Source organism: Dasypus novemcinctus, chromosome 2, assembly GCF_030445035.2.
Source record: "Dasypus novemcinctus isolate mDasNov1 chromosome 2, mDasNov1.1.hap2, whole genome shotgun sequence".
Taxonomy (NCBI): Eukaryota; Metazoa; Chordata; class Mammalia; order Cingulata; family Dasypodidae; genus Dasypus; species Dasypus novemcinctus.
Window position 1 is genome coordinate 193,361,901 of NC_080674.1, and position 56,224 is coordinate 193,418,124.

The 56,224-nt window shown below is 40.4% G+C and overlaps 1 protein-coding gene across 1 annotated transcript; it reads right to left on the minus strand.

Annotated features, from left to right (window-relative positions):
- Positions 1–34,734: 34,734 nt before the first annotated feature.
- LOC131275358 (putative olfactory receptor 2W6) lies at positions 34,735–35,553 on the minus strand. The gene has a single exon (XM_058285411.1). The coding sequence runs from the start codon at positions 35,551–35,553 to the stop codon at positions 34,735–34,737; it is 819 nt and encodes a 272-aa protein (XP_058141394.1).
- Between the last annotated feature and the right edge of the window lie 20,671 nt (positions 35,554–56,224).

Here is a 56,224-nt window from a genome sequence, read left to right on the forward strand (position 1 = left end):
CCCAGAGGGCCATGGGAGGACATACAATGTCTGGTAACTGTCCCTGCAGCACCCAGGAAAACTCCAAGTCTTGAAAATGCCCCCACATCTCATCTTTTCCTCCAACTCCCTACCCCCAGCAGCCACCATGGCCACTTTCTCCACACCAATGCCACATTTTCTTCGATTACTAATCACAATTGTTCATGAATAGAATATCAGCAAGTCCACTCTAATCCATACTCTGTTCATCCATCCTGTGGACCTTGGATGGGTTGGGTCCATTCCACATCTATATCAATCTATATCAAGAGGGGGCTTAGATTCCACATGGATGCTGGATGCAATCCTCCTGCTTTCAGTTGTAGGCACTCTTGGCTCCCTGGTGTGGTGGTTGACCTTTTTCACCTCCATGTTAGCTGAGTGGGGTAAGTCTAATAAACCAGAGTGTAGGAGCTGAAGTCTTTTGAGGCTCAGGGCCTGGCTATCACATGGTCAATCCAGAGATTCAAGTCCCCTGGGTATACATTAAACCCCAGCACCAACTACAGTTCCGGTAAAAGTAACAGGAGAGGCTTGTGAAAAAAGATCACATCTGAGTCCAGCTCCAGCACACAGAAACACAAACTCCAAAGAATGGCCAACTGACATGGTACTGAACTCCATCTGCCATGACCATAGAATCTGTGGGTCTCTGTAGCCCTCATAAGAACCAATACCTGGGGTTGTATCTACTTTATCTGTCTCTGGGACTCTGCTGAGGTGTGCATAAGGACAACGCCTCTGATAACCTCCTGGCTCTTTTTGGAGACTCATAGCCATATAAACTCATTTGTCCTTCCCATTTCCCCCTTTTATTCAGGCCAAAAAGCACTTTTAACTCCTGGTATTATATGTAGATTGAGATATTCTGCTGGTCCGAGATGACCCTTTTATTCAAGGTCATTTTCTAGTTACATCATCAGCTGGTACTTGGTAGTAATCTCTTGGCACCAGGGAGGATTATTCCCGGGAGTCATGTCCCATGCTGGGGGGAAGGCAATGCATTTACATGCTGAGTTTGGCATCGAGACTGGCCACATTTAAGCAACACAGAGGCACTCAGGAGGTAACTCTTAGGCACCCTGCTGCTCGAGGCCTTGTTCTTATTTCAGGTGCACAGGCTCACAAGCATAGTCATTAGTATCAAGGGCTCATTGTTGGACATTCTTTTTTGGTCTTTGCCGTTGCACTTGGGGGATTGTTGCTGTTCCTTTTGGGACTGTGATAGAGCTCCCCTGGCTAGAAACACAGCACTCCCTCAGTTGTTTTTAATTGTATCCACTATGAAAATATCCAAACATTTTTATGTACCCTGGATATATGCCCTGTGGAACTCCCTGTCAAGCATGTATCTCGTTTCAATAACATCCCACACCAGTATTCCTCCCCTGCCATTGTTGACCTTCTCTGTGATCCAAAACTTCTTCAAAAGTGAAGCCCAATATACTGCCAGGTTCCATTAATAGTAAAATGGAATATAGTGATGAGTTTAAAGGTTAGCTATAGAATACATATTAATTTAGAAAAATTAAGGTAAAAATAAATAGGGGTATTAAAAAAATTTAAAATTGCAAAAGCTTTGTTTTTGATGTTTTGCCTTCCATCACTGCAATAAGTGTTGCCCTGTATGCAAATTGGCAAGGCAACTACTTCCATCTTTTCCTCAGTGTCTACGTCCTGTCTTTTCCTTTTCTTTTTTCTAATTTTTAAGCTTACCTTAACAAAAGTTTTAGATCACAGTAATTCATATATACAATATACAGTACTCCCACATATCTAACATAAAACCCTTTTCCCTTCCACAGCAATAATCTTTTTACATATTCATAATATATTTACTGAAACTGATGTACAGATATTGAGACAATAGCTTTCAAACAAGGTAATATTTGTGTTTACATTGTGGTTTATATTTTAAACTATACAATTTTCTAAATTTTTAGTTATCTTATGTTTTACATTATGATTTACATTTTAGCCTATCATCCCCTACATAGTTTTGATGTAATTTAACATGTCTTATATCCATCCTTGCGTACCCTTGTGGAACACTTCTATTGCCCCACAGGTACATTGGTTCCATCTATTCAATACCTCTTTCCCCTTCCCCTTAGGGCCCACAGTGACAGTCAATCTTCATTGCTTGAAGGGCCATGTTCAGACATTCTTGCAACAGTGTTGAGTGCTTGACATGCTCAACTGCCCTAATGCACTGGGAGGCACCATTTCTCTTCAGAGATACAGTTCCCTCTATTTGAGAGCCTCAGTCCTCCCCAGGATATGGGTATACCTTCACTCTCGTTAAATGGGTCTCTATCCAATGATATAACCCACTTTGGCAAAGTGAGCACTCACGTGTTCCCTAGGAGCCTGTCCTGCGTCAGATTATCCCCTTCAAGCATCTTAAACAGATAACCTTCCTTATTGTATTTTTGAAAAAGTTTTCTCAGCACTATACTCTCAACCAAATAGCTGGCAATCTCTTATGTTTGCATGTTGCCCTCCTCTCCCCCCAATTTCTAGGGCAATATTACCCTTCCACCCATCCCCATCCCCCCTCAAGCCCGCAGAGCCCCACCCAAAGGCAACCGTATGCCCCCATTTTATCCCTTCCTTGTAGAAATACTTACCTCGAGCTTATCATATATCTCACCCATGTAGGTGTCAGCTGACATCCTTCCTTTACCCCCCAATTTCCTTTAAGCCTATCATCAAGTCTCTAGCTCTCTGAGGCAGCTTGGTTTACTTATTTCATATCATTGAGGTCATGTAATATTTGTCCTTCAATGCCTGGGTTGCTTCACTCAACATAAGGTTCTCAAGATTCATCCATGTTATCACGTGTATTTGTAGTGTATTTGTTCTTAAAGCTGAGTAGTATTCCATTGTATGTATATACCATATTTTATTTATCCATTCATCTGTTGATGGGCATTTGGGTTGATTCCAACTTTTGGCAGTAGTCAACAATACTGCTATGAACATTGGTGTGCATATATCGGTTTGTGTCCTTGTTTTCATTCTACTGGGTATATGCCCAGCAGTGGAATTGCTGGGTCATATGGCAAATCTATGGCTAGTTTTTTGAGAAACCGCCAAACAGTCCTCCAGATTGACTGGATCCTTCTGCATTCCCACCAGCAGTGGATGAGTGTTCCCATTCCTCCACATGCTCTCCAACATTTGTAGTCTTCTGTATTTTCATAGCTGCCAATCTTATGGGAGTAAGATGGTATCTCATTGTAGTTTTGATTTGCACTTCCCTAGTAGTTAGAGATTTGGAGCATTTTTTCATGTGCTTTTTAGCGATTTGTATTTCTTCTTTGGAGAAGTGTCTGTTTAAATCTTTTTCCCATTTTTTTAAATGGGTTCTTTGTCTTTTTATTTTCAAGATATAGGAGTTTTTTTATATATGCAGGTTATAAGTCTCCTGTCAGATATATGGTTACCAAATACTTTCTCCCATTGTTTAGGCTCTCTTTTCACTTTCTTGACAAACTCCTTTGAGGTGCAAAATACTTTAATTTTGAGGATGTCCCATTTATCTATTTGTTCTTTTGCTGCTCCTGCTTTTGGTGTGATGTTTATGAAGCCGTTTCCTATTACACGGTCTTGAGGATGCTTCCCTACACTGCTTTCCAAAGTCTTTATGGTCTTGGCTCTTATATTTAGGTCTTTGATCCATTTTGAGTTGATCTTTGTATAAGGTGTGAGATGGTAATCCTCTTTCATTCTTTCACATATGGATATACAGTTCTCCTTGCATGATTTGTTGAATAGGCCATTCTTTCCCAGTTGAGAAGGTTTGGTGGCTTTATCAAATACTATTTGACTATATATATGAGGATATATATCAGAACTCCAATTCGGTTCCATTGGTCTGTGTGTCTCTCCTTGTGCCAATACCATGCTGTTTTCACTACTGTAGCTTTGTAGTATTGCGGCGGCTTGCTCGGTCGGTAGAGGTGGGGTCTGGCTGCAGACAAGGGGTCGGTCCAGCTCTGGACGAGGGGTCGGTCCCGCTTGGGACGAGGGGTCGGTCCGGCAGCAGACGAGGGATCGGTCTCACAAGGGGTTGCGCGGTTCGGCTGACGGGGTCGCCCGGCGAAGCCGGCGACGAAGGGGTCGCCCAGAGAAGCCGGCGACGAAGGAGTCGCCCGGAGAAGCAGGCGACGAAGGGGTCGCCTGGAGAAGCAGGCGACGAACCGGGGACAAGGGAGGCCAGGCCCTTGTCGGGGGCTCTCAGGACTGGAGGGCGCACGGCAGAAGAACTACCGCGGAGACAAGGTAAACACGCAAGTCCACTTTATTGAGGGAGAGGCAACAGTTTTATAGGGGCTGGAGAAGGCTGATTGGTCGAAGCCACGCCCTGTTCTGATTGGTTGCTGGCGAAAGGTCAGTGGGCGGTACTGGACAGGGGAGGGGTGGTGGTTAGGGATTGGCTGTCGCTGTTGCTGGGGGAAGGGGCAGGGTTTAGGGATTGGTGGCTGCTGTTGCTGGGGTGGAGGGCAGACTTGAGTTTCCCGCCCACGCCTGGCTGTTGCTGCTGTCGGGGGAAGGGAAAAGGGCGGGCTGGATTTTTCCGCCCACACCTGGCTGTTGCTGCTGTCGGGGGAGGGGAAAAGGGCGGGCTGGATTTTTCCGCCCACACCTGGCTGTTGCTGCTGTCGGGGGAGGGGAAAAGGGCAGACTGGAATTTTCTGCCCTGCGCCTGCGCAGGGAGAAAGAAGGCATCGTGTGGTGCCATCCGGGAGGAGGGGCGGCCGTGGAAGCATGGCTGCCGAGAAGGGGAGACCCAAGGGCACTCTGCGCCCATGCCAAGCTTCCTTCAGGGGTGGTGGTGAGTTCGACCAGCCACCCTATTATGGGGGCAGCGGCTTGGCCTACCGCGGCCGCTCCCCCGCCAGGCCAGCAAACCACGCTTCAGCCCGAGGGGTGACCGCATTTCCCCCTTCTTTTCAAATAAGGACCAGGATGGCAGCAGCAACAAGTAGCTGAGGCCCAAGAGGCAGTAAGCAATGAGGGAAGCGGGGCTGAAGAGGGAGGTGAGTATGACGGGGATACAAATGTACAATTTGGGTGGCAGTATCTTGCCGTTGCAAGCAAGGGTGGCCAATGTCCAATTCTTGTTGATCTCGGTGGCTATAAGGTCCATCTGCTTGTTAAAAGTCCAGGATGACAGCGCGTTACAGGTAGTTGATCTCTTCTTGGCGGCGAAGAGCGGTAGAGGCAGACTGTGTGATGGTCTGGAGGATCGCAGCGGTGAGGACAAGTCGCGTCAGGGCACCAGCGACGTTGGTGGTGGCAGCATCGGGAGTGGTGGAGACGTAGGCGAGGACAATAAGAAGGCCAAAGTCTTCACGGGCGCGAGAGAGGCCGATGTTAAAGGGGCGGGCGACATGGGGCGGCCCAATCTGCAACGCAGTAGGGGTTCAAGCGAAAAAAGGAGGGGGGCGGGGGACGAGAAAGGACGCTTTGGATGGCTGAGAAGAGGAGTGAGGTCGAGACAGGCGGAAGCTCCGCAGAAGTATGGGGAGGCAAGAGCAGAAGCATTATTGGATGCTAGAAAGCAGGCCACGGGCCGGGGAAAGCGGGTTGCGGGCCGTTTAGCAGGGCTGGAGCTGCTTGAGAGCGATGGCAGCATGGGGGGCCGTGGTTACAATCTTCTGGGGTGGTAGCGGCTAGACAGATGGCGGAAAATATTATCAAGAAAGCAAAGGTTATGAGGAAGAAATAGAGTATTAAAGGCTGTGGGGGAAATGAGAAGATCATTTAGAGGATAGGGTTGAGAATGGTATGTTTAAGACAGAAGCTTTGTGGTTTGTAGGAGACTGCTTTATAAACGAAGGAGAATGAGGGCAGTAAATATAGTAACGATAGATAGGAAGATGACAGTGAGGAGGAGTCTTTGTTTAAGGTTCCAATCGTCCGGCGCAACAGTGGCTAGGCCGATAGCGAGGGGTGTTGCTAAATAGACAATGGCTGCAAAGACAAAATCATCTTCTGTTTCCTTAAGAATAACTTTTCTTTAAATACTTAGTAGCATGCAATATTAGAAACCGTTTCCTAAAAGCAAGTTGGCAGGGGAGCTTGGTTGCTGTTAATCTTTCCTGTTATAAAATTACCTTTTATTATTATTATCATCAATTTAGTTTTATATATATATATTTAAGAATGACCTTTTGGAATTAGCCATTTAATACCTTAATGTAAACTATTGACGATAAATTTTATCTTTACAGAACACATTCCCTTACGTAAAGTTATCACAATACCTTTTACACTTGCCGCATGCAAATTAAATTTCAAGAGTTTATGAAAAATTAGCCATCCTACTTTAGGACAAAATACGTCTTTTTGCAAAACTTATTACATTTCCGTTAGCATTTTTACAAACTTTTAACCTTTTTAATATTCATATAAGTTTTACATTCTTTATATTATCCTGTGAAGAAAAATAAGTTATTCATTTTAATCTAGGCAAGAACAACTTTTTATGAAGACGTACAGTTAATTTTGTTAATTAAGACTTACAATTTTTTTTAAAATTGTAGATATCTTATTAACATTTAAACTTATGTATTAATATAATAAACTTAAGTATTAATATAAGCGCTTATTTAATTTTTGGCCATTTGAATAGAGCTCTTTTAAAGATTTCTAGTAATTTATATTTATCATCCGGAGGTATCACAATATACGTTGACATTGAACAAACAGACAGACAAACACAGAACAATTAGAACACATTAACAGAAATATATAATTTATTTACAGTTGACTCATAATTCTTACTTTCTTGGTATAGCTGCTTTTAAATCTTTTTTTATATAGCATATCATAGATTATACCCTTCAAGATTTCTTCTGGACTTCATGTTGCCTGTAATAAGCCAGGAGTGAATCTTTTACCTTCCTGCTCCACAGCAAAAGTGACCCTATCTGTAAGGCGAGTATAGGTGTCCGGGTCCCAAAGCTGACACGTGGTAAGCCACGGATTAAAGGGGAGAAGAAGGTCCCAATATACTTGAAGCTGTTTGAAAGAGATCTTACACCGGTGAGTGTCTAGGAGACCGGCGAGGGCCCGAACTTGTGGGGCTTGCTTAGCAGATAGGATGTTACCCATTGCTAATGGCCTTTTGGAGCCGATAAGAAAAGGGGCCCTTACCTTGAGAGCACGGCGATGGGAGCCGAGGTGTGCGGTGAGACGAGGTGTCGGAGCCGGTGGGGCTCCGACGGTGGTCGCGGGCCAAGAGAAGGCCCTGACAAGGGGAGGGCGGGACGACAAGCAGTGAAGCAAGGCAAAGGGGAGCAAGCGCGGAGGGGAGAAGGCAGAGGTGAAGGCAGGGGTGGAGGTGCTCAGGCATGCGCTCCTGAGAGTTTTATTGGCGCCTCTTAATCATAGCGGGTCGGTATAAGCCCCCGACATGGAAGGAGAAAGCCATCCAGCGATTCTTCCAGACCGCCGTGGATCGTATGAGGTCACCAAGGTTCAGGAGCAGCAATGCAGAGCGAAAAGATAGGGGTGAGAAGAGAGGAGAGCGTAGGGCTATGGTAGGGTTACTTCAGACGTGCAAGCGCGTGCTCCCGAGAAATCCAAGGCTCCTCTTAATCATAGCGGATCGGTATAAGCCCCCAACATGGAAGGAGAAAGCCATCCAGCGATTCTCCCAGACCGCCGTGGATCGTATGAGGTAGCCAAGGCTCAGGTAGCAGCAATGTTGCACGAGAGAAGTCCCAAGGTGAGAAGAGAGGAGGGGGGGGAGCCGCCAGGTTATGGAGTGAGGCTGTGGTGGGGTTGCCTTGCCCCACGTTGGGCGCCAGCTGCGGCGGCTTGCTCGGTCGGTAGAGGTGGGGTCTGGCTGCGGACGAGGGGTCGGTCCAGCTCTGGAGGAGGGGTCGGTCCCGCTTGGGACGAGGGGTCGGTCTGGCAGCAGACGAGGGATCGGTCTCACAAGGGGTTGCGCGGTTCGGCTGACGGGGTCGCCCAGCGAAGCCGGCAACGAAGGGGTCGCCCGGAGAAGCAGGCGACGAAGGGGTCGCCCGGAGAAGCAGGTGATGAAGGGGTCGCCTGGAGAAGCAGGTGACGAACCGGGGACAAGGGAGGCCAGGCCCTTGTCGGGGGCTCTCAGGACTGGAGGGCGCACGGCAGAAGAACTACCGCGGAGACAAGGTAAACACGCAAGTCCACTTTATTGAGGGAGAGGCAACAGTTTTATAGGGGCTGGAGAAGGCTGATTGGTCGAAGCCACGCCCTGTTCTGATTGGTTGCTGGCGAAAGGTCAGTGGGCGGTACTGGACGGGGGAGGGGTGGTGGTTAGGGATTGGCTGTCGCTGTTGCTGGGGGAAGGGGCAGGGTTTAGGGATTGGTGGCTGCTGTTGCTGGGGTGGAGGGCAGACTTGAGTTTCCTGCCCACGCCTGGCTGTTGCTGCTGTCGGGGGAAGGGAAAAGGGCGGGCTGGATTTTTCCGCCCACACCTGGCTGTTGCTGCTGTCGGGGGAGGGGAAAAGGGCGGGCTGGATTTTTCCGCCCACACCTGGCTGTTGCTGCTGTCGGGGGAGGGGAAAAGGGCAGACTGGAATTTTCTGTCCTGCGCCTGCGCAGGGAGAAAGAAGGCATCGTGTGGCGCCATCCGGGAGGAGGGGCGGCCGCAGAAGCATGGCTGCCGAGAAGGGGAGACCCGAGGGCACTCTGCGCCCATGCCGAGCTTCCTTCAGGGGTGGCGGTGAGTTCGACCAGCCACCCTATTATGGGGGCAGCGGCTTGGCCTACCGCGGCCGCTCCCCCGCCAGGCCAGCAAACCACGCTTCAGCCCGAGGGGTGACCGCGTAGTATGTTTTGAAGTCAGGTAGTGTGATTCCTCTCAATTTTGTTTTTCATTTTCAACATGTCTGTGGCTTTTCGGGGCCTCTTTCCTTTCCAAATAAATTTCATGGCTAGTTTTTCTAGTTCCTTAAAGAATGCTGTGTTGATTTTTATTGGGATTGCATTGAATGTATAGATCAGTTTTGGTAGGATAGACATCTTAATAATATTTAGTCTTCCTTTCAATGAACAGGGAATATTCTTCCATTTATTTAGGTCTTCTTTGATTTCCTTGAACAGTGTTGTGTAGTTCTCTGTGTGTAAGTTTTTTACATCTTTAGTTAAATTTATTCCTAGGTATTTGATATTTTTATTGACTATTGTAAATGGTATTTGTTTCTTGATTTCCTCCTGAGCTTGCTTATTCTTGGTGTACAGAAATGCTACTGATTTTTGCTCATTGATCTTATAACCTGCAACTTTACTAAACTTTTTTTATGAGTTCTAGAAGCTTTGTTGTAGACCTCTCAGGGTCTTCTAAGTATAGGATCATATCATCTGCAAACAATGAAATTTTGACTTCTTCCTTTCCAATTTGAACGAATTTTATATCTAGTTCTTGCCTCCGTGCTCAAGCAAGTACTTCTAAGACAATGTTAAATAGAAGAGGTGATAGTGGGCATCCATGTCTTGTTCCTGATCTTAGAGGGAAGGATTTTAGAATTTTCCCATTGTAAACGATGTTGGCTGTGAGTTTTTCATATATACTCTTTATCACGTTCAGAAAATTTCCTTGTATTCCAATGTTTTGCAGTGCTTTTATCAAGAAAGTGTGCTGTATTTTATCAAATGCTTTTTCTGCATCTATAGATACAATCGTGATTTTTTTTCTTCAATCTGTTTGTATGGTGTATTATATTGATTGATTTTCTTATGTTGAACCATCGTTCCATACCCGGATTGAATCCCACTTGGTCATGGTGTATAATTCATTTAATGTGTTGTTGAATATGGTTAGCAGATATTTTGTTGAGGATTTTTGTGTCTAGGTTCATTAGAGAAATTGGTCTATAATTTTCCTTTCTTGTGGTGTCTTTGTTTGGCTTTGGTAGTAGGGTAATTTTGGCATCATAGAATGAGTTCGGTAATGTTCCTTCTGTTGTGATTTTTTGGAAGATTTTCAGCAGGATGGTGTTAGTTCTTTCTGGAATGTTTCGTAGAATTCACCTGTGACGCCATCTGTCCCTGCGCTCTTCTTAGTTGGGAGGTTTTTAATGACTGTTTCTATCTCTTTACTTATGATGGGTTTGTTGAGATCATCAATTTCTTCTTTCATCAATACAGGCTGCTTTTGTTTTTCTAGGAATTTGTCCATTTCCTCTAAATCGTCATTTTTCTTGGAATATAGTTTTTCAAAGTATCCTCTTATGATAGTCTTTATTTCTGTGGGGTCAGTGGTGATATCGCCTTCGTCATTTCTTATTTTTTGTGTTTGCATCTTCTCTCTTTTTTTCTTTGTTAGTCTCATTAAGGGTTTGTCAATTTTGTTGATCTTCTCAAAGAACCAGCTCTTGGTTTTGTTTATCTTTTTAAGTGCTTTCTTATTTTCTATTTCACTTAGTTCTGCTCTTATCTTTGTTATTTCTTTCTTTCTTCTTCCTATGGGGTTACTTTTTTTTTTTTTTACTAATTCCTCCAAATGTGCAGTTCTTCAATTTTGGCTCTTCTTTTTTGGTGTATGAATTTATGGCTATAAATTTCCCTCTCAGTACTGCTTTTGCTGCATTCCATATGTTTTGGTATGTTATCATTTTTATTAGTTTCAAGGTAGTTATTAATTTCTTTTGAGATTTCCTCTTTGACCTACTGTTTTTCTAAGAGTGTGCTGTTTAATTTCCATATCTTGGTGTGAAATCTGGCCCTCTGGCCCTTGCAGATTTCCAGTTTCATTCCACTGTGGTCTGAGATATACTTTTGTATGATTTTGATCTTTCTGAATTCATTGAACCTTTCTTTGTGGCCTAGCATATGGTCTATCTTTGAGAATTATCCATGTACACTTGAGGAAAATGCATATCCTGCTGTATTTGGGTGTAATGATCTGTATATGTCTATTAGATTCAGCTCCTCTAATATACTGTTCAAAGTTTTTGTTTCTATATTGATTCTCTTTTGAGATGTTCTGTCCAAATTTGATAGTAGTGTATTCAAGTCTCCCAGTATAATTGTAGAGGCATCTATTCTTTCATTTAGTTTTTCCAGTGTTTGCCTCATGTATTTGGAGGCACCCTTGTTAGGAGCATAAATATTTATGATTGTTCGTTCTTCTTGAAAGATTATCCCTTTCACTAATATGTAGTACCCTTCTTTGTCTCTCACAATTGTTTCACCTTTAAAGTCTATTTTGTCTGATATTAATATAGCTACTCCTGCCTTTTATTGTTTGCTTGTAAGATTGTTTTCCAGCCATTCACTTTCAGCCTCCATGAATCCCTGGGACTAAGATATGTTTCTTGTAGACAGCATATAGATGGGTCATATTTCCTTATCCAGTCTTCCAGTCTGAATCTTTCGACAGGTGAGTTTAATCCATTGACATTCAGTGTTATTACTTTCAAGGAATTATTGATGTTAGCCATATTTTGTTTGGACTTGTGTTTGTCATATTTTGTTTGTTTTTTCCTTCTCTTTTTGTCTTTTTTGTTGTTCTTACACTCTCCTCCAACTCTGCCTCTCCTGTTTTTTTCTTTCTTCCTGCCAAACTCCCTTTAGTATTTCTTGAAGGGCAGGGTTCTTGTGGGCATACTCTTTTAATTTCTCTGTATCTGTGAATATTTTGAACTCTCCATCATTTTTAATGCTAGTTTAGCTGGGTAGAGTATTCCTGGTTGGAAATTTTTTTTCTTTTATTACCTTGACTATGCCATACCACTGCTTACTTGCCTCCATGGTTTCAGATGAGAAATCAGCACTTAATCTTACGGAGTCTCCCTTGTATGTGATGGGTCTGTTTTCTCTTGCTGCTTTTAGAATTTTCTCTTTGTCTTGAGCATTGGATAATTTGACAAATATATGTCTTGGGGTGGACCTTTTGGGATTTATGGTGTTTGGGATGTGTTGTGCTTCCTGGACATGTACATCCATCTCTCTGAGTAGATTTGGGAAGTTTTCAGCCATTATTTCCTGCAACACTCCTTCTGAACCCTTTCCCTTCTCTTCTCCTTCTGGGATGCCTATAATACTTAAGTTTGTGTGTTTTGCATTGTCATTCAGGTCCCTAAGTCTTAGCTGGACTTTTTCTATCTTTTTATCAATCAATTCTACTATGTTTTTTATTTCAGATGTACTGTCTTCCACGTTGTTAATTCTCTCCTCTCCCTCTTCTATCTGCTGCTATTTGCTGAGAGTGCATTTTTGATTTCTTGAACTGTGGTGTTCATTACCATCATATCTGCTATCTTTTTGCGTATGTCTGCAATTTCCTCTCCAAGTGTTTTCTTCATATTGTTAATCTCTTCCTTTACTTCATTAAGTTGGTCTGTAATATATGTTTTGAGATCTTTAATTACTTGTCCGATGTTCTTCTCCCCTTCCTGGTTTTTAGTTTGTTCATTGTATTTGGCCATGTATTCCTGATTATTGGTTTGGTATGTAGTTTTTTGTTGCTGTCTGGTCCTCATTTTATCTTGACGGGTTTAATCAGTTCCTTAGCTTCTTTGTCTAGTTGGGGATTAATTAGTTGTTGTTCGTGTGTAAGTGTTATATCTTCTCTTTCTCCCTTTGTTCTTCTTACTCTATTTTCTTGTTGCTGGCTAAGTTCACTTTGAGGGAAAATATTAGGGCCAGGGAAAGCAAAATGAGTAAGAAAAGAAAATGTGTAAAGTAGTATTGGTAATAAATGTTAACAGAGTAACAATGTGAGATCTGGTAGAATGGATATTAGACTCATGTAAGTTGTGTAGGGTTATGGCAGTAAGTAGAGTACCTATAATGAGACATTCAACTGAATATGGGGAGGAATATAGTATGAATTAAATGCCAGTGTTTTCATGAGAGAGGGAAAGAGAAAAGAAAGACAATAATATCAAGAGTGGATAAAGGACAGAAAAGAGAACAAAGGTATTAGAAATTAAAAGTCAGACAATTTGGGGGCCAAGGAAAGGGAGGTGGAATGTAAGAGAAACAGTAGATGATGGAGGATAGAAAGATGTGGGGGAAAGGGGATAGTGTAGGTGGCCCAAATCAATTCACACAGAAAAGAGGAAATGGAGGATGAGGAAACACAGCAAGTGTGAAGCGCTCCCTGCAGCACCTGTTATATAAAGAAAGTAAAATAAAATAAGAAGAAACAGAGAGAAAAGAAAAAAAGAGAAGAGAAAAAAGGGGTGGTCAAAGAAAAGGGGGGAAACAAGCAAGAAAAAGAAAAAGAGAAAACCTAAATAAATGAAAAAGGACCTTGGGGAATAAAATGGAAGAAAAGACCAGGAGACAATGCAATATTAGCAACCAAGACAAAAAAACAAAACGAAACACAAATCCCCAGGGCGAGGGTAATCAAGGACCTCAGATGGACCTCAGGGTGCAGTGGATTAAGGGATGGGAAGTCTGTGATATTGCAGACTCAAGGTGTGTGAGTCTCTGGAGCATGGGCCACCAGGGTTTAGGGGACACAGACCTGGGAATCACGCATCCGGTTAACAGGGGGGCCTGGGAGCACTGCAGCACAACACAGCCTTCAGGGATCCCTGCAGCTGGGCACCAGCCCTAGGGGGAGGGTTCCCACCCATACCCTTTCACCTCCATGTCAGAAACTGAAACTTCCACCTCTCACAAGAATCTTTTCTGTCACTGTCTCACCAAATCGACATCCAGACACCTCCTGCCCTGCAAGCCCCCAAAACAGCCCACTCAAGGTTTGTGAGCACCACAGCACAATGATTTCAGGGATCACCATGGATGGGCCACCAGCCCTAGGGGGAGGGGTTCTGCCTACAACTTCTGACCTCTGTGTCAGAAACCGAATGTTCCACCTCTTGCAAGAATCTCTTCTGTCACTGTCTCACCAAATCGACATTCAAGACACTTCCTGCCCTGCAAACCCCCAAAACAGCCCATCCAGGGTTTGGGAACACCCCACACAACAAAGATCCCAGGGATCACCTCAGCCCAGCTGCCAGCCTGAGGGGAGGGGCTCCACCCAGAACCTCTGACCTCTGTGTCAGAAACCCAAAATTCCACCTCTCACAAGAATGTCCTCTGTCACTGTCTCACCAAATTGACTTCCAGACACCTCCCGCCCTGCAAGCCCCTGAAACAGCCAGCTCAGGGCTTGGGAACTCCCCAGCACAGCAAAGCCTTCAGGAATCCCCACTGCTGGGCTGCCAGCCCCAGGGGGAAAGGTCCCACCCACCACCCGGACCTCCGTGAAAGAGACCCAAAATTCTACCTCTTGCAATAATCTCCTCTGTCATTGTCCCACTCAATCAACATCCAGACACCTCCTGCCCTGCAAGCACCCGAAACAGCCCAGTCCAGCAGGACTCCAACCCTACTCAGCCGCTTTGCAGGAGAGATTATGAGGTGCATTCACTCTGACACCATCTTGCCCTGACCATCTGAGTCATAATTTTAAAAAATATAACTAAATGCAGTCAATTCTAAGAAGCATGAATATAGTGAAGGGATTCAAAACTTCAAGGAACATAAGTAAAAAAAACACTGGATATGAACTGTGATCCAGCAAAGATCAGGAAACTCAAGGAAGGGAAAATATTAAACTCTTAAAGGAATGAAGATGAAATTGACTGAGGTACACACAGTAAGGAACATAGAAAAGGGAAATAAGAGAAGTGAGCAAATTGAAACAGAAATAAAGGAAGAGTTGAATTAGAAAAAAAAAAACATTAGCTATGAAAGGAAAGCAGTGAAAGATTGGAGTACTCAAGGAAGAAAATTAAAATAGTGGAATATTTAAACCCTAATAATGAGAATTGTTGAAATTAAAGATTAGTATCTATAGATTTGAAGAACATACTATATCCTCAGAAGACTGATTCAGAGCAATCAGGACTGGTAGTTTTAGTAAATGTCAAATACACAGAAGTTTTAAGCAGCTGGACAAAGGGGTTAAATCTCTTGTAGAGGAAACAAATCATCTGGCTTCAGACACCTAGACCATATACAACATTGGAAAACCCTAAAGCAGAGCCCATATAATCCTCAAAGGGGCTTCACTTGGGGGCATACTGTGAATATTTTGGTGGGGAATCCTGCCTTAATAAAGTGGTTTTTTTTTCCCATGAAAAAGGTACCATGTAAAGAGTACTAGAGTTCTTCTAGTCATCTGGTAGACCCCCCCAAGCAGGGCAAAGTGTCAAAGAGCCTTTCTCTGTCTCTATCTCTGCCAAATGAAGATTTATGGTGGGGATCCAAGCAGGCCCTGGACCAGGCTGGGGGCCTACCTTAACTGTACTGGGAAACAAAATTTGTGGAAGACACTCCAAAATATTGGGTGCCTGATGTATAAGACCAGGACAGAGGTCTGGGTCCAAGGGCAGTACCAATTCTTAAGATAAAAGAGTATGGCACACAAATATCAAACAATAAAGAATGTTGCCCCCATGAGCCCAGCAATGATATGAAAATCCACATCCAAAGATTCAACAGGGTGCATTGAAATGTGCTATGAACCCCCCAAAAAAAGCCATGTAAGGAGGAGGGTGACAGAAATGAATGTAAATGTTGAATGCCTTGAATGTGTTGAAATAACATACAACACTCTTTGGGAGGGGTAAATGTAAAGAAAAAACTCTGTAATATAGTGTAAGTATGATGATTTTCCAATTATTAAGAGTTAGGGTTCTAAAAACATCATTAAAACTGACCAAACAACAGTCATAAATATACTTGAAATACAAAGAGTAAGACTAATAAAATTGACATCATCAAAAGAAATAATTGGTGAATGAACATGAAGTTTCATTAAATCATTTAATCATTTCTGATGATAGGAAATATAGACACTTCCTAGAGAAATAAATTATTTTAAAGTATTTCTTAATATAAAATACAAATCAATATTTAATATTATTAAGTATATGTATTAGACAGCTAAGTACTGGGATATTTATTTCTTCTAGAAGATATATGTACACAACAAAAGAGTTAAGACAGTAGAAAACAAAGTAAAAGCTTTTCTAAAATCTACAAAAACAAAGCATAGCATAAAATAATATAATTAGGACTAAATGTAACTGTCATAATAGTAAATGTTAATGGATTAAACTTCCCCATTAAAATAAAAATCTTTCTGATTGGATCATAAAGTAAGGCATCATGCCTTAATATGATTCAAATAAGGTTTAAAAATTGGAGATGGTCAATAATATGCCAGGGAAACAAAATAAAAAAAGAAATAATGTTCATTATATTAATATAATACAAGATTGAATTCAAACATAAAACCTCTAAGCTAGACAAAGAAATACAATTCATAATACCAGAATATGCTGTAATCTCAATAAAATTCCCACAAGATTTTATTTTGGAGTGGGCTAAAGTTCATTCAAAGTTCAAGTGGGAGCTAATGAAGCACAAAAAATTGAAATCATCTTACAAAAAATAATGGGAAGTTATTACTCCTTCTAGATAGTATAACATACTCTAAAACTCAATAATATAAAGTGTGTTATGGATGCTTTAACAGATTGCTGTATGGAACAGTGAAGAAAGATCATAAATAGACACAAATACATGTGGAAATTTAGTATTTGAAAATAGTACAACATAAATTGGTGAGGAAATGAAAAATACTCAATAGATGTTGAATCACCTGGTTAGCCATTTGGAAAAAAGATATAGGTGGACACATACCTCAATCTTTACACCAGAATAAATTCAAAATGGATTACATATTTAAATGTGAAAAAGAAACTACAATAGAACTAGAAGAAACCATGATAGATTCTTTATTGACTTGCAAGGAAGAAGACTTTTCTAACATTAACACAAAACAAAACAAAAAAATAGTTATTCATAAATGAAATTCAGTATTTCATAAACCTTCAAAACAAAGTAAAAAAAAAACTTGAAAAGGGAGAGATATTTGAAATTCACTGCCAAAGGAACTAAATTTCTAAATATATACAATGCATCTACAAATGAATGGGATAACAAACTAATAGATAGCAAGGGGTTTGAAGAGAGATTTCCCTTAAAAAAGGAAATAAATAATTATGAAATGATAAAAACTCCCAGTCACACTCATAATAAGACAAATGTAAATTTAATCTACTCTTCAGAACATTCTCACTTTCCATTCTGCAAGGATGAATAATTCAAAGAACAAACTTTATTGAAAGCTGTTTGTGATATCTATCAAAATTATGAATGGTAAACCCTGTGAATCAGCTGTTTTACTTCTAAAAATGTAGCCTACATAGACTCTCACAGATGTATGAAATGGTGTGCATAAAAGACTGTTCATTGTAGTATGCTTGTGATTATTTTTTCTACAGAAGAGGGAGGCTTGATTCATGGTCACTTCACTGTAATGTTTAAGAAGTCATTTCCTTTGTCCAGTACAAATGACCTGCTTTAACTTAAGCTTATCTCTCCCAGTAAACAGATGATCAAAAAACCCACAGGTCACATATCCACTTAACAATGACATTTGTATGCTGAGTACAATCAAATCTTTCCTGAACTTTTTTTATTAAGGTGTTTTCCATTGCTTTCCTCATTTTCAGGATATTTCTCTTTCCTCACATCCTTTTTAAATAGAACTGCCCTTCAAATGGACCCAATACTTGAGTTAAAGCATAAAAAAGCAAAAGCACTGAGTATGTTTAAGTTGTAATAATGGTAGCACCTTAGCCCAGCTCTCAAACCAGTCTTAGAAAGAGCTAAAAAGGGGAAACGGACTTTGGCCCAGTGGTTAGGGCGTCCGTCTACCATATGGGAGGTCCGCGGTTCAAACCCCGGGCCTCCTCGACCTGTGTGGAGCTGGCCCATGCGCAGTGCTGATGCGCGCAAGGAGTGCCTTGCCACGCAAGGGTGTCCCCCGCGTGGGGGAGCCCCCACGTGCAAGGAGTGCACCCATGAGGAAAGCCGCCCAGCGTGAAAAAGAAAGAGCAGCCTGCCCAGGAATGGCGCCGCCCACACTTCCCGTGCCGCTGATGACAACAGAAGCGGACAAAGAAACAAAAGCAGACAAAGAAACAAGACGCAACAAATAGACACCAAGAACAGACAACCAGGGGAGGGGGGGAAATTAAATAAATAAATAAATCTTTAAAAAAAAAAAAAAAAAGAGCTAAGAAACACAAAATCCTTCAAACTCTCCTGAAGAGTGTGTGACACGGATTAGGACTCCATGCATGCAAAACCCACTTCTCTCCTTAATTGTTTTCTGTCTCATATTATGGTTAATCATGAGGCATATCTGGACATTGAGATGCATGGATAATGCTTTAGGAGAGAAGTTCAGCCAGCTTCTTGCACATACATAAATAAGGCTGCAATGAGTATGAATGTGGCTAGTGCTGAACACAGGGTCTCTTCCTGCTGCTCAGTCTCCTGGAATCACACTGGATCTCTTAGAGGTTCCCCCTCCCCCAGTGCATGTGCACACACACACATGATATTCCAACCCCCACACATCAGACTCACAAACAGTCACCTCCACCATCATCACCTCCAACATGAGGATAGAAAACTTCTGCTGCTGGTTGTGAGATGAGTGTATCTGACTCTTCCTTTCTTTGGCTAAAAGAACCCACACATACCTAAAATAATCTTCTAAGTAAGCACCCAACCTTTTTCAATTTCTTATAGATATTTATTATAGATTATACCAGGGAAACTAATGACATTTTAAAAATAAAATAATCGATCAATCAAGAAATATTTTAAATCCTATGGTAACAGATTTTTCTACTATTCTCTGTACTTTTACTAAGTTCTTGTTATTTCTTCCCAATCATCTTAGTTTTTCTCTATAGAGCCAATCCTACATAGCCACTTCTTTCTTCTTACACATCTCTCTTTTCAACAGATAAGCCCCAATTTTAGGTCTCACATGTACCATTAGTTTTAGTCAGGTTTAGTTAGTTTTAGACTTAACAGGGTGAAGATAGTGGCAATGGACTTCAAATGGCATTCAACTAGTATCCAAAAGAAAAAGGGAGATGGGTGCTGTGCTGTCAATATATTACTGCCCCTATAGAGAAGACTTCTCTGGTTCCTCTCTTACATGGTGTATCAGTCAGCCAAAGGGGTGCTGATATAAAATACCAGAAATTGGTTGGTTTTTATAAAGGGTATTTATTTGGGGCAGGATCTTACAGATACCAGGCCATAAAGCATAAGTTACTTCCCTCACCAAAGTCTATTTAGAACAAGATGGCTACCAATGTCTGCGAGGGTTCAGGCTTCCTGGGTTCCTACGTTCCTGGGGTTTGCTTTACTCTGGCTTTAAGGTTCCTTTCTTTTCAGGGCTTGCTTCTGCCTTGGCTTAGCATTCATCTCTTCCTGGGCCTGGCTTTTCTTTCCTCTGTGGGCTTACTTCCCAGGGCTCCAGTTAAGGCTTCAGCATCAAATTTCAACATCAGAAACCCTCACATCAAAATCTCCAACTCTGTCCTTTGCCAATGTCTTTTATCTGTGAGTCTCCACCCACCAAGGGGTGGGGACTGGGTGGGGACTACACACCCTAATGATAATCATGCACAGGTACAGATCAGATTACAAACATAATCCAATATTTCCTTTTGGAATTAATCATTTATATCAAACTGCTGCAGATGGGCAACTTAGGGAAACTGGGAATAGCTTTTTGGCTCTCTCAGAACTATAGGGACCCACAGTCTCTGGTGGTCAATTAGCCCTTCCATGGATGAGAAGGTGGGGTAGGACCTGAGGGGTGTGGGCTCCCATGGAGAATGCATCTGCCTTCTACAAGACCTGACATCCAAAAAGCAATCCTTGGGTATGCCCAACTATACCAGAGACCTCTTAAAATTGTTCATGAATGGAATATGCTTGCTTTAATATAGTTTTCTTTTAATTTTTTATTTTTTATTTTTAAAGAAGCTTCAGGTTACATAAATGTTACATAAAAGATATTGATATAGCCTGTGCATTAAAACAAAATTATTTCCAAGAGTACCTAGTCTCCAAGATGGCCAAATAAGTAATATAGGCCCTACAGTCTTTGAATGTTCAGAAGGGATGTGAGACTGAGTGTGTATTCAGGGCTGCCTCCAGACGATGTGGAAGATATGCTAATCCAAACTGGCTTGGATGTGGAGAATATGTAACTCACCGGGAGGAAATAACCTATCTGATACTAAGATCTGAAGAACCTAACCAAAGGTCTGTTTACCATCACTGTTAGTCTTCCTAATCCTATATCCTCTGTATAAAAGGGTCTGGAAAAGGCTGTTCGGGGCTCGGTTTTTATTAGGACAAGAGTCCGCCGAGCCCGGCCGGTCAAAATAAACCAACTTCCTTCTCAGTATTCTCGTGTCCTGGCCTTCGAAACCACGCCTATCTGAATTTCTCCACTACAATATAGGGCAGGACAACCAGCAAGATGGTGGCAGAGTAAGGAGCTCCTAGAGTCAGTTCCTGCTACAGGGCAGTTAGCAAACACCCAGAGCTCTCTGGAGCTAGTTAAAGCACCTGTTTGGGGGCTCTGGGAGACCAGAAGAGCATCCTGCAACATCTTTGAAGGAGTGGAAGGAGGAGACTGCTCATCTGCAGAGAAGACTCATAAGTAAAGTGCTCCACACCGCAGAGGCTGGTGCCCATCCTCCACTGGAGGCACAAGCTGCCTCAGGAGCTGTTCTGTGGCTGTGGCTGGAATAGAAAGCTCCACTTCTCCAAAGCGGGGGAGGAAGATATGGTTGGGTACCAATTTCAGCTATTGATGAGGGAGGAAGATATGGTTGGGTACCAATTTCAGCTATTGATGAGGAAATTCAGTGGGCTACAGTATAATCCTGAGAACAGCTAAAGCTCGAGCCTGTCCAAATCAGAGTTGCCATCTTAACCCACACCTAGCACAAGGGGAAGCAGGACAGACTGATAATCCCAGTGCTGGTGGAGACCAGCTTCTTCCCATCCAGATAATAGTGCAGGTCTAACCTAGGCCCCAGTGCCACCTCCAGCAGGGAGGAAGCTGCAGGGACCTGCACCAGCCTCTCTGGGAAATTACTGGCCAAGCCATGGAGGCTGGTGATTATTCTACTCTGGCGTGATGAGCTGCCCCAGGAGCTGTTCTGTGACAGGAATTGGAAGCTCCATTTCCCAGAAACGAGGGAGGAGGAGACGGTTGGCTGCCAATTTTGGCTACTGATTGGTAGACTTGGTTGACTAAAAGAAAACTCTGGGAACAGGGGAGTGTGAACCAGCCCAGGTCAGAAAGAAGATAGAGCCACCATTTTGATTCTGCCCCCAGCTTGAGGTGAAGCCAGGCTGACTGAAACTCTCAGTGTCAGCAGGAACCAGTTTCTTTCATACAGACCAGGCTGCAACCTGCCTAGCTTCAGCCCCACCTCTGGTGGGGAGGAGGCTGAGGAGCCCTGCACCAGCCTATATAGGTAACTACAGTTAACTTTGGCTGCCATAGACTGAAAATCAGAAGTCTACCAGGGCAACTACAGTCATCCTGGACCTGCACTGCATACATGGCTGCCCATACCTGCAGCTCCATCCCTTCCCCATGAAGGGGAGAAAGGGATGTGAAGCTTCATCAGTCTTTCTGAGCAACTACAGTCTAGGCCTGCACTTGGATTATTCCACACAACTGTGACTCTGTCCCTACCCCTGGCAAAGGAGAAAATTGGAAGAAGCTTCATTGGTCCCTGGTGCAATGAGGGCAGCATGAGCCTCCTAGCATGTAGTTACAGCACCAACTACATGCTTGGCTACTACTGCACAACCAGCAAGGGAGAAACAATAGGAAGCCCTAAACTAAAGAGAAAAATTGCACCCAGAATAAATACTCTAGTAAGCCAGATGTGAAGACATCAACAAAAAATTGCAATCTACACCAAGAAACAGGAAGCTATGGCCCAGTTAAAGGAAAATGATAAGCCTCCAGATGACGTAAAGGAGTTGAAACAAGTAATTATAGATGTTCAAACAAACCTCCTTAATAAATTCAATGAGATGGCTAAAGAGATTAAGGATATTAAGAAGATATTGGATGGACACAAAAAAGAATTTGAAAGCATACATAGGAAAATAGCAGGTCTTATGGGAATGAAAGGTGTAATCAATGAAATTAAAAAACATTGGAATCATATGATAGCAGATTTGAGGAGGCAGAAGAAAGGATTGGTGCGCTTGAAGAAATGGTCTCTGAAAGTGAACATACAAAAGAAAAGATGAAGCAAAGAATGGAAAAAGTTGAATAAGTTCTCAGGGAACTAAATGACAGCAAAAGACATGCAAACATATGTGTCATGGATGTCCCAGAAGGAGAAGAAAAGGGAAAAGGGGCAGAAGGAATATTTAAAGAAATAATGGTAGAAAATTTCCCAACCCTATTGAAGGACATAGATATCCATGTCCAAGAAACACAACATACTTCCAAAAAAAATCCAAATAGACCAATTCCAAGACACATACTCATCAGAATGTCAAAGGCCAAAGACAAAGATAGAATTCTGAGAACAGCAAGAGAAAAGCAATGCATAACATATAAGGGATACCCAATAAGATTAAGTGCTGATTTCTCACTAGAAACCATGGAGGCAAGAAGTCTGAAATATTTAAGATATGGCAAGAGGAAAACTTCCAGCCAAGAATCTTATATCCAGCAAGACTGTCTTTTAAAAATGAGGGAAAAATTAGAATATTCACAGATAAACAGAAACTGAGAGAATTTCAAGCAAGGGACCAGAATTTCAGGAAATACTAAAGGGTGTCCTAGAGCCTGAAAAGAAAAGACAGGAGAGAGAGGCCTGGAAGAGGGTCTAGAAATGAAGATTATATCAATAAAGGTAACTAAAAGTGTCAAAAGAGTGGTAAAAATAAAATATGACATAAAACTCAAATAGTCAGGGAAAAACTTAACCAATGATACAAAGCACTTGTATTCAGAAAACTGCAACTCAGTGTTAAAACAAATCAAAAAAGCCCTAAATAACTAGAAGAACATTCCATGCTCATGGATTGGAAGAGTAAATATCATTAAGATGTCAATTCTACTTAAATTGATATACAGATTTAATGCAATCCCAATAAAAATAACACCATCATTAAAGAAAAAATTGAAAACATGATCATTAAATTTATTTGGAAGGATAAGGAGTCCTGAATAGCCAGAAACATCATAAAAAAGAAAAGTGAACCCCTATCTCCAGACTTTAAATCATCATACTTACCTGTAGTGGTAAAAACAACATGGTACTGGCCTAAAGACAGACACAGTAGACCAATGGAACCAAATTTATGGTTCAGAAGCAGACCCTCACAAAATCTGTCAAGTGATTTTTGACTAACCTGTTAAACTCACACAGCTAAGGCAGAACAATCCATTCAACAAATGGTGCTGAAGAAATGGGGCATCCATAGCTGAAAGAAGAAAGAGGACCCCTATCTCACACCTTTTCCAAAAATTAAATCAAAATGGATCAAAAAGCTAAAAATAAAAGCACAAACCATAAAACTTTTAGAACAAATTACTAGAAAATATCTTCAAGACCTGGTGGTAGGTGGTGGATTCTTAAAGGAGATAAGAGAAGGATTGAGTGGGCTACTGATGTTTAATGTATGTAGAAGTTTTAATTAGCTTTACTGTAAAATTGTGGAAATGTATAGAGTGGATGGTAACACACAGTGAGAAACAGCTAGTTTATAAATGGGGATGTGACTGAAAATGATAGTCTAGTTATGTAAATGCCAGTTGACAGAATGCTTGAGAATAATCTAGGAACTGGATAGCACAGTGAACCAAGAGGTGAGTGAGAATTGTTATTGATGGTATGGAAGCAAGAGTGTCCTTTATTAGCTAGAACAAATGTATATCACTACTGCAGGGTGATGGGAATGTGATGAAGCTTGGGAAAAATACAGCTGGAGTGACCTATGGACTGTGGTTAGTAGTAATAATATAATATTCTTGCATCTATGCAAAAGGTGTACTGTGTTGATACTGAGACTGTATGGAAAATGTGAGCCAAATGTACACTATGGACTTGGTAACAAGCAGATGATATTATTTTATCTGTAGCAAATGACACACCACATCGTGGTGTGTTGATGGAGGGTTGTTGTTTGGGAATTCTGCACATGTGCATGATTGTTTTATAAGTTTACAACTTCTGTCATAAAAATTATATTTAAAAAATAATAATAGGGTGGGTTGGGGAAAAAATGCACCAGATGTAAGATAAGGACTATGGTTAGTAATAAGATTTTGACAGTGTTCTTTCATAGTTTGTAATAAATGTTTCATGACAGTGGAGTGTTGATATATGGGACACCTGTATGATGTTACGCATGTTTGCTTTGTAAGTTCACAACTTTTACTATACACTTAATTGTTTCTGTATGTTCATATATAAATGATACAAAGATAATAACAATCGGATAGGTTAGGGGAAAACTACTTTGTTTAGTAGTAATATTTTGACAATGCTCTTTAATCATTAGTTTAAAAAGTTTAAAAACAATGCAAGTTATTGGTGGTAGGGTGAGATATATATGTTTGTTTGATGTTACATATGATTGGTTTGTAAGTTCACAACTATTATACTTATTGTTTATGTATGTATGAGTAATATATTTCAATAAATTTTTAAAAATTTGGTGAAAAATTATATAGGGCATTCCCACATGCCACATCTCCTCCCCTTCTACACTTTGCGACATTAACAATATCTTTCATTAGTGTGGTACATTTGTTATAATTGATGAACACATATTGAAACATTGCTGCTAACCATGGACTATAGTTTACATTCCAGCTTATCTCTGTTCTGCAATTTTTGTAAGTTATGACAAAATATATAATGGCCTGTATCCATCATTGCATCATCATGTAGGGTAATTCCAATGTCCTGAAATTTCCCTCATATTGTACCTATTCTTCCCTTTCCTTCCCCTCAGTACCTCTGGTGGTCACTGCCTATATATCAAAGGTGAAAGTTCTATACTTGTTAAATATATGTTCCAGAGACTTAAATCTTTGTTCTCTTCATGTGCCATTTGAACCCTGAGTCTCAGCAGAGTTGCAACACCTACTCTTCAGTTTATTGGCTGTACCCAGGACAATTAACAAGGAAATGATGATGGACAATGCCCATTCCAAGGAACAGAGATCATCTTCATCTGCAAGCAAGAGAGTTCCATCCATCTGCCCTATGAGATCTAAACCCCTTCTCAATTAGAAACAGAGTGGGCATTACCATCCCCAAATGCCCAAGACTGCGGAATGAGCAATGGACTTAATTATTATTCTATTATAGAATTATTATTCTAATATATTCTATTATTGATAAAGGCAGTGGCTTTAATATAATTGAGTGGCTATTTTCTCTGTGTGGTAAATGAAATAACACATTATCCAAATAATAAATTCTATTTCAGATAATCCTGTCTTCTCCATTAGGTTAATTCACATGCTTGAATTGCTTAGACCTTGATTCTCATACTAGGATACAAGAATTTTCATATGCTTAACATTCAAAATAAAAACAACTTCTCCAAGAGTATTATATTACTTTGTTGTGCCTTGAGCTATGAATAGAAAAGTATGGATTCTTGGGCAGTGGCTAGTTAGGAAGGCTTTAGATGTTGGCAGGTCAGATTCAAATCCTGGCCCTCCACTTAATGTCTGGGTAACCTGAGTTAAGTTAATTAATCTAATTATCTAACCTGCAATTTCTTTATTTTTAACGATTTATTTATTTATTTCCCCTGACCCCCAGTTGTCTGTTCTCTGTGTCTATTTGCTGCGTCTTCTTATTTGTCCACTTCTGTTGTCAGTGGCATGGGAATCTGTGTCTCTCTCTTATTGTTGCGTCATCTTGTTGTGTCAGCTCTCCGTGTGTACGGCACCATTCTTGGCTGCACTTTCTTTTGCACTGGGCAGCTCTCCTTATGGGACGCACTCCTTGCGCATGGGGCTCCCCTATGCGGAGGACACCCCTGCGTGGCACAGCACTCCTTGTGCACATTAGCACTGCGCATGGGCCAGCTCCCCATGAGTCAAGGAGGTCTGGGGTTTGAACTGTGGACCTCCCATGTGGTAGACGGATACCCTAACCACTGGGCCAAGTCCACTTCCCTAACCTGCATTTTCTTGATCAATAAAAATAAGGTGTGGGTTTGGGAATAATACTTTCTTGTTGAAAGAATTGTGACAGTGTAGTACATTGTATATCATGGTTCTTGATATAGATAGTTAAAGTTCAGTAAATGGCATCTATTGTTACAAGAAACATTAACTTTGAATGCAGAAAAATTATTACCTAAGATCAAAAAAATATGTTAGTATCTCCACATACTCTAGAATCCTGGCCAAGACTGACCAAAGTAAAATTGTGAAGTCTGTTAAGCTCACTTTTCATTCCCTCTCCAATTACCATTCTCTCTAAACTCTTTCTGTATTAAAAATTGACTCTCCAAAAAATGTTTTTAACAATTTTATTTCTGAGAGTCCCCCAGAGGAGATATTCATAGCTCTGGGAATAAAAGGGCCACTACAAGCAGGAAAAGAGGGCTTGAAAATCAAGAAATTATATCCATGCAAAGTATTTTCAAGGACACATATACCATCATATCAGTGGACATCAGGTCTGCAAATCAGATGTATGTTCCCAGTTGGAGTAAGGAGTGGAACTGTGGAGATAAGGAATTGGATTTTTCCAAAACCAGAATTCAGGCAGGGAAAGTGGTCTTAAAAAACAAGAAATGGTGTCCATGCAACACATCTTCAGGAAGGACACATTTGCCATCATGTTATTGAAGCAGACATCTGCTATTCAAAAGAATCATGTTATGTATAGTGAAATCCCAGAAGATTTTACTCACAGAGTGACTGAACATGTATTAACTCAAAAAGGAAAGAATCTATTTAAAAAATAGATTCCAATCTTCAGCATTCTTTTTTGGAAAAGCCATCAGTGACCAGTTATCTTTTAATCAACCAAAGCAAATGTACAATAGAAGTAAATTGTATGAATGTCATCTGATTAGTAAATAGTTTATTCAAAGCTCTGGTCTTACACATTAAAATGAACTCACATAGGAGAGTAACCTTATGAATGTCATCTATCTGGGAAAGCCTTCACTCCATGTTCTGTCATGAGACAACATGAGAAAACTCACACTGAAGAGAAACCCTATGAGTGCCATATATATGAAAGACTTCAGTCATCTTCTGACCTTAGATTATATGAAAGAACTAATACTATAAATGTTTCAAACATGAAAGCTATTTCAGCCATTGAGTTAACCTTTAGACATACTAGGGAACTCACACACTGAAGATACATTGAAACAAATCTGGTAGAGCCTTTAGTAATCCTGACTATTCATCAATTAAGCCAATTCATATTGGGGAGAATAGATATAAATGTCACCTATGTAGCCTTAAGTAGATGGTGTGATGATATTGAAAGTGGGTGTTTCTTTACAGTTACCACAGTGGTTCCAGCTGCAACATTATCCGATATCCAGAGTATGTGTCTATGATGGTTTTTGCCTATGACAAAACTCATCTCCTTTGAGTTTTGCAGTGTTTCTTCTATGAACCAAGCTATACCATCAGTAGAAATGACTTTTGTCATCCATTGTATTGATTTCTCTGCAGAGGCCTGGGATGTTTGCCAGTTAGGCATTTGTGTCTAAGAGACACATGAAGATTTCCATGCCCCTTTCCTCATCCACCCTAATGGAGACATAGGATTCTGATCCCTGGTAGGGACCCAGCGTCCTTGGCTCCATCTCTAGGTGTTCTGTTTAAAGGAATTAGAGTGCAGGTGATGGGGAGCATCCTTCCTGTCTGACTCATGCTCACAATCAGAATTGTCTTCCTCAGCATCCTGGTCCATGCACAAGGAAGCCATAGGAACCCATGTGTTCTTTTTTCCTGGGCTGCACCTGGGATTTGTTGGGTAGCTCTGCAGAATTGTAAACTCTTGGAGGTCTGTGAGCTCTCTTCGTCCTGCTCTTTTTTTTTTTAAAGAACTATTTATTTAATTCTTCTCCCTACCACCATTGTCTGCTCTCTGTGTCCATTTGCCATGTGTGTCTGCTTGTCTTCTCATTAGATAGCTCCACAAACCGATCCTGCGACCTTCTGGAGTGTGAGAGAGGTGATCGTTCTCTTGTGCCACCTCAGTTCCCTTATCTCCTGTGTCTCTTATTATCGCTCTTCTGTGTCTCTTTTTGTTGGATCATCTTCTGCACCAGCTCACCACACGGGCCAGCTTGCCTTCTCCAGGAATTCCTGGGCATCAAACCCTGGACCTCCTATAAGGTAGACAGGAGCCCAGTTGCGTGAGCAACATCTGCTTCCCCCTCCTACTCTCTTAAGGTTTATAACAGAGCTTTAATTACTTACAGTGACCACCTTCTGTCCCATAACATTGGTAGTTTTTCTACAGGGATCCCATCTATTTCTCCTTTGTCTGTCCCCTGCTTTCATAACCAAAAACACATTTCCCTGTGGGTTGGGCCTGCCCCTTCCTTTGTCCTTCCTTGATAGTTCTTTGGTCCCCTTTATGCCCTTCTGGCATGGCTTCCCATTGTGGGGCTTCTACCCATCTGGGTCACCTCAGTGAAAATGCCTGATGCTGTGCTGCTGATTCTGCCCCAAAGCGGTATACTATGGTGGATCTTATCTACCACTTCATCTACCACTGTTCCCAGAGACAAAAGGAAGGATACAGGGGTCTTTTCCTGGGCATGTCCTCTCATATGAAATGTCCTTTCATAATACATAATTGTTATTTTAAGTGTTACTAATTTTTCATAATGGTCAGAGTATGCAGGGAATGGAGAGTTGATTGAACAGTTGTTTCTTCAGGGTGTCCCTGTACCCCACCTCCATGAATGAACAGCCTCTGTTGCAATGCTCCATTCTTCCACAACCTCTGCTGAAATGCTAAAGGAAGAGGAGATGAACCCTTCCCCATCAGTGGATCCTAGAATGTCTGCTAATTAGTCAGTTTGAACACTTTGCTGTTCAGTAACCCATATTTCGCAGAGATGATTCAAATCATGATGATGGCAGCAACAATACTAAGGTGATTTCTACTCCCCACATGGAAGACCACAGTCAGAGAGCTCCACAATAAATGGGAAGAAACCCATTGTTAAGTTCATAGTGATAGACCCTGAGAGTGTGTTTGTTTCATGGCTAGTCCATGAGTAACCGCTTTTAAAGTTACTTTGAGATGCTATATGACAACATTGAGAAACTATTTTCCTTTAAAACTTCCCAATGTTTCTATTAATTTGGGCAACAGAAAACACTGAAATTCTATAGCAGAGTTTGTCTTAATGTTGGAACTCTCATATGAGTTGGTAGTGTGTGCATTAGGACAATTTCCCTGCAAATGTTTTTGCAGTTTATACAAAAGATAAACAATCATGTCCTGTGATACCTTGGTCATTTTCAAAAGGAATTCCTTCATGTGGTCTCCAAATACATGGACATGAATTTCAAAGCAGTACTATTTACAATACCTAAAACTTAAAATAGTCACATATGCCCAACTGTATAATGGATAAATAGTAGATAAATAAATATCCAGCAAAGTGAATGTATGATCTACAAATGCATAAATAGCTGAGATGCAATGCACAGACATCATGTAAAACAAAAATAGTAAGACAAAAAATACATATAGTTTGCAAATTCATTATTTACTTATCATGAATGTGTGCTGATATGGGTTGTAGCAAGAGTTACTTTTGAGGTTATAAAGTCTGAATGTTATCACAGGATGGCTTAGAAAGTTCTGATAATGTATGTTTCCCTAATCAGGGTGCTAGCTGCAATGATTTCAAGAACTTGTTTATTTTGCATATTTCAATAAAACTCTTTGAAAAGGGGAATATAAAAAAGGACCATTGGCAGGGTGTGGTAGTTAGCATTGGATTTAGGGTTGCAGAAACATGAACCAGTCATCGTTACGTATTTTCCATTTGATAAATTATCTAAAACCTCTGTTTCATCATAATAAATAGGAAATATAACATTAATAACTATCTCACAATGCTGTTGTAAAGATTAATGACAATGGGTACAAAAATGATTTAAAAAGCATTAAAGTATCAATTATATTGTTATTGGGATAAAATATGACTAAATCGAACTGAAACTTATTGAGACTATAAAAGGTTTTAGCAAGGTTTCTTGCACTTTAACATGAAACCACCATTTAAGTACATGGAAGAAAAGACAGGTGGACTTTGAAGTATCCATTTTCTTTGTATTTTAACCTAAAGCCCCCTGAACTTTCCACCCTCTCTACCATGGAAATCTCTTGTCATCATCTTTGCCATTCCCTTTTCTTCTTACCTGTCTTCTATATCCCTTTCGTCTCATTAATTTTATGTTCATTTCTTCTCTATTCTCTTCAATCTTACATGGAAAATATCTTGTCTGTGACACCAATAAGAATTACTCTTGGTTCAGCTGATGAGATTTTGATGCCAGCCTTTGCTCAGTTCTGCCTTTTTTCTTCCAGTAGGTAAATGGCATGCCCAATATTTTGCATGTTTCATGAAGTACCTCTGTTCATGATCTCTTTATTTTCTTCAAGTGTCATATTAGGGTCATAACTGTAAGAGACATTAGAAATGGGCCCTGAAATGTGAGGGGACATGGCCAAGGCCTTAATCTTCTGTCTTGGGTTCAGTGGCATTTAAATGGCACTGCATTGGAAATAGTTGACTTTTGAAAAAGGTATCATTCCAAATTAGGTCTTTTCACTCTCAGACTACCTAGAACCCAACCACCTCTTCATATATAGCCATGACATACTCTCCTTGCACTCACAACTCATTTCTTTGAAAAGTTGTCACACAAATAAATATGGATTCCCTGCTGCAAAATAATTATAGACACAGAACTAGGAAGAGTCCCCAGAGTTCCCAACTTTCAACTTCTAGCCAAGGAAGGTGCTAAAACCCTGAGGTCTACTGAGGGCTATTTCCTACAGACCAACTGACTTTCAAGGAACAGGATGAATGCTGCAATCTGAGAGCTATTACAGTCAGTTCTATAGGTCCATCAAAGACTGACTCCAAGATTCTGCCTTTCCTAGAACCTTTCTCAGAGCCCCCTTCCTTGGGGGATATATCAGAGGATTGAGCCTGGGGGTAATTATAGTATAAAAAGTGCAGTGAACTTTCCTCCACTCAGAACTGTGTATTGGTTTGAGGTATGTGGAGATGGCTGAATCATAAAAAAAGGAAACTCCCAGAAAGTGGGATCCAATAGAATATATGACGTTGGGATTCATATGACAATATGAGATGAACTTTGAGGGTATTTTGTTGACTGAAATAAGCCAGACAGATAAGGACAAATATTGTATGGTCTCATTAATATGAACCAAATATGATGAACAAACTCATGGAATTAAACTCTAGAATATAGATTACTAGGAGATAATCTGTGGGTTGAGAAAGGGGTCCCTATGCTTCGTGTATGTAGAATATTTTGTAAGGTAGATGTAAAAAATGGGTCAATTGATGGTAACAGATTATAGTGAATATAATGGGGGTAGTCTAGGGAGGTTAATGTCAATTAAAAGAAAACTAGGGGATAATCTAGGTACTATATAACAGTGATTTCAGTGGTGGATGATCAATATGGTTAGTAGTACAAACAAGGATGTTCCTCTATTACAGATACTAGGAATATGGAGATATTAGAAGAATACATCTAATGTTATGAATAGAATGTAGCTAGTAATATTGTAATATTTTATAGCAAAGGCAAAGAAGGTACTTATCAATGCTTATAATGAGTTTATATAGGGTAGAATAAAATTTTTGCTTTTGAAGTAATGAAAACATTCTAAAATGAACTGATCTGGTGATAGCAGAACTCTTTGATTTAACTGTACCCATTAAGGATACACTCTGGATGGATTGTACAAGGCAGGGGACACCGTGGTGAATGATGACCTGTGGTTGACAGCACAAATAACACAGTGAACCCATGGTGAACGGTGGACTGTCATTTACAGTAGAAATATGAGAATGTTCTCTCATGTACTATAACAAATATACAGTACAAACAGTATCAACAAATGATGTTAATAACAGGATGACTTGTGGGAATAATATCCCAAATGTAAGCTATTGACTATAGATAGCAGGAATGTTATGATAATGTTCATCACTTTTAACAAATGTGTCACAGCAATGTAAAGTGTTGGTGGTAGAGCAACTTGGGGAATCCTGTATGGTATGCATGATTGTAAACTCACTATTCAAATTTTAAAAATCACAATGAGATACAGTTTCACAAACACTGTATGGGTTATTATTTTTATTTAAAAAATAACAGAAAATAATATTTTTGAGGAGCTAGAGAAATTTGGATTTTTGTGCATTGCAGACAGTAATGCAAAGTGGCGAACATTGTGGAAAATTGTATTCATGGTTCAAGAAAAGCTAAGCATTGAATTTCTATACAACCTGGAAACAATACCACACCTACCCAAAAACTCTGAAACAGATTCAAGCAGATATTCTTATGCCAACATTTATAGAATAATTTTTCACAATTCCAAAAGGTGGAAACAACCGAAGTATATATCAGAAGATGAGTGGATAAACAAAATGTAGTGTGTGCATACAAAGGAATATTATTGAGCCATAGAAAGGAAAGAAGGTCTAATACATGCTACAGCAGTGATGAGTCTTGGAATCATGCTAGACACAAAGTAAAAATAATGTATGATTCAAAGTATATGAAATTTTTAGAATAAGCAAATTCATAGGTAGAGGTTAGATTAGAGGTTTTAAGGAACCAAGAGGAGAGAGCACCAGTTATCACTTATGGGGTATAGATTTTATATTTGTAATGATGAAAAAGTTTTGGTAAGGTATGGTGGTGATGGTAGCACAACTTTTTAAGTATAATTAATGACACTGAATAGTAGACATATAAGTGGTAAAAGGATAACAAATTAAGAAAATAAGAATGATGGTAAACATTCTAGACATAAAGATCTAAAAAATTTTTTACTTCCCACATATTCTTTCTCAAGAAGCTATAGGAGACTGTACCTTCAAAACAAGAAGTGAATTAAGAAAGAAGATGAGATCTTGGGTTTAGAGCTGTATACTTCACACAAAGGGCAGCCAATACAGACTATGTCAAGTCAGAGGCCTCCACATGAGTTTCTCTACAAATAATTATTTGCAGAATATCTAATATGAATGAATACATTCTGAGGAGATTCAGACATTTGACAGAGTTTGAGGTTGATTTATTGGTAAGTTCTGTATGCAGAAAATAGCAAGATAAAAATACAAATAATTTATAACTACAGAGAAAACTTGTTTTTGGAGATACTGTGGATTAATTACTTTTTATCAACTAGATAAACTCTAAAGTGCCTTTAGGGTCATAATAATTTAATATTGAAAATTTATCACCCCAGTTCAAACTGTAAGTATACTGGGATAATTGAGAGAGTGCACATAAGCAGGTGGGGCATGAAAGGGGAGAATTAAATTCACATGGATCATTTGGAAAGATATTTACTAGAACTGAAAAATCAAGATTAGGGTAGAAGTATGTGTGTATTATTGAGATTCTGAGATAAAACAAAAAGAGTTGAAAATTAAGAAAGCTCAGAGTTATTGCTTTTGAGGTAAAGGAAAATTGTTGTGCATTCATTTTAGTATGTTTTAGAGAATTAGTTGGAATTTCAAATACTCTGAAAATGTATAGTGTCGCAGTGTGGGCTCACCCGGAGGGCCGCTGCAGGGGCAGTGTGGGCTTGGGCGGAGGGCTGCAACACACGGAGGGGCCTTCCGAGAAGGCGCTCCGGGCTGGCAAGGTGCGGAGGACGCGCAGTAGGAAGAAGACTACCGAGGAGACCAGGATCTGTGCGCAAGTCTGATTTATTCAGGAAGTACAGTGGTTAATATAGGGCGAAGATGGGGGAGGGGCAGGGGGCGTGGCCGGGGGGCGGCAGATGGCTGATAGGTTCGTGCAGGGGTGCATCACTGGTTGCGGGCAGAAGACGGGGTAGCCAGGGTTCTCGGCGGCAGCAAGGCGGGGCAGTCATGGCGCGGCGGTGGCCCTCGGGGGAGAGGCAGGGTTAGGCCACCGAGGGGGAAGCGGGTGCAGCTGGGCAGAGGGGCGGGCAGTATGCCCGAACCCCAAGTGGAGGGCCTTAACACCCGTTCCCGCCACCCGGGTCCGACTCGCACCGGCGCCTGGAGACGAGCCGACACTTGCTGTCGCCGCGCTCCCACACGGTGCCACCCTACAGTATAGCTGATAAAATATTTTAATAAATCACTTCAAAAAATGTGGCAAAAGAGCACACAAACAGTGTATGGATAGAATGGAAATACGATGTAGGAAAGAGACGATATTGAACAAGAGCTTATTGGATATTTAACCAGACAGTAATGGTCACAGCCTCAAGAAATACACAATTTTCAGGAGGCTGGTCTTGTTTAAATTTATTTAACAACAGATAGGAATTCTCTGCAAATATATTGTTCCTGCCAGTACCCATAAATATCCATGAAAGTCACAATTATAAGGAAGAGAGGCAATCATAGAGAGGATGTGCTCATTTAAAAGAGATTACATAGCAAGTCAATGCCTAACATGATACTCAACCACAAATCTACGGCTTCTCAGAAAGTTTCATTGTAAAACTCCTCCAATTCTTAGAGTGTAATCTAGGAAAAGCCTAGAGTCTTCATCACCAGCTTCCTTATTGCTTCCTTGACATCTCTGTTTCTCAAAGTGTAGATGATGGGGTTGATCAAAGCTGGAATCAGATTATAGAGCAGTGCCACAAACTTGGTCACATCATGAGAGAGCTTTGCCTTAGGAGTCACGTACACATAAATGATAGTATTGTAGAAAATGGACACCACTATGAGATGGGAGCCACAGGTCCCAAAGGCCTTCTGTCTCCCTCCAGGTGTCTTTATCCTCAACACACTATAGACAATACACCCATAAGAGACCACGATCAGTGAGAGAGGAAAGACAAGGAAGATGCTACTTAGCATCATAATCTCCTTGTAATTTGTGGTGTCCACACAGGCCAGCTGTATTACTGGGGGTGTCTCACAGTAGAAATGATTTATCTGGTTGTGGCCACATCGGGGAAGGGTCATTGTGATAGGGGCATGGACTAATGAGTTGCTAAAGCCAATTAACCAGGATATGCTGGCCAGTGTCCAGCACAGCTGTGGTGGCATGAGGATGAGATAATGCAAAGGCTGGCAGGTAGCAACATAGCGATCATAGGCCATCATGGCCAGAAGGACACACTCCGTGCCCCCCAGGCCCAGGGTGATGAGAAGCTGGACCACACACCCAATGAAACTTATAGATTTGTCTGGATCCCTGAGATTGACTAACATCTGAGGGCTAATGCAGGTCACATGGATGAGGCCAATAAAAGAGAGATGAGTGAGGAAGAAATACATGGGTGTGTGGAGATGGGGGTCCAGGTAGGAGACCAGGATAATGGTCCCATTGCCCATGAGTGAAAGAAGGTAGACTATCAAGCCGAACACAAATACCTCCTCTTGACATAGAGGTGCAATGGACACAACCAATCCAATGTCCACATAGAAAATGTGGCATTGGATTGAGAAAAGTGGACATGATGGCTGATGGGTATGGAGAAAGGCAGGAAGAGATGAGAGGTGGAGGCATCTTTGGGACATGGAGCTGCCCTGGATGGTGCTTCAGGGGCAATCACCAGACATTGTAAATCCTCACAGGGCCCACTGGATGGAATGGGGGAGAGTGTGGGCCATGGTGTGAACCATTGACCATGGGGTGCGGGGGTGCCCAAAGATATACTTGCCAAATGCGCCAAATCCAATGGCTGTGTCATGATGATGGGAGGGAGTGTTGCTGAGGGGGGGGAGAGGTGGGGTGGGGGAGGTAGGGTTCAATGGGACCTCATATATATATATTTTTAATGTAATATTATTACAAAGTAAATAAAATAAAATAAAAAAAAGAATAAAAAAAAAAAAAGACGAACACAAATAAAATCCTCTCTAGCCATGGCTGATCTGAGTAACCCAACAAAACAAAGCCTTCTCCAGCTGTGGAATTGTCTCTTTTCATCACCTAGTGGGTGACCTGAGAGAAAAACAAAAACATCATTTAACCATTGTGCTCTGTCTGTGGTGGATGAGAATGCTGCCTCACACTAAATTTAGTAGAAAATCCCTATTCATTCATTTCCCTTTCTCTTTGCCCAACAAGAGACAGCTAGCCAAATTAGAAATTTCTCAGCTAGACATAGAAAATGACATGAATGGAATAGAGTGCTAAAAACTTCTTACAGGAAATGCCTCATAGCACAATTCTCTCTATAACCTTTTCTCTTTTAACATTCATTCCTTATTTAGCATCCTGTCCCTAATTGCCTGGAATTAAATTGCTTCATCCTTCATAAGATCACTTTCTGTACCTTCTAAATTACCTGTTCTGTGTCCCATACACACTTTTCTAATTATAAGTTAAACAGCAACCAAAACCTCCCAATGAGATGAAAAGCCATATAATTGCTTACACTAAAGGCAAATATTTATGTTACAGTGAAAAGGGAGACCCTCTGCAGGACCCAAATTTAGAGAATTTGTTGGTGATAGATGGACATCTAGCCAGATAGGGAGAAGGAAATGACTCAGCCTTGTGCCTATATATTCAGCCTGTTGATCCACTAATACCATGCAAAAAGAAAGGACCAGCCTTTCTGTCCACTCTTCTTGTGACATCTTGTGACATCTCATCTTCATCATAGCTTCATTCATATTTGTTTTGCTCTTATTACATCTTGACAAAAATATGACTGTCATGGGAATTCTGCAAATGAGCATGATTGTTTTGTAAGCATACTACCTCTGTAATAAAATATATTTTAAAAATAATAATATGGTGGGTTGGGGGAAAATACACCAAGTGTAAGATATGGACTGTAGTTAGTAAGACTTTGATGATATTCTTTCATAATTTGTAACAAATGTCTCACAACAATGCAGGATGGTGCTGGTGAGTTCATATATGGGACCCTGTACAATGTTATGCATGCTTGCTTTGTAAATTCACAATACTTATTGTATGTGTATGTTAATGTATAAAATTTTTTTTTAATTTTAAAAAATAATAACAGTGTGAGTTAGAGGAAAAATGCACCAAATGTAAGATACTTTGGTTAGTAGTAATATTTTGAGGATGCTTTTTCATAATTTGTTAAAAATGTTTCACAAAGTATTGGTGGTAGAGTGAGATATTAGAGCCCTGTATGATGTTATCAATGTTTGTTTTGTAAGTTCACAACTTTTACTACACATAAAAATATGTAACTAATGTTTATGTATGTTTATGTATGAGTGATACACTTCAGTAAATTTTTAAATTAAAAAAAAGATAAGTGACATTAAACAAGCCAGTTATACTTTCTAGGAAAAAAAAATGCCAGTAGAAAACAATGACTTCATTTCCTCTGAACCTTCAACCAGAAAGAAAAGTCTGCTTGAAAGTAGTAATAGCAATATCCATGACTGGCGAAGTTTAGGAGGCATGTTCAGTTTGAACATGGCTCCTACTGAAAGCACATAAATGATAAGGCTAAATTCCCAGTGATTCCCATTACAATAAGCTCTCATTTTACAGTAGTCAAAATTACTAAATATGTGTTGTAGTTTGTGTGTAAAAATAGTCACATAGTGAGTTCTTTCCACCTCCATAGGGATCACTTTTTATTCACATAAAAAAATCTGGGAAGAAAATGTATTCCATCTGTACATCAGAGGTTCTCAACATGTATGCATGAAAATCCCTGTGAGGATCTGTTAAAACATAAATTGCTCAATCTCACCCCTAGCATCTCAGATTCAGTATGTCTGAGCTGTGATAAAAGGAATTTCATTGCTAACAAGTTCCCAGGAGATGGTGCTGGTGCTGGTGAGGGACCACACTTGGAAAACAACAGTATTAGCTTTAAAATTTTTCCAGAGTAATCTCCAGAGTATATTATTTTAACTAGACACTCAAGAGCTCTTTTCCTAATAAAAAAAGTTAATTATAAAATTGATGAAAAAATGATAACAATGGCATAATGTTGAGTAAGTAATGAAGAGAGAATACTTGGAAAGATTATTCTGCTACTACAGATCTCAGAAAGAGGAAAAATAAAATACTTCTCAAAATTAAGGAGGACACTCTCAATTCTAAATCCTAAACTCATTATTTGCAGTGGAGGTGACCAGGTACACAAGCTTAAGGCTTTCTCCTCCAGGAACCAGATGGCAAAGAAAACCACGAATCTAAAACATATTTAACAATAGTATTTGTATGTGAAATACAAAGAAATCATCCCTGATCCATTTCTCACAATATATTTTCCTTTTTTTTCTTTCTTTCTGGGTATTCTCTCTTTCCTCAATCCTTGTTAAATAAAAGTCCCCTTCAAATGGACCCAGTCCTTGAGTTAATGTATATTTAGATTGTAATAAAGGTAGTGCCATGGTCCAACTCTCTCATACGTCCCAGGCAGAACTAAAGAGAAAGACAAAACCCTCCAAAATATCCTGAAAAGTGTTTGACATGGGTGATGGCTCCATACTACCAAATCCAACTCCTCTCTCCTTAGTAGTGTTGTGGAATTTAAGAGAAGTTCAATTATTTGAGTATAGAGAGGCCAGGACTCAGGAATGATTTTGAGAAGGAAAAATGGTTTATTGACGGCCGGCCGGACTCGGGAGCTTTCAGTTTGAATCCCAAGCCCTGAACAAGATTTTCAAACGTCTTTTATACAGAGAGGAAAGGCCAAATGGTCCCTTTGTTTCAGTTCTCAATAGGCTTCAATTAGCATATATCTTCCACATCTTAGGTAAGCTTTTAGCATGGACTCCAGACATTCTAGATAAGCCTTTAGCGTATTTGGTTTTTGCATTTCCCCTAAATACTTAAAGTTTATAGCCCTTGCATTGTTAAACATTTCCTGGGACTGGAGTTGCTGCCAGTCCCTAAGGGCAGGACTGCAGCCTCTTACCATTCCACACCCACAAGTCAAACAACTTAGTTATCTCTGAAGAGACAAAGAGCCCTCCACCCATAGCCCACATCATTCCCCCCCTTTTGCCAAAGTTTACTTGCTAAGCTTTGGCATAATTATTGTTGGAGCTATGAGGTGGATGGCTGTTTGTTGTCTTGATTGATTATTTATCAGTCTTTAGTACAGCATCCAGGACTGTTTTTAGAAGTTTAGAACTTTTCATTCTGGACAGCAGAATCTTGGGCAGGGGCCTCCCGCAGTTATTCTGCTGCCACTGGCACTCACGTGGATTTCCAGTCAGGTTCCAGATCCATCTATTAATTTTATTTTACTCTTAAAGAGTTTACACCTTTAATTTAAAAGGGGTGCTGAAGGGAGACGATCTCTTCTGTAACTGCTTCCTGCTGGCCATGGGCTGTAGTCATTGCCTAATAAGGTGTAAAACTCTTTAATTTATTCTAACTGGAGGAAGATGGATCTGGCATTCTGTACGAAGTTGGATGAAGTTTTCATATGGTTAATAAGATGTTCACTCTGAAAGAAACAAACTTAATTAAAAATTTGGAATACCTGTTTTTAAAAGAGGACACATTGGATTACAGAGGTAGACAAGGTTAGGTGCCTATAAAGATGGCATTCCTTAAAAGCTGGTGGGAACAGCATATATATTCTTTTTTTAAGTTATCCATCTTTAGAGAGAAATTGCAACAGACACTTAGCTTTGTCTGAAGACACATTCCAAGCTGTTCAATGATTGACACTCATTCGCTCTGTCAGATGCTCCTGGTGAACTGGCACTCCTTGGGCAACTGGCTTCACTCAGGATTAGAACACTAATTTGGAAATACTCTTAGTTTTCACCTGTGGGAGTGATCAGAACTACAGAATAAAGATTTTTACACCTTGGTTTTCATTGTACAATTTCTAGCAATTTTGACTTGTTCAATAGGTGACTCACCATCAGCAAGCAAGCCTCACTTTTGCTAACTGAGACTGGCTGAGACTGCTACCTTATTATATAGACATGTTAATAACTGTTTAGAAAATGATTTTACCAGGAATTTAACATGTCTAATATACTTCTGCACTTGATCCAAAATAGAAAAGATAACATTACAATTATTAGGCATATATTTAGTACAGGATAAAAGTGCAGCACTTAATATTAACTAATGTATTACTTAATGCATAAGGATTCAGAGTTGCAATTATTAGTTTTGAGTTTCAGGTTTGTAATACTTTACATGTTATCTCTCCATGAGAGCAGGCCATAATGCCAATTGTGTTTAAGTTTTACTTACAGTATCCTGGTATCATGGCTCCACTTAGCATGTTCTTCAACGCAGTGAGCAAGTTGCAGCATCCTTCATCTTAGAGAGATTTTCCAGTATTCTACTAGCCTGGTGCATAGTGCTCTCTGGCACCATGGAACAGTGCCAGTCTGGAAGCGATATCCATTGTACACTTGGCTGTACCAAGTCATTATTGGCTGCAGGAGCTTGAAACTGCAATATAGTTTCCATCGACTTCAGGAGCAGAACCAGAGACTGATATAGCACATATTTTTAATTGAGGGGTCAGTGACCAGCCTAGCCAATAACTCACATGGAGAGGCCACCTGTAATGTATACAAGGCCTGGTTCGAATGCACAAGAGTTTGACAATGTTAAAGTTTATTCCTTGTTTTATATATATTTTAAACAACTTAATGCAATACATATATCAAATGACTATTTACTTACACAATTTTACTATGAAGATAACAGTAGGTACTTTACTTTAGTAATAGAGGAAAAATATTATTTTTCATTGTTAGAATGAAAACAGAATATTTCCAATAGAATCAAGACAACTTTTTATTACCATTTACTTAAATGTGTATTTTGCAGTGGCCTTCAGACAGGTTTATTATCATGAAGTTATTTCTGCTACCAATACCAATCTAAGTTTCTTTATTTAACAATGACTTCTACAACTAGAACTATTTAAACATTTTCAGTTTGGAAGATGTTTTACAAACTCTTTATAATTGACTATAACCACATTGACTAGCCACCTCATGTTTAAATAAACTTACTAAATTACAATTACCAATGAAAGAAATTTACTCTTTATTTAAGAGAGCATATCTACAATCTTTTTCCTTTAGCCTAATTTCACCAATGTGAACTTACAATTTTCATTACTGTAAAGATTTTGTACATATAATGTTAATTTAGTTTATAAATTAACTATGGGAGATTACACTCAAGTTAAATAAAATTGAAACCATAATAGTTTATGCAAGGAATGTTCTCTTTTTCCCTTACAGGAAGCTAAAAACTTCTTTTCTTTAAGTTATGAAAATTATTAAATTAAAAGCATACTGACTACCAGGTTTTAAAACACATGCATACTGACTACCAGGTTTTAAAACACATGCATACTGACGACCAGGTTTTAAAACACATTACACAATTACTTAATTTTTTAAAAATCATAACCCAGGAAAGATCTCTCCATAGTTTTTATGGGCTTTCCTTTACTTACTGAAATTTGTTAATAGAGCCACTAATTACCTTTATTTCGTTGGAAAGAAATCTTCTGGAAGAATTAAGGCTCACCAGATTGTGGAGAAGAAAATAATTTATTCTCAATCTTGCAAGAAGGGGTGCAGAGCCAGATATGGCTGGTGCCACGAACAAAGAAAAATGACACAATTTATACCCCTAAGCCTAGCATGCAAGCTCTTCCTGTTTTTCCATAGATTGGATACTTCAGAAGTTACAGCTTATCTGAGATTTAACTTTCCCACACAAAAGTTTGATTTAACTGCTTCTTCTATCACATTCCAACCATTTTAGTTTTTACCTGCTCCCCCCTTTGTCAAATAAGGAATAGAATTTAGTGCTGAAATGGCACCGACTTAGTTAGCTCCTTCTTGGGCATCCTTCCACTGCCCATAGGACTGGCCTAAACTGGTCTCCTCCACTGCTGTCCAGCCCGGGAGTGGGAGACTGAGGCAGCAGGCCGCCGGGTTACATCAACATTTTTCTTATGTGAAAATTAACCTAATCTTTGTTTTTTTTTTTTTTTTTTTGCAATTTATGGCTGACAAAACTGGGAAATTACCAGGCAAACTGATTCTTAATTCCCTAGCCTAGTAGATAGGTTTAATCTGCCACACCTAGTCTTGCCTTAAAAGCTCTTGCAAAGAGGAGGCCCTTTTCCAATTGTTTCCATAATCAGATTTCTATGACTTTTTCATCCTGCTTAGTTTAATTTGGGCTTTAAGAATATTTATAAATATAACTGCATATTTAATTTTTAACAATTTGAATAGACCTCTTTTAAGAATTTTTATTTGTTAATTTGATATTATCCTGATGTATGAAGACATACATTGAGCTTTTTTTTTTTTAATGGGCAGACACAAAGAGTTAGACACAAACACAACTCATTGATATTACTTATAATTTGCATTATTTTATATACTGTTTAGCTTAATTAATTAGGGGTCCAGAAATACATATTACTTATATAACTGCATATTTAACCTCAACAATTTGAGCAAATAGGCAGACATGAATGGTTTGACACAACAACATGACTTTAGTTACTTTAAACTTTTCAAAGACTTTTGAAACTCTTCTTAATTTGCACTATGACCATGCAGTTTACCACAAGAATTTTCTTTCTTACTTAATGGATTGTAATAACCAAAATGTTCTCAATGCCTTAGCACCATTTTGTTTTAGAACTTTATATTTTACTTTGAAATTAGCAGAATTTTGGATAAGTAACAAGATTAATTTTATATATATTTACTGAGGCTATTTGAAGCCTCAGGGAGACAGACTGCTTTCTCTCATGAATTGCCACTCTTAGGAACACTGACCGTCAAGGCAGGAGACTTCTTCCCCTCCACCCCCCTTTTTGATTTTGGAGATAATAAAACTCCAGTGGCCATTTAACCTTATTCTATCAGGCAGCAATTTATTTAGTTTACACTTGAATTCATGAGAGAAAGGGTTACTAATACCAGGAGAGGAGACAGTGATGTCCCAGCTCTTCTCAATTATGAAATAACCATAGGCAAAGGCAAAGGGTGAGGTTAGGCTTGAAGTAACCATAAACAAAGGAAAGGTTAGTGTAGAATTTACACTTAAATAATAGTTTCAGGCTAAATTCACCCAGCCATAATCTCAGTTATTGTCTTTCCACTGTTTTATAATATAAATGCATTTATAAATGATTTTAACTCTTAGTTACAGTTTTTATTAATTTTTTTAAAACCTATTAATTTTATAACACCTTTAAATACCTTTCATTCAACTTATAACATATTAAATGAACTTAACCATTACTTTAATTTTTCCTTTAAAGTAAAAGAATAAATCTCTTGCAGTTAGTTTGAAATAAAAGGCTACTTTTCAGGATTTGATTTCTAGAACATAAAATGTTCTTTTAAAAGAGGTAAGACTCTTCTTCAAACATTGAGGATATGATGAGGTTAAAGCACAAGAAGCTATTGATAAAAGATTTTCTTTGTATATTGATCTTACTCAATTTAATCATAAAAATTTTCCTTCCACAAACCTTCTACACTTTCAGTATTCATTCAGGTTCTGTCCCACACTCTACTCTTTCCAATAATCAATCATTTTATCTTAGGACAAAATCATCTTCTGTTTCCTTAACAATAAAAACACACTCCATATATCCCACATACTAAGTTACCAGGCAAACTTCTTACAACATATAATTGCCATTAATACTAAACAAGTTTGTTAAAATAATGAACTTTTCTTCACTTTAAATACTTAGTAGCATGTAATACCAGAAACAGTTTTTTCGGAAGCAAGTTGGCAGGGGAGATTGGCTGCCGAATAAGTTTGTTACAAAATTGCCTTTTATTATTATTATTATCAATTCAGTTTTGTTAAATAATGACTTTCTGCAATTAGCCACTTAAATACCTTAAACAATGCTTTGTAAAACTTTTATATTTATACCCTTAAGACAAATTTTACCTTCACAGAACACATTCTCTTACTTAAGGTTACTACAATACCTTCTAAGAACCTGAGCAGAATGCAAACGTATTTTGGCTTTGACACCCTAAGGAGGGAACTTTACTGCATTTATTCTGATTCTGCTTTTCACCCCCTTCACTTCCCCCCCTTCCAGGCAGTTGGGTGCACAACAAACAGGAATGCAGCTTATGAATAGAAGAGTGGACTCACTGGAAAGGGGCAAGCCGCTCCCCCCTTTCCAGCTTTCAGCCAAAATGGGCAGACAGAACCTACTCAAATTTGGCAACTCTCCCAGGGACCCAGCCACCCTGACTGGGACATCCCCAACAAACTTGGGTGCGTGGCGCGGACACAGATGGCCTCCAAGCCCCGGCAAAGGGCCAGACCAGAGACAAGACAGCAGAGCATGCACAAACATCTAGACTCCGCAAACATCCAGACTCCTCAGCTTTTGCCCCAGAATCATTTCACTCCCTTGCCAATGGCAAGGGAGGGCTCCAGCTCAGCTGTAATTCCACTTTACATAAGGACACAACTCCAACACTAGCCTTGAGCTGACACAGACAGAAGCACAAAGGTCACTAATCTGACCCACAAGTTTATATATTTATTTTCACCATGGCTGCCCCCACAGCCATCACAAACCTCAGAACACTTAACATTTGGTATAAAGCGAATTCATTCACAAATTAGCACCATAACAGAAGATTTCAGCTAGACTTTTCCACTGTTTAAACTTTACACCCAGACCAAGCTCCACCAGAAAAGCCGATCCATTTTTCTGTAACCAAGTTTTGTTTCCCTTAATCTAGACCAATTTCCAGGACATTAGGACTTGAACCTATAAATAGCCCTTCCTATTAAAATCGAGACTCTACTCCTTTAGTGGATATAGACCAGTACCAGATTCTAACATGCAGTTAGACAAACCCAAAACACCAGGGCTTTTCCCTGGTTTTCCTCCTTTTCCCAAGCCTAGAAAGAACGGCTTGCCCCAGCCTTCTGGGGCTACTAGGGTTCTCTCGGGAGGTGATCAGCCTCCCCTTCCTAGCAATTAAAGCTAGGGCCTTCCAGACTGTGCTCACCCGGGGAGTCTTACCTTCTTCCATGTTCGGAGTTCTTTTTCATTCCCAGAATCTTTCTCTTCAGACCTTCCATTGCCCTCGATTTTTGTCGGGAAGATTCTGGTGGAGCCCACATCTTTTCTGGATTAAATTTAATCCAGGGGCGCCCAGATTTGGGGTTCACCCGAGTCCTCCCGGCTTCCTCGGGGATTTGGAAGGGGCAGCAAAATGCTACCGTCTCTGGCCTTCATTTGTAGTCCCACCAGAGTCGCCAAAAATGTTGTGGAATTTAAGAGAAGTTCAATTATTTGAGTATAGAGAGGCCAGGACTCAGGAATGATTTTGAGAAGGAAAAATGGTTTATTGACGGCCGGCCGGACTCGGGAGCTTTCAGTTTGAATCCCAAGCCCTGAACAAGATTTTCAAACGTCTTTTATACAGAGAGGAAAGGCCAAATGGTCCCTTTGTTTCAGTTCTCAATAGGCTTCAATTAGCATATATCTTCCACATCTTAGGTAAGCTTTTAGCATGGACTCCAGACATTCTAGATAAGCCTTTAGCATATTTGGTTTTTGCATTTCCCCTAAATACTTAAAGTTTATAGCCCTTGCATTGTTAAACATTTCCTGGGACTGGAGCTGCTGCCAGTCCCTAAGGGCAGGACTGCAGCCTCTTACCATTCCACACCCACAAGTCAAACAACTTAGTTATCTCTGAAGAGACAAAGAGCCTTCCACCCATAGCCCACATCAGTAGCTTTCTGTCTCACATTGTGATTAATGATGAGGCACACATGGGCATTGAGATGCATGCATAAGGCTTGGGAAGAGAAGTTTATCCACCTTCTTGCACATACAAAAATTTGGAGATTGTAATCAAGATGAATGTGATGAGTACTGAACACAGGGTCTTTTTCCTGCTGCTCAGTCTCCTGGTAGCACACTGGGTCTCTTAGAGGTCAGCCCCCAGTGCATGTGAGTGTACTTGGATGATTGTCCTGCTTTCCCCCCACCCAGACACACCCACACTTACCATGACACCATCACCATCTCTGTGAGGGTAAGAGACTTCTCTTATGCTGTCGGTTCAGAGATGGTTGTATCTGACTCTTCTTTCATTTAAATAAATAACTCCACACATACCTGAACTATCTCCTAAGTAAGTACCCAACCTTTTGGGTAATTTCCTATGGATTTCAATTAAAGTTGATACCAGCAAAACTAATGACATTTAATATAAAATAAAATAAGTTATATGGTCCATGAATGCTTTAAAGCTTTTTCTAGTATTTTTCTAATATTACTGAAATATTTCTAAAGTCCTTCTTTCTTCCTTATTAAATCATCATTTAATTTTTCCCTTTCAAGTCTATATTGATATCTTTATCTCGTCTTCTCTTCCATGGTTCTCACTTCTCAATAGGTAAGTCCCCAATTTAACTCTTGCATGCACCAATAGTTTTTGTCAAAACTCCATTTAGGAGATTTATCAGTTTAATTGTAGGTGAAAATGGATTTCAAATGTCATTCAACTAGTCTCTTTAAAAAAGGAAGACTTGTATTGTGCTATCAATATTTTCCTGCTTCATGCAGAGGACTTACTTCTGTTCCCTCACTCAGGCAGAATGCTAGGGAAACTGGGAAACAACTGGGTCTGGCATAGGTACAGGAACCCATAATCCCTAGTGATCAATTAGCCTCTGTCATGATGAGAAGATGCAAGGAGTCCCAATGGGTGTAGGATTCCATTAAGAATGCATTTGCCTCCCACCAGACATACCTTCCAAAAAGCAATGGTCAGGGTGATATCATAAATATGGTAACATAAGGCATCCTCTCAAACCCACCCCCCCAAGTTTCAGCAAATAAAAAGACAAATCACGCATTTTTAGGATACAAGGATCGTAGGGACTAGAGAAGGATTCCAAAATACTGAATTTAGAAAAGAAAACTACCAGGTAGGAATTTCCATCCCAGTTTCACCAGTTTCACTTCTCTCCCTCTCACTTGTTTCTGTAAAACATGCAATGAGTCAGGTCACTTCCACTAGGGTCACAGAATATAGAGTTAATCAGAGCAGTGAGCTTTAAGCTCACACTTATCCAGGCACAGGGAACAAGTCCACCAAGATCTTTGGTGGAATACAAGTTGCTGAGGAGTGCTATATACAGAAGAGCTTTGGGGAAGCAGAGAAGAGAGATGACTGGAATGTGGTACTGATGTGGGCTTTGGGTGGCAGGCTCTTTGTCTCTTCAGAGATAATCTAAACTATCTGTGACTTGTGGGTGTGGGATGATGAAAGGCTGCAGTTCTGCCCTTGGGGAGCAGGAAACAGTTTAACAATGCGAGGTCTATAAACTTTAAGTATTCAGGGGAAATGCAAAACCAAATATGCTAAAGGCTTATCTAGAATGTCTGGAGTCCATGCTAAAAGCTTACCTAAGATGTGGAAGATATATATGCTAATTGAAGCCTATTGAGAACTGAAAAAAAGCAACCATTTGGCCTTTCCTAGGGGTATAAAAGACATTTGAAAATCTTGTTCAGGGCTCCGGATTCAAACTGAAAGCTCCGGCTGGCCATCAATAAACCATTTTTCCTTCTCAAAATCATTCCTGAGTCCTGGCCTCTCTATACACAAATAATTGAGCCTCTCTCAAATTCTACAACAGTACACTAAATCAATCCAGTTTCTGTTGTATGGATCACCTAAACACAAAATGGTCTTTTCTGGAGAGACCCACCTTTCTGGTTTAACCTCATGAGTCCCCAGAGGGAGATATAATAACAAGGAAGGTACCACAGACAAAAGCCTCAGAGACAAAGAAAAAAGTGGGTAAAACAGGAGGATCACAGACCTGAAAGCAAAACAGGGCATTTAGTGAGGGAGAGTTTAAACAAATCATAGGAGATGGGAAGAATATTCTGCTTACAAGTAAACTAGACCAAGATTCCTGGAGAAGGAACAGAGGAAAGAAAGAATCATCCTTGGGGTAAAACAATTGCACATGAAATGTAATCTAAATATTATATATACAGGGCAAGAGCCAGATGGAGCAGTGCTGAAAAATATGATCAAACATGGGCTATTGTAAAGGTGAAGGAGTTGGATTAAGTGTTAAGGAGGAACCTTAACTCAAAGCAATAAGCAATAAAACCTGAGACTGGAGGGAGAAATGTTTGTTAAGAGTTAACTCATCAAGATAACCAGAGATCTACATATCAGCAAAAAACTATAAATGATACCAATAAAGCAGGAATATATGGTTAAGTCAAGGAGACAAATTAAACCTTCAGCGGAGATACAGAGTTTGGGACATCTAGTCAAAGGGGTTCAAACAAACCTTTTACTAAATCAATTCAAGGACATGAAAGAAAATATAGCTAATAAGATAAAGAATATTAAGAAAACAATTGTGGTAAGACAAACATGAGTTACCATGCCCTGGGGCCTGGAAAAGTCTCCCCTTTTCCACCCACAAGATATTAAGCTGGGGTAAAACTCCTGATTAACTGTAGTTGACTGTGGGAACAGACATCTTCCTCCCTGTCAGATGTTTCAAGGGAAAAGAGAGGGGAGTTAGAGGCTTTTCTCCAGTGAGTTCAGCCAGCAGAGGCCCTTTTGAATTTCTGCTCTGGAGATTAAACTCAGGAACACAGGAAAGCCTTAACACCTCCATGGAAAGGTGTGTCAATGAACACCATCTGCTGGTCAGTATGGATATTGCATGGACAACAACTGATTTTGGTTCTCTGTGTATCCTAACCCCTGAGAGAAAATCTATAACCCATTATGGAGTCCCGGGCCCAACTTTGATAACTTAACCTGGGCAATTTCAAAATCTTAGAATAAGCTGAACCAAATACATATTTTAAAAGACCTTAAAAAAAACAATAGACAAGAGAGAAAAATTAGCCATCAGAGTAAATTCACCAACATATTCAGATGCCTAGATATCAGCAACAAATTAAAATTCATACTAGGAAACAGGAAGAGATGGCCCAGCCAAGGGAACAAACCAAATATCCTGAAGAGATACAGGATTTAAGACAACTAATCAAAGATAATAATACAACTCTACTAAATCAATTTAAAAATGTAAAGAAAATAGGACTAAAGAAATAAAAGTATTAAGTAGACATTCAGTGAGCATAAAGAACAATTTGAAAGCCTACAAGGAAACCTAACAGAGCTTATGGGAATGAAAGACACAATGGATGAGATTAAAAATATGTTAGAAGCACATAAGAGCAGATTTGAATTGATTGAAGAACAGAGTTAGTGACTTCAAAGACAGAACGTCTGATGGAAAAGAAAGAAGAGAAAGAGAAGAAAAGGAAAGAAATGGAACAGAGTCTCAGGGAATTGAATGACAATGTGAAAACATAAACATTTGCATTACTGGTATTCCAGATTTGAGGCAATAATGTCTGAAAACTTCCCAAACCTTATGAAAGACATAAATATCAATATCCATGAAGGACAATGCACCCCAAGCAGAATAAATCTGAATAAACCTACCCCAAGACACCTACTATTCAGAATGACAAGTATCATAGATAAAGAGAGGATTGTGAAGGCAGCAAGAGAAAAGCAACGCATCTCATATGAGGGAAACTCAATAAGATTAAGTGCTGACTTCTCATCAGAAATCATGGAGTAGAGAAGAAAGAGGATTGATACATTTAAGGTACTGAAAGAGTAAAGCTGCCAATGAAGACTTTTGTATCCAGCAAAGTTTTCCTTCAGAAATGAGGGTGAGTTCAATGTCTTCACAGGTAAACAAAAATGGATAGAATATGCTACTAAAAGACCAGATTTTCAAGAGAAAATAAAGGGAGTGCTTCAGCCTGAAAGGAAAAAACAAGGGTAAGAGATTTGGAGAAGAGTTTAGAAATAAAGATTATCAGGAAGAGTAAACTAAAAGACAAGAAGACAGTAGAATGATATGACAACAGAGAGCCGAAGGACAAAATGGATGAAGTAAGTATTGCCTTTACAGTCACAACACTGAATGTTAATGGATTGAATTCTCCAGTCAAAAGATATAGACTGATAGAATGAATTTTTAAAAAAATATGAGCCATTTATATGTTGTCTACAAGAGACCCACATCAGATATAAGGATGCAACCAGATTAAAAGTGAAAGGTTGGAAAAAGGTATTCCATGAAAATAATAACCAAAAATGAGTTGCAGAAGACCAGATAAATGTCAAATAACAACATTATAGCATAAGAACAATAATTACTTAGTGGCAACTGGCAAATTGTTCTTGTGATCTGTATTCTGTAATTTTTTTCATACAAAATAAACACTTCTTTTTAATTGAGTAGGCCAGAGAAAGGATATATTTTGGATACTGCATTTTTCTTTTACCCTTTCTCAGTCATACTCTTTAATTAAAATAATCTCTCCTAATCTATGATTTAGCATGATTACTCTTGAACAAGATTTTGAGATTTTTGCCTCATAAAGTTATGAGTTGGCAAATTGTTTTTGCTTTATTTATCCCAGTAAGGTGTGATGAATTCACAAAAGGAATTTGATTATCTAGAAAGAATTATGGCCTAAATGGGAATTAAATAACTAAACCAATAATTTATTTCATTCCTAGTGGTTATTTTTTCCAGTAGTTAGAGCTGTAATATAAAAATTAGAATTGTTATAATTGATTTTTATTATATTTGAATTATTATTTACATTTATACATGTTTGTTGTTATGCTATCTATTTTTTTCTAATTGATTATGTTAAATCTAACCTGGCCTTGCACTCTCACTTAAAATTTATAATTTCTTTCAATCCAGTTTTCTATTTATTTTACAATTCTACAACAAAGCACTTTTAAAAAATATATTTTTAATTTTTTAATAAGATACTTAGATTACAAAATGTTACACAAAAAATATGAGGGACTCCCATATGCCACACTCCCCACACCTCCCACACTTCCCCACATTAACAGCTTTCATTAATTTCATACATCCATTGCAATTGAGGAACAGATTTGGAGCACTGCCATTAGCATGGATTATGGTTTACATTCAGTTTACAGTCTTCTCCCAATCTATTCAGTGGGTATGGCAGGATATATAATGTTCTGCATCTGTCATTGCAATGTCATTCAGGACAATTCCAAGTCTCAAAAATGCTCCCATATTACACCTCTTTTTCCCTCTCCCTCCCTTCAGCAACTCCAGTGGCCACTGTCTTCACATCAATGATATAATTTCTTCCACTGCTAGAATCAAAATAAATCTATAGTAGGATACCAATAAGTTCACTCTAGTCCGTATTTTTTTCCCTAATCCTGATGATTCTGGATGGTGATACCCACACCACCTCTAATTGTGAGGGGGCTTCGATCCCATATGCTAATGGGTGGCACTCCCTTGCTTGCAGTTGTAGACTTTCAATTCCTTGGTATGGTGGCTGTCTATTCTTATCTTTTTAGTTATCCTGAGTGAGTCCAATGAACTGGAGTGTAACTGTTACAACTCCACTAAGGGTCAAGGCCCAGCTGGCATATGGACAGCCCAAAGATTCAAGTCTCTTGGCTGCACACCTACCAACTACAGCACCAACTATAGGTTCAAATAGAAGGGACAGAAGTGGCATAAAGAGAGAAGTCACATCTGAGTCCAACTATGTCACACTTGGGAGTGCAAACTCCAAAGTAGGGCCCACTGGTGATGCACGAAACTCCAGAACTATCTTCCATGACTGTTGGACCTGGGTGTCTCCAGAGCCTTAAGGAGCCCCACTATTTGGGGTACTATGTACTTTGGCTGTCTATGAGATCCTGTGGAAACATGCATAAGTGTTACTTCTGGGATGACCTCCCAACTCTCTTTGAAGTCTCTTAGCCATACAAACTTATTTGTATTTCCCATTTCCCTCCTTTTATTCAAGGTCTTTCGCTGTTGATTTGCTCATTCATGTTTGGTAGTAATCCCTCAGTGCCAGGGAGGCTTATCCCTGGGAGTCATGTCCCCTGTTGGGGATAAGGTAATATATCTATATGCTGAGTTTGGCTTAGAGAGAGGCTACATTTGAGCAACATGGATGCTCTCAGGAGGTAATTCTTAGGCACCCTGCAGCACTGGGCTAAGTTGCAGTTTCAAGAGCAAAAGATCATAAACACTAATTGTCAATATCAAGCGCCCATCATGGACCATCTTTCTTCACTAACCACTGCTTTGCACTTGGGGGATTGTTGTTGTTCCATTAGAGAATGTGGCAGAGTTCTGCAGGATTGGGATTCAATATTCTTTAGGTTATTGTGTGAATCTCCACCCACTGTGACAATGCCCCATGAACATTTGAACACATTTATGTACCTTATATGTATGCCCAGGTCTACTTCCTCCCATGTATACCTAGGAATTTTTAACAGTTAAAAAAAAGGAATTGATTATACACTTGGGATCGATCCTATGGAATATGAATATATCTCAATGAAACCGGTTAATAAACAAATAAATTGTGCAAGAATAGCCAGAAATAGCAGCTATGAACAGCAGGAGAAACAGTGAGATTGCAATGTGAGGAATTTTCTTGTTTGTTTGTTTTTTGTTTATTATTGAAATAATGAAAAAGGTTTAATGATTGAAGTAATGAATGCACAACTATGTGATTAAACCAAATACCACTGATTGTACACTTTGAATAAATTGTATGCTTTATTAATATGTATCAATAAAATTGATTTAAAAAACAACCAGTGGAAAAAATATACACTAGAGGCATAAAGCAGATTTGAACAGGTATAAGAGAGAACCAGAGAGCTAGACGATAGCAAAATAAAATCATACAGTCAAAAAAACAGATACATAAACAAATAGAAACAAACAGTCTCAGGGATATGAGTAAAATCAGGAAGCACACAAACGAATGCATCATGGTTGTACTAGAAAGAGAAGAGATGGGAAAAGGGGCAGAAAGAACATTTGACCCAAAATTTCCCAGTTCTTATGATGACATTGATATAGCCTGTGCATTAAATCAAAATTACTTCCAAGAGTACCTAGTCTCCAAGATGGCCAGATAAGTAATATAGGCCCTACAGTCTTTGAATGTTCAGAAGGGATGTGAGACTGAGTGTGTATTCAGGGCTGCCTCCAGACAATGTGGAGCTATGCTAATCCAAACTGGCTTGGATGTGGAGAATATGTAACTTACCTGGAGGAAATAATTTATCTGATACTAAGATCAAACACTGAAGAACCTAACCAAAGGTCTGTTTACCATCACTGTTAGTCTTCCTAATCCTATATCCTCTGTATAAAAGGGTCTGGAAAAGGCTGTTCGGGGCTCGGTTTTTATTAGGACAAGAGTCCGCCGAGCCCGGCCGGTCGAAATAAACCAGCTTCCTTCTCGGTATTCTCATGTCCTGGCCTTCGAAACCGCGCATACCCGAATTTCTCCACTACATTTCTGGCGACTCTGGTCGCTGAGAAGGTCAGAGGCGGCAACAGTTGTTTGCCCCTACCGGACGTCTCCGGGGAGGCCGGGAGGGCCCGGGCGAAGCCCAGCCCTGGGCACCCCTGGACACCCCTTTTGAGTCCAGAAAGAGGTTGCGGTTTTCGCTGGAGCCCTTCCGGAGGAGCCGGGGACACCAGGAGGTTTGAGAGACCCTGGAGAACGAAGCAAGGAGCTCCACATGTCGGATTGGTAAGACCCCCGGGAGCATAGTGCAGGGAAGGCCTAATTCTGAAATTAGGAGGGAGTCTGATCAACTCTCAAAGAGGAGGCCCTAGTACTCCTGAGAATACAGGAGGAAGCCGTCTCCTCTCCAGGTCCGAGGAAAGGAAAGGGGGGTGGTTGTGTGCGTGTGCTTGTGGCGACTGAGTGAGATGCGGAAAATTGCTTCTGCGGCGCGAGTGCGGAGTCCCGATCCGCGATTCCGTGGCGACCTCATACGATCAAGGGCAGTCTGGGGGGTCCCTGCAAAGGGACCCTCTTCCATATCGGGGGCTTATACCGATCCGCTAAGGTTAAGAGGCGCCTGAAAGTTCCCGCGAGGGACGCGGCCGGAGACGGACGAAGCGAAAGGCTTGAGTGACTGTTGTACACCGCCGGCACAGGGTGGAAATGGGAAACACACACAGTAAAACCCCGTTAGGATGTATGCTAGAAAACTTCCCCCGTGCATTCCAGGGAGAGATGTACGGCATAAGGTTTCAGCCAGGAAAGCTTAGGATGCTTTGTGAGTTAGAATGGCCAACTTTCGGCATGGGCTGGCCCCAGGAGGGCACTTTGGATCCCCGGATCATCCATAAAGTCCGCGATGCAGTGACTGGAAATCCAGGGCATCCAGACCAATTCCCCTACATTGATGCTTGGGAAAACGCTGTGAGCCAAAACCCGCCTTGGTTAAGGAAGTGCATGGCTAAGGAAGCTAGAATTTGCTTAATACAGAAACCGAGGAGTGCCGTCCCAGGGACCAAACCAAACAATCACCGTGCAAAGGGCACAGAGAAAGTGTGTCCCAAGTCCAGTGCTAATCTGCCCATTTTGGAAGGGCCAGATGAATTTGAATTTCCACCGCCTTATGCGATGACTCCCGCCCCGGCGGTACAAAGGAATGAAAATGAGCTAGTCTCCCTAAGCAGTGACCCACAGTCGTCATCCGCACAGGGAAGTGGGATGTCCGCACCATCCCCGCCGCTGCTTTTGTCACCACCCCCGCCTCTGCTTTTGTCACCATCAGAGAGGGCACCTATACTATCCCCGCAGTTGCCTTTATTGCCATCTGCACCTGAGAGCCCTACGCCATCTCCACAGCAGCTTTTACCGTCTCCACAGCGGTCTTTGGCACCTTCGGCAAGGAAAAATGCAGACCAGCTGCTTTTACAGCCGGTTGCCCCTGGCAACGCCGCTGCAGCGCTGCGGGTCAGTCAGGGAGGAGAAGCTAAGAGATTACAGCTCAAACCACAGGGAGCCCCGGGGGCAGAGGGAGCAAGGGAAAAGGCTGCTTTCCAGTTCTCGCTCGGTGAAACCCGGGCCCCAATCTTTTACGATGTAGATGGCCAGGTTCAGGGGGGAAGCCGGACATTTATCTGTCAGCCCTTTACAACAACAGATCTCTTTAACTGGAAAAGCCACACCCCACCATTTTTGGAGAAGCCTCAGGCCATAACAGACCTTTTCCAGTCCATCATACAGACCCACAGACCCACCTGGGCTGATTGTAAACAACTTATAATGACTTTATTGAACTTTGAGGAGAGAATGCGGGTCACACAGGGAGCGCTAGCCTGGCTTAGAGAGCACCCACCTGAGGGAACTTTGGACAGTGATCAATATGCCCGCATGCAGTTCCCAGAAGAGGACCCCCTGTGGGATCCAAATAGCGCTGTCAGGCTCAACCGACTAGAGACATTCCATAGGGCATTAGTTGAAGGATTCAAGGCGGGGAGCCGCAAGGCAGTGAATATGGCAAAGACTAGTCAGATTCTACAGGCTCTAGATGAGAGTCCTGCTCAATTCTATGAGAGACTGTGTGAGGCGTTCCGTGTATACACGCCCTTTAACCCAGATGCTCCTGAGAGCCAAACAATGGTACATGCAGCATTTGTTGCCCAGTCACAGGCTGACATTCGGAGAAAGCTGCAGAAATTAGATGGGTTTGCTGGAATGAATATCTCTCAGCTCATGGAAGTAGCTACTAAGGTTTATGTCAACCGTGATGAAGAAACAAAAAGGGAGGAAATTAGGAAGATGAGGAAAAAGGCAGATTTTCTGGCCGCAGCCATAGTGGAAAAGTCCATTCCTGTGACAAGGAAGGTAACTTGGCAAGCCCCAGCCCCAAGGAGAGGGAAGGGCCCACGTCTAGGGCGAAATCAGTGTGCATACTGCAAGGAGGATGGACATTGGAAGCGAGAGTGTCCTAGCTGGCCACTTGACCTGGCCTCTGCAGCCAAAGCATTAGCCAGAAAGGCCAGTGGGGTATCACAACCCAAACGCTGGGACTGTAAAGGTTCAGAGAAGAAACCTGCAAATCAGATCATTGGGCTGGCAGGAATGGAGGACTCTGATAGAGATTATTAGGA

Excerpts from the sequence above, each read along its gene's own strand:
- LOC131275358 (XM_058285411.1), bottom strand. The coding sequence starts at position 35,553 with ATGGGCAATGGGACCATTATCCTGGTCTCCTACCTGGACCCCCATCTC.